This window comes from Syzygium oleosum, unplaced genomic scaffold (assembly GCF_021117445.2).
Source record: "Syzygium oleosum isolate NSW1041296 unplaced genomic scaffold, Sole_v2.1 Sole_v2.14, whole genome shotgun sequence".
Taxonomy (NCBI): Eukaryota; Viridiplantae; Streptophyta; class Magnoliopsida; order Myrtales; family Myrtaceae; genus Syzygium; species Syzygium oleosum.
Window position 1 is genome coordinate 3,212,496 of NW_026607498.1, and position 71,739 is coordinate 3,284,234.

General features: G+C 40.5%; 4 protein-coding genes and 2 pseudogenes across 5 annotated transcripts; 4 read left to right on the forward strand and 2 right to left on the reverse strand.

Annotated features, from left to right (window-relative positions):
• The first annotated feature begins 12,133 nt into the window (after window positions 1-12,133).
• Window positions 12,134-15,334, forward strand: LOC130139987 (carotenoid cleavage dioxygenase 7, chloroplastic-like). The gene is made up of 7 exons (XM_056318079.1): window positions 12,134-12,935; window positions 13,067-13,195; window positions 13,374-13,505; window positions 13,641-13,916; window positions 14,505-14,590; window positions 14,773-15,090; window positions 15,188-15,334. The coding sequence occupies exons 1-7, from the start codon at window positions 12,164-12,166 to the stop codon at window positions 15,332-15,334; spliced, it is 1,860 nt and encodes a 619-aa protein (XP_056174054.1). The 5' UTR covers window positions 12,134-12,163.
• A 159-nt stretch (window positions 15,335-15,493) lies between these two features.
• LOC130139986 (3-hydroxyisobutyryl-CoA hydrolase-like protein 1, mitochondrial) lies at window positions 15,494-23,271 on the reverse strand. 2 transcript variants are annotated; one of them, XM_056318078.1, is made up of 14 exons: window positions 23,059-23,269; window positions 22,854-22,934; window positions 22,636-22,704; window positions 22,470-22,533; window positions 21,602-21,681; window positions 19,393-19,476; window positions 17,758-17,842; window positions 17,423-17,508; window positions 17,209-17,330; window positions 16,985-17,045; window positions 16,546-16,644; window positions 16,359-16,460; window positions 16,240-16,281; window positions 15,494-16,038 (listed from the first exon to the last, which is right to left on the reverse strand). In XM_056318078.1, exons 1-14 carry the CDS (start codon window positions 23,191-23,193, stop codon window positions 15,919-15,921), a joined length of 1,230 nt encoding a protein of 409 aa, XP_056174053.1. In that variant the 5' UTR covers window positions 23,194-23,269; the 3' UTR covers window positions 15,494-15,918. The 2 variants fall into 2 exon arrangements, 1 of the variants encoding a protein (XP_056174053.1); XR_008817995.1 differs by having other exon boundaries at window positions 15,941-16,038; window positions 16,359-16,473; window positions 23,059-23,271.
• A 716-nt stretch (window positions 23,272-23,987) lies between these two features.
• Window positions 23,988-25,819, forward strand: LOC115668673 (malate dehydrogenase-like; annotated as a pseudogene).
• A 956-nt stretch (window positions 25,820-26,775) lies between these two features.
• Window positions 26,776-29,178, forward strand: LOC115690484 (malate dehydrogenase, cytoplasmic-like). Its single transcript, XM_030616823.2, has 7 exons — window positions 26,776-26,937; window positions 27,189-27,347; window positions 27,446-27,621; window positions 27,750-28,027; window positions 28,333-28,468; window positions 28,571-28,682; window positions 28,936-29,178. Exons 1-7 carry the CDS (start codon window positions 26,799-26,801, stop codon window positions 29,028-29,030), a joined length of 1,095 nt encoding a protein of 364 aa, XP_030472683.1. The 5' UTR covers window positions 26,776-26,798; the 3' UTR covers window positions 29,031-29,178.
• An 18,925-nt stretch (window positions 29,179-48,103) lies between these two features.
• Window positions 48,104-54,739, reverse strand: LOC130139899 (3-hydroxyisobutyryl-CoA hydrolase-like protein 1, mitochondrial; annotated as a pseudogene).
• Window positions 54,740-58,404: 3,665 nt separating this feature from the next.
• On the forward strand, window positions 58,405-60,695 carry LOC130139900 (malate dehydrogenase, cytoplasmic-like). The gene is made up of 7 exons (XM_056317873.1): window positions 58,405-58,546; window positions 58,798-58,956; window positions 59,055-59,230; window positions 59,360-59,637; window positions 59,943-60,078; window positions 60,181-60,292; window positions 60,546-60,695. Exons 1-7 carry the CDS (start codon window positions 58,408-58,410, stop codon window positions 60,638-60,640), a joined length of 1,095 nt encoding a protein of 364 aa, XP_056173848.1. The 5' UTR covers window positions 58,405-58,407; the 3' UTR covers window positions 60,641-60,695.
• The last annotated feature ends 11,044 nt before the right edge of the window (window positions 60,696-71,739 follow it).

A 71,739-nucleotide genomic window follows, 5' to 3' on the forward strand; every position in this document is an offset into this window, starting at 1 on the left:
CACGGAAAGCCTTCCATGGTCACAAGTGCTTTCAACTTTACTGATATGGATTCAACATGGTAGTGTGTCAAATGGACAATACCTCGTAATGAGTAATACTTCATGTGTTATCCATTTTGTTAGTCCAAATTCTCTCTCCTTAAGTGTCACAAAACCTAGTGTGTCACTAGAGAATATCCTTCATGGTTCCAATGAACCTTCATATGTCTTACTTTGATAGTTAACTGTACTTTATGTGTAACAAGACATATCGTTAAGGCTAATACCAAGAATGCCCCATAGCCTGTACTCAAGGTTTACACAATGCCTCGAGATTTTCATCAAATATATATACTCAACTTGATAAATCTACATTCACAAATACCTCATTGAATGCAAAAGAGTTGATACATATTCAAATATTACAAATGTAACAAAATCAGATACAAACTTCATAAGAGTAACATAAAACTAAACAGCTCCCACTAATTAACAGTATCCCATGATACTCCTAAGCCCATGTTCATAACATGTCGATCAAATACACAAGGGTGAAGGCCTTTAGTTAGCGGATCTGCAATCATATCATCTGTTGAAATGTGCTCTACTGCAATGTCACCATTCTGAACTTTTTCCTTTATAGTCAGGTACTTGACCTCCATATGCTTAGACCCCTTGAGACTTCTGTTGTTGTTAACAAACAACACTGCAGAGTTATTGTCACAATACAACTATATGGGCCTATCCACAAAATCAAATACGGTCAACTCCTTAATGAGGTTCCGGAGCCAAATTGCCTGAGTAGCGGTCGAAAAGCATGCTACAAACTCCGCTTGCATGGTAGAGGATGTCATTGATTTCTGTTTCTCACTTTTCCATGATACTGCACATTCTGCTAACTTAAAGATGTAACCCGTTGTCGACTTCTTTTCATCCTGACAGCCAGCAAAGTCTGAATCCGAATACCCAACTAGCTGTAGGTCCTGAACATGTTTGTAAATCAGCATATAGTCTTTTGTTCTCTTTAAGTACCTCAAAACTTTCTTAGCAGCAACCTAATGATCGTGTCCTGGATTTGACTGATATCTGCCTAGAAGTCCTGTTGCAAAAGTAATATATGGTCTAGTACATACTTGAGCATACATAATACTCCCAAGTGCACTAACATAAGGTACATTCTTCATTTGAGCTTTCTCAAAATCGGAATGAGGACATTGTGACAGACTCAACTTATCACCCTTAATGACAGGAGCAATTCTTGGCTTGCATTGCTGCATGTTGAATCTTTATAAGATACGATCAACATATGCCCTCTGAGATAGACCCAACAGTCGGCGAGAACGATTCCTATGAATCTCAATGCCAAGGACAAAAGACGCCTCACCAAGATCCTTCATATCAAAGTTCTTTGACAACATCCGCTTTGTCTCATGCAGTAAACCAAGGTCACTGCTCGCAAGCAGAATATCATCCATATAGAGTATAAGGAAAATGAATTTCCTCCCACTGACCTTACAGTATATACACTGATCTACTTTGTTCTCAACAAAATCAAATGAAACGACAACACTATGAAACTTCAAGTACCATTGTCTAGAAGCTTGCTTGAGACCATAAATAGACTTTTTCAGTCTACATACAAGTGTACCTGAATCATCTGCCGCAAAGCCTTCGGCTTGCATCATATAGACTTCTTCATTAAGGTCTCCATTGAGAAAGGCAGTTTTAACATCCATCTGGTGTAACTCCATATCAAAATGAGCTATCAATGCCATGATCACTCTGAAAGAATCTTCAGAAGGGACCGGAGAAAAAGTTACTTCATAGTTTATTCCTTCTCTCTGAGTGAAACCCTTGGCTACCAGTCTTACTTTAAACTTCTCAATCTTTCCTTTGGAGTCCCTTTTAGTCTTATACACCCATTTGCAGCCAATGGGTCTATGACCTTCAGGTAATTCAACAAGTTCCCAAACACCATTATGCTTCATAGACTGTATTTCATCTCTCATTGCATCCAACCACAGTTCCGACTGAGGACAAGAAACAGCTTCCGCATAAGTCATTGGATCAGCCACAGAACCGATATCGTAGTCTTGCTCTCCTATATAGACTAAATAGTCTGGTGGTATAGCTGATCGTCTCTCCTTAATGGATCTCCTTACTGGAGCAGCAACAGTCTCATCCTGCACCTGAGAGCCTTGAGGAACTTCATTAGGAGCTGTCTCGACAACAAGATCCTGAACCTCAACAAGTTCATTCTGTGGTGCGGGAGTCTCCACAATTATCTATATGGGAGGAGATAAAGATACAACATTACTCACTGTACTATTATCATCAATAGTCTGTGAGCAGCTACTTTCTTCGGCCACATCAAACTCTAGAAACTTGGCTGCCTGTGATTCCATAATTCTTGTGCCTCCATTGAGATTATAAAACAGATATCCCTTCGAATGTTCTGGGTAAGATACAAAGTAACACCGAGTGATTCTGGAGTCCAACTTACTTAATGTTGGATTATATAACTTCACTTCTGCAGGACATCCCCAAACCTTAATATGGTTTAAGCTAGGCTTACGTCCAGTCCATAACTCAAAAGGAGTCAATGGAACAGCTTTAGTAGGTACACGATTCAGAAAGTACAAAACTATTTTCAAAGCTTCACCCCACAGAAAATCAGGTAAATTTGTCCTACTAATCATACTCCTCACCATTTCCATAAGGGTGCAATTGCGCCTTTCGGCTACACCATTTTGCTCAGGACTTCCAGGCATAGTAAACTGAGCCACTATCCCAAAATCCTCTAAGTATTTGGCAAATGGCCCCTTAAGCTGTCCGGCATCGCCATGCTTGCCATAATACTCTCTATCTCGGTCAGATCTAACAACCTTTATGACATTTCCCAACTGTTTCTCGACTTCAGTCCGAAAAATCTTGAACTTGTCAAGAGATTCAAACTTTTCTTTAATCAAGTACAGATAGCCATATCGAGAATAATCATCAATAAATGTGATGAAATAAAAATTTCTACACAAGGTTGCCATATAGGGTCCACTTATGTCAGTGTGAATGACCTTCAACAAATCAGAACTTCGGACTGCAGTTTTCTTCCTTATCTTGGTCATTTTACCTCTACAACGGTCTACACATGTCTCTAAGTCATCTTTAAAAGCATGCAGGATATTAGTCTTTATCAGCCTTTCTACTCTATCCTTAGAGATGACCAAGCCGTTTATGCCACAATGCATAAAACTGTTCCTTAGATAGTGGTCTCTTAGAAATAACCTTTTCAGCCGTATAAGCGACGTATATGTCATTGGGAGACAAACACAATCTGTACAATCCGTTGGACATATAACAGCACCCAACCTTATTTGAATTAAGAAACAAAGAAATAACATTGTTCTTGATTTCAAAAGAATAGCCATACATGTCCAAACACGATACGGAAACTAAGTTCCGTCTAAAAGAAGGTACATAAAAAATGTCTTTCAACATTAATCTAAAACCAGAGTCTAGAATCAATATAATATCTCCCACAAACACAACATCGGCTTTCTCGTTGTTTCACACAGTGAGTCTTGACTCATCCTAATTTGGCTTCCTCCGGTTTATGAATCCATGTATGGTAAACGCAACATGATTAGTTGCACCACTATCGAGCCACCAAGAACTAGATGGTGCTTCTGATAGGTTGGATTCACAAACAAGTGCCAAAGAATCATTACCTGTAGGCTCACGTTTGGACAACCAAGCTTTAAACTTTCCACAGTCCTTCTTTATGTGACCTTTCTTCTTACAAAAGAAGCAGCGGTCACCATCCCTTTTGAAGGATGTTTTCTTTGGACCCATATTGTCAAATTGACCGGTAGTGTCATGAGTACCTTTATGAGTATAATTTCTGGACTTCTTATCCTTCCTTTTGTGGGAACTAGAAACATATAATGCTAGATGCCCTTTTTTTTTCTTAAGTTTCTCTTTTTCTGCCACCACCCTTGCTATCAAGTCATTAACTGACCAAGTCTCATCTTGGGAATTATAATTTGTATTTATAATTCCAAAATCAGGTGGAAGGGTGTTCAGGGCTTAATGCACAATGCAAGCATCAAGAATGGAAACATTAAGAGCTTGAAGCTTCGTCTTTAGGTCTACCATTATAAGGACATAATCTCTAACCCCAGCAGTACCATCATACTTCATATTGAAGAGCCTTTGAAAAAGTGTACCAGCCTCAGCATTAGATGAAATGCAGTTTCTAGCCTCTAAGGCTGCCATCATTTCCTTAGTAGTACAGTCAGCTAGCAAACCACTTTTTAAGTGTTCTTGAATGGATTTCTTCATTGTCAATAAGCAAATCCGATTGCTCTTTTCCCAGGCAGCATAGTCCGTTTTCTTAGCTTCAGTACTAGTGGCCGAGATATCTGTCGGCTTATCCTTTGTAAAAGCAATGTGAACATCTGCCAGCTCCATTCCAAATAGAAAATCATCTTTCCATTTCTTAAAGTTTAACCCAATAAGGACCTCAATGGAAACGGAATTGCCATTTACAGAAAAGGTAACTGGAAAACAAACAAGCAATACAATCAGCATCATGTCAGTACTTATCCAGAGAGTTACATACATCATCACATAATCACCTTTGGGCAAAAAATATGACATGCAGTTGTACACTCTCCACATGACAGCGGCCATGAGAACATATTCTAATCTTTCGTGAAATCACCACCTTTAGGTGTATGAACCACTAAAATCAGTCATTTCTCAAGCACATGCTATACATGTACCCCTCCATGAACCAATACAAGATCACCTCCTTTGGGAGTATGATCACGCAATAGAACAGGAGACATCCCACCACAATATGAGACCGATATTTCTCAAACTTAGTCAAGTGTGCCGCTTTGGCGGTCACTACCTAACTAAATCTTTGAAAATCTCTCATACTAGGGATATGAGCTTTATGTATCACATTTACTATATACATGTAATGCTAGACGTAAAGACAGGGGCGTATGTCTCTGAAATTACATGCCATGCTAATTATATTATTCCATTCATTGATGGACAATGAATTACACTCTACACAGTCCTTATCTGGTGATATACATGTGAGCTACCATATGTATTTCCGAAACCATAGAGAAATACAAGAAAATACGCAAAAATACCCTAAAAATACGCTTATATAGGGATCTATACATATTTTCACATCTGTAAAAGCTTCAAACATGTAAAATAAATACAACACAATGTAGAGAATCTCGACACAAGCGTGTCGGTACCAAGAACGTCCAAAATGGACGTCGGACGCGCCCTCACACGCCGCCAGAAGGCGCGGCGCGTGCGCGCGTGTTCAACCGGTCAAACCGGTCTGAACAACCGGTCCGACATGTTGACCGGTCGGGTCAACAATCGGGTCGGGTCAACGGTCGGGTCGAGTCAGGATCCGGGTCGGGTCAACGATTGGGTCAGGTTAGGATCCCGATCGGGTCAACGACCGGGTCGGGTCAGGATCCGGGTCAACCCAGATCTGCGCCCTCGCTGACGTCAGCCTGTGGTTACCGGCGAAAAACGCACCGGTTCAGCACGGCCGTGCGTGGCCGTCACGCGCCGCCGCGCCCACGGCGCGTGAAGGTGCGTGCGGCATCCTCCGGTGACGCGCCGCCCATCATTCTTCTCGTCTCGACAAGTAGATTCCGAATATGTAATAAAATTTTACATTCATCCGACAAAAAATTTCGAAAATGGGTAAAAACCTCTCGGACATAACGAAAACGGTCCTAATCCGCTTATTTCAGTTCTAATCTATGGCAGGCTCTGATACAACATGTTGGCCACGAAAATGGCACGCCCAGGATCACCATAATCAGAAATCGAAACACGATAATGGAGAAATTGTCGATTCGCGTACCTGGTTTGGAATCCATCGAACTTGACGCGGAATTTGCGACGGTTTCCAAACACGAACTCAAGTTCTTCTCCCCTATACCCTTCGTTAGAATACTGTCCTAATGAGATTGCCACTCACAAGAACAAAGTTCTCTCTAGATTCGTATGTGAGTCAAATTGTGCATCATCCGGTTAGGGGAGGGACTTGAGCGTTATTTATAGAATCTTCGACCACGGGCCGTCTCATTACGGGCCAGGCCGTACTCGGCCCACACCAGCCAGCCCCATATTAGACTTATTAAGAATCCATATATCTTACCTTTATAAGACCAAAATAATTAAGTTAATTTCAATTAATGAAGCCCACATTAGAAAATTCTTATAGTGAAGTGGGGAGGGAAGTTGCTGTGCCTTTGGGAAGGCGGTGACCCGTACGAGATCGAACCCAGGTCGCTGAACACCGTGGGGAAGCTCGAGATGATCGACGGCCATGGCGAGCCTCAGCACAGCGAGGGCCACGATGTTGGTGACGTATGGGATGTCGCCGCTAGCATTTTGAAGCCCATCTTATATGGTACGTAAAACATATTCGTGGATTATTACATGTCTCTGGGTGAGTTAATTTTTCATGTTCTTTCTTGAACATTAAAGTTTTTGAAATTTAAGGAAACTGAAGAGGAAGTTTAAGTATATATGAAATGCAGGAGTGTTCAAAATGCCGGCGAAGAGAAGTCTAGCAGTACATGGTCAACCGCTAACCACAGATTCATCGGCAAGCCGATTTTCGTCCCCAAAGGAACCGGAGAAGAAGATGACGGGTACATCCTTATGGTTGAGGTACATGACTAACACAACTACGGCATATTTAGTGTATTACAACTGTTGCCATTGCTGGCAAGAGTCGTGTAACCTGTGTCCCACTTGTGTCTTGCAGTATGCAGTCTCGATTCAGATATGTTATCTAGTCATTTTGAATCCAAAGAGGATTGGAGAAGCCAATGCTCTAGTAGCACGACTCGAAGTGCCTAAAGAATTGAACTTCCCTCTAGGATTTCACGGTTTCTGGGACGTCGATAGTTGACCTGTACATATACTGTAATCCACAACATCAATAGTGGGTGATCATATATATTATTTGCTATGAACATCGTATCAGTGTAAATGAACTTAAAGTTTGCTCAAACGGAGATGATAAAATATCTCACCACACTCTTACTTATTTCATTTTTTTTGCTTTTTTTTATTATTTTCCCTCTCTTTTTTATTCTTTTTTCTCCTTCCATAATTCTCTAATAAAAATTTATTAAATATTAAAATATACTAATATACCAAAAATATGTAATAAAAATATACATACTAAATGTATTTATTTATATATATGGAATTTATATCACAAGATAGAAAAAAATTGGAATATATAAATATAAATAAGAATAAATAAAAATAAAATTATTGTTATTTATTTGTTATTTTGAATTTTATATATTAAAATTGGAATTTTATTTATTTTCAATTTTTATTTTTATTTTATTAATTTAACAAGTTTGTTATTCGAGAAAAATAACTTTTTTATTATGGATATTAGAAATCCTATCCACCTTTATCCCACCTCCTCTATAAGATAATTTTATCCAGGCTATATCCCTCCTATATCCGACTTTATCATATCTTGTGTAGGCACCAAACACGGGATAGGATAAAATTTATCCTATCCTGAATTTTATCCCGACTACTAAACGTAGCCTAAGGACAGTAATTTTCATCACACATCATAGCATCAAGGATCTATTACTATTTCTCTACTTTCATTAGCAATCAAATTTCCCCAACAACCGCCACCGTGCCTAGTTGCTTCATATGTCGGAGCCCTGCCGCCTCGCGCTTCACTCTAGGAGCAATGTTGCATCACCTACCAGATTTCACTGCTGAAATCTGCTGCCTCCGTGATGCCACGGCCGTTCCCAACGACATTGACGAAGTCCGGCAAGCCATCCCTCTCGTCACGGCCTTCGACGCTGACCCTACGTCTGCTTGCGACGCCATTCAGCAAGTTTTGGCATCTTGGCAAACCTCCCACCAGCCTCAACCTGGGCCGACGCCACCTGCGAACTTCCTGTCAGCAACTAGTAGTTCCCTGGTGTTTCTCCAGCAAAGCACAGCAATTGCTCTCTCTTTGCATGTTCACTCGCTACACCTACAGCGTTCTAGAGCCGCACCGCCGCTTGTTGCTCAGATCCAAAGCTATTGTGTGACCGACGTCGCTGCTTTGTCCACTACCGCGCTCCAGAAGACCCTCCGTAGCTACTTTGGTATTGCCGTTACGGTCCTCCTACCACCTGGCCAAGCCTCTTGCTCCCTTGCCAATGACAATCGTAGCGTCGCCGTCGCAGAAATTTCTCTTGATGCCAAATCCGTTGAAATCAAAGTTTCCATCAAGGAAACTTCCTAAATTGTGCTTAACTTGAATACTTGATTGCCTAACTTGGATTATTTCAATTCTAACTTTGATTTGGCTTAAGATTTTAGGCGTATCTTAAATAGGAATTTTCTTTTTCCGAGTCGTGCATATAATTTGGATTTCGATCTTTAAAACCTAAGATAGGATCCGCGATTACCTATTTTGGATATGATAAATATTTCGTTATGTGGGCTTGTATATTACATGTCATTAATTAGATTAGGAAACATTCATCTTATGAAAATACAAAAGAAATCGTATTGCATTTAGAATTGGCTATCTTATGAATCATGTAATAATCAGGAAATTATCTAATTTAGACTAGGATTCAATATAAATTATTTCCTAGTGTAAATTAGGTCATTATATATTGGGTAGTTTCCTAACTTAGCTTTAAAAAGAAAATCACAAACTAAAACATATGTATCTCATATAAAAATTAGTTTAATAAATTCCATGTCACGCATTACATGTCATTTAGTAATAACATGTTTTAGGGCTTTGTCATCGTATATGTGTCATCATATTCATGTCATAATATCCAATATCCACATCATAATATCCATGTCCTCGTATCCATGTGATTTAGTGATTACATGCTGAGGCTCATAAATTAGATTGCATATCATATTAGATTAGTTCATGGTTCTCTTATCCATTATTAGAAATAGATCACATAAAATTGCATTGAAGTTTATGTCACATGTCTTTAGTTTAAATTAGAATTTATATAGACATAACTTGCATTTCTTAAAAAGAAAAACCCAAAAAGAATTGATCGTCATTGCATTTGGAAATCATGTTTAGGGCATACATATATATATAGAACTATGTGAATCCATTTTAGATCATTAGCACAAGTTCAATATAGAACTATGTGAAATCCAACTCCAAGGCCTGCGAAGCTCCGGGCGACTGGCTGGGGGCACGACTGGCCACCATTGCTCGTTCCCTCGAGAACCGCCATCGTCCCCCCCGTCGCTTATCGCTCGAGCACAGTCGCTGTCCTCCATTGCTCGTCACTGCCATTGCTCGTCCCTTGAACACTGCGGCCATCCTCTGTTCTCGATTTTAGATCATGCTCTCTCTCTCCCAAAGGACTCAAAACCTCTCATATATTATGCCGACAGAGGTCCTCCATGATATTTATTGTTATGTCTTCCGGAAGGTTGGAGCTATTAGTCCTGCGGAAGCTAAGAACAGAGGTGACTCGTGTTGGCCGTCGAAGCGGAGGAATAGTCAGGGACCATTTCGTGCGATTTCTCAAGTTTCCGAGCTCGAAGGTTCACTCAATCTGCGAACTTGGCGCTGAGGATTATGATTGAGCTTGAGAAGAAAAATCGCAGACACCGTCGACGACGTTCACCTTGAAGTCGAAGCTACAGTGTGTGCGTGTCTGATTTCTGCTTCGGCGCAGTGTGCGAAGGCAGGGGAGGGAAGACAAGAAGAAGATGGTTGGGCCACGAGAAAATGATTGTTCGGCTTTAGAGCTTGATTGTGGCCCATTGGAAATTTGGGAGATTGGTGTTGTGGATAGGAGGTGTGAATTTATTTTTTAAGAAGAAGTCACAAAAAAAAATAAACTATACCCATTATGATGCATTTACCCAAACCTTTTTTGTGACATCAAAAACCCCAATCTATGCCCACAATGACACATTTATCCTGAACATTTTCTTATGGCTTTTTTTTTGGTCAAGTTCTTGTGACTTAAATAACCATAAATTTGTAGTTATGTGACATATTTATCCTCCATCTAAGTTCTGTTAGATGATTTTTCAGATAAAATAATGTCATTTTTATTTCACTTACATTTCAACACTGTTTGCTTTTTGGCGTCCATGTAGTTAGATTTTTAACGGTTTTTAATGACATAAATACTTTGACAGCAGGTAGATGTGTCACACGGGTACAAGTTTGGAATTTTTTGTGTTACAAAAAATGTTTAGAGTAAATGTGTCACAATGAGCATAGTTTAAGATTTTTTGACTTTTTCCCTTTTTATGTTTTTTTTTAATGCTGGAAAATATTAAGAAAAACGGCTTTTCCCCAATCAGTCTTAATTTCTGTACCGATAATTCTTCTTTTTGCTCCTCTTATTATATAGTGCTAGCAAAAGAACACGCGCTTTTTATGTGGAAAGAATTTAAATTTGGTCGATTTAGGATAATTTTTGCAAATTTGAATATTGAAGAAAATTTTCAATGTAAATGTCTGAAAATTTGGTATTCTTGTCCATAACCCAACCCAAGCCCGCTTAAGTAGGTATTATTGTCCGTCTGCGTGGCACTAACCCAAGTCTCCACTTTGCTCACGTGCCGCGTAAAGTCCTAGCCACGACTTGACCCAAGTACCCGAGCTTCGTCACTGAATCAGTGAGCAGATTCATTGAGTGGCCCATTCTTCATAGGCAATAATTTATGTAGAAAAATTAGAGCCCGAGTATAGGTCACTAAAATTTCATCGCATAAAAATTGATCAAATTAGATCTAACAATTTTTCGACCTAACCTAAATCCGATCCAACCCACCCATTTGACGGGCCTAGTCTTGTTCGAGGGACTAGATGCCTAATCCTTGAGAACGATCAACTGAGAGAAGGTTGGCTTGGTGTTTCGGCACATCAAGCACCGCATGAACTTATCCTCGGCCAGCAAAGCTATCTGCCCGTGACAGTTGCATGACCTTCGACTATCGTGACAAAGGCGGACATCTATTGCCAAGCCATCTAATCATGAAGTCCTGCTTGGGGACATAACGGTTGGGCAAAGATGAGGCAAAAGCAAGCCTGGTGTGATCTTGCCAAATGAACACTTCTCCTCTTCTTTTTTATGTCATACATAGACATACACAAGTGGCCAAGTAGATCATTTGAAAACTGTGATTGCAGAATGAAGTCGTGAGATTCCGCATTAGACGGCCGAGGAATAAACTTTTGCTCCCCCCACAAAAAATCACTTTGTCATTACCCCGGCAGCATCATCCCAACAACCCCTCGTTGGCATCAAACTCATCATCCATCATCATTGTCCCCATTAGTGCTCCTCTTTGATCTTTAACCCATTTTTCTAATACACGGTTTCTCTACATTTTTGCCCTTGTAGCTCCACATGAAATTGTTTAGATGCCATATGAACGAAGCATTCGACATCTTATTAAATAGTTCGCAGCAACGACCGATAGGGATCTTGACAGATTTCGCGCATCGGGCTAAGTTAAGCTTCTCCAGTAGTGGAACATAAGCAATCCGTCTAAGTGATTGGATTGAACATGCCAAATTACGTTAAAAACTTTGAGCATGAATTTGATAGGGTGAGCCCGTGTCGTCTGTATAGGCTTATCAGTCCGGAATACAAATATCCACAGGATGGACAAGAAAGATCCACACACGATGGACAGGAACTATTCCTAGCCACTAATGAAGCTTTAAATAGTTAATCAATAGATTAATTAGAGAAAGTGAAGCAAAAATGTCCGCCACTGAACCTGATTGGTTGCTCCAATCTCCTCCACTACCTAATTAACCAAACGGGGACGCAGTGATTTGTGTAAGTGCCTACCTTCATTTTCAATTTTATTGTTTTGGATCAAGGTAAGTGCCTACCTTACGTACCATATATTTCGGGCACATATAGACCCCACCATGCACATCAAATGTTATGAAATGAAGACGACAGAAGAGACATGCAATGGCGAATCCGTAATTTCAACCAAAGCACTTAGCCAAATATTTGATTTCCCTGGTCTTATTATATATATATAAGCCCATCGTCTTCCTCGCCATTGTTTTGTATCCATCAAGCACCAAAGTAGTTTCGAAGCTTGTCACTTTGGAAGCAGTATGCAAGCCAATACAATATGCCACATAAGTCTAACCAAATTACTCCCGATATTAACATGGCATGATCGAATCCCGGCAGGCCGAGCCCTCGCCGCGGCCGGCCAGGCCCCCCGAGCGATCTCGATCTCGACATCGGAGAGCCGCTCTTCGGGCGTCTCCACGGCGGAGGTGGAAGAAGATCGGGTGGCTGCGTTCTGGGACTACCAGTTCCTCTTCGTGTCGCAGCGATCCGAGACCGCTGAGCCTGTTTTGCTCCGGCTGGTGGACGGGGCGGTGCCATCCGATTTCCCCTCGGGGACGTATTACCTGATTGGCCCGGGGCTCTTTGCCGACGACCACGGGTCCACGGTGCACCCGCTAGACGGGCATGGCTACCTGAGGGGCTTCGTGTTCGGCGGGGAGCCCGAAAACAAGGAGGTCAAGTTCATGGCCCGGTACGTGAAAACCGAGGCCCAAGTCGAGGAGCACAACCCGGCGAGCAACACGTGGCAGTTCACGCACCGGGGACCGTTCTCGGTGCTGAAGGGAGGGAGGAAGGTCGGCAACACCAAGGTGATGAAGAACGTCGCCAACACCAGCGTGGTGAAGTGGGGAGGGAAGTTGCTGTGCCTTTGGGAAGGCGGCGACCCGTACGAGATCGAACCCAGGTCGCTGAACACCGTGGGGAAGCTCGAGATGATCGACGGCCGTGGCGAGCCTCAGCACAGCGAGGGCCACGGTGTTGGTGACGTATGGGATGTCGCCGCTAGCATTTTGAAGCCCATCTTATATGGTACGTAAAACATATTCGTGGATTATTACATGTCTCTGGGTGAGTTAATTTTTCATGTTCTTTCTTGAACATTAAAGTCTTTGAAATTTTAAGGAAACTGAAGAGGAAGTTTACGTGGATATGAAATGCAGGAGTGTTCAAAATGCCGGCGAAGAGAATGTTGTCGCATTACAAGGTCGACGCAAGGAACGATAGGCTTCTCACTCTGTCGTGCAATGCAGAGGACATGCTGCTGCCCCGTAGTAACTTCACCTTTTATGGTAATTTATTTTTTCATTTCATTCTTTCTGCCTTCGTGGGTATTAGTCGAGTCGAATGTTTTGGATATCCTGCTGCATGAAAAAACACAGAAACAGGTTTATCTTCGCCGACCCGATGGCTAAACAGAAGCCTACTCTTTTTTGCTGCGCATAACATATGCTCTTTTCGCAACCGCAGAATTCGACTCCGATTTCAAGCTGTTGCAAAAAAAGGAATTCAACATCCCTGATCATCTAATGATTCACGACTGGGCTTTCACCGATACTCACTACATATTATTTGGGAATCGCATCAAGCTTGACATTTCGGGTAATGTTAAAGTACATTTGAATATCGTATCATGCATCCATCTAACAATTTAAAGTTTTAGAGCAATCGACGGTAAAGTCATAGAAATTTGCATAGTATCAAAGCAAGAGTCCTGAGTTCAAAAAGTTTGTGCAGGGTCAATAAGTGCAGTGTGTGGAATATCACCGATGATATCGGCATTATCAGTGGACCCCAGCAAATCGACGTCCCCGATCTATCTTCTTCCAAGATCACAAGACGAGAGCCAAAAGGGAAGAGATTGGAGATCCGCCATAGAAGTGCCTGCACAGCTTTGGCTTCTGCATTTCGGCAACGCCTTCGAGGCCGTGGACGATGAGGAAGGGACGAGGGAGATACGCTTGCAAGCCTGTGTTTGTTCCTACGAATGGTTCAATTTCCACAAGCTCTTTGGTGGGTATAGATCCAAATCAATTAAGTGGTCATGATATACGTTGGTGCAATTGCTTGACTAAACTAGCCGAACCCTAGTCAGTATGTTTTATTTCAATTCTAGCATAATCACTTATCGTTGATTTATCTTAGGGGTGAGCGCCGGGTCCGGCTTCACCCGGAAACCGGATCGAACCAGTTGTTCCAAGCCATTTCTAGGGAGAAACATTTTGGTTCCAGGTTTCGTGAACCTAGAACTGGCCTATTACTGGTTCTAGGGGGGAATTGCCAATTCTACCCGACAACAAGTTTTGAAGCCTCTTTTAGCCAAAAAAAGAAATTTAGAAAATTTGCTCCAGTCAAAAATTGAACCACAGAACTGGCCAATTCAGGAACCGGCAGTTCCAGAATTGATTGGTTCTGTTCCCAATTCTAATATTTTGGAATTGGAGGTCACAGGATCAGTGAACCGATCCACCCTGGAAGATTATCACTAATTAGTAATAGATCTTTTGCTATACTTGAAGGTGAATTTTGTTCCGGGTACACGTTACAATTCGTCGTAATATATTGGGGCAGGATTTGATTTTTATTTTTGGCCTTTAACAGGATATAATTGGCAGAGTAGTAGATTGGATCCTTCCATCATGAATGTCAAACAAGATGGGAAGGCCTTGTTGCCTCATCTGGTTCAGGTATATCTCAAATTAGCCCCTACATACATAGGTCGATGCGGTGCGATTGCGCGCACTTAAAGAAAAGATGCACTTGCGTGTACTTGCTGTGGCATCTATATCAATCTTCCTATAAAGGTAAAAGCTAGAATTTGCGACTCTCTCTGTACATACTCACTAATTTTAGGGATTTTATAATGCAGGTGTCCATTGATGTCAACGCTGAAGGGGATTGCCAAAAGTGTTCCGTGGAGTCTCTCAACAACTGGACGCGGCCTACGGATTTTCCCGTGATAAATCCGGATTTTTCAGGGAGAAAAAACAAGTACATATACGGTGGAACAACTTCCGGTACCCGCCCCGCACTGCCACATTTCCCGTTCGACTCTGTCGCAAAGCTCAACATGTCTGATAAGTCTAGCAGCACATGGTCAACCGGTAACCGCAGATTCATCGGCGAGCCGATTTTCATCCCCAAAGGAACCGGAGAAGAAGATGACGGGTACATCCTTGTGGTTGAGGTACATGACTAACACAACTACGGCATATTTAGTGTATTACAACTGTTGCCATTGCTGGCGAGAGTCGTGTAACCTGTGTCCCACTTGTGTCTTGCAGTATGCAGTCTCGATTCAGAGATGTTATCTAGTCATTTTGAATCCAAAGAGGATTGGAGAAGCCGACGCTCTAGTAGCACGACTCGAAGTGCCTAAAGAATTGAACTTCCCTCTGGGATTTCATGGTTTCTGGGACGTCGACAGTTGACCTGTACATACACTGTAATCCATATCATCAATACTGGGTGAACGTATTCTTGGCTTTGGGAATGCATGTGCTTGCCTTTCTACTCTAGACTACCAGTTGGTTGTTGCCATGCTAAATCCACACTAGTAAAATTGCAAGTTATGGAAACACAGATTGATGTTCCTAACCAGAAAAATCGAAAATGGTAAAAGGTAATTTCTCTCGTCGGTCCAAGTCTGTCATGCCACAGTTTCATTAGTCAATGCCGGCCACTACCACCAGGCAGACAATAGGCAAGCGCACGTCAATGGATCCAAAGATGATTCATATATGACTTGACCATCAGTAAAAACATAACAATTTCATCACACTAGCCAAACTAGATAAAACCTCAACTAGCACAAAAGCTGTAGTTGATCCTGTCCCATCTAAAACTGAAGTGAAAGAATGGACCTTGACAATTTGGGGAAGCCTCCATATTCCAATTGAGAATGACGGTTTCTGACCAATTTCAGCTGCCACTATAGGTAGTCTCGTTTAGAATCCCAGTTTGCCACTTCACAGATGTAACTCATCGGAGATGAATAAGATGGAAGTAAACAGATTTAGGTGAAGGCTTCTCGCACTTTTGTTGGGAGGTCGAGGTCAGGTTCAAGTTCACTGAGAGGTGAAAAGTATTGATCCACCATGTCTTCCGAAACTTTATCCAAACTCGGAGGATCCCACTGCAATTTCACAATCCAGAAGGTATTGCACATAAATGAGATAGCTTGGCAAAAGATGTTTAACCCACAAATACCAGATGACATCAAAGTTCCATACATGTCCTCGCATCAAGATGTTCAACTGTTGAGTTAAACTGAATCTAATCAACCCACTTAGCTCCACAGGTGAAACATTTAAAAATGCAGGATGGAAAAGAATACCTTCGGTGCTAAGTCCTTGTCCACCATCCGTGCCCGAACCCCCTGAAAAGAAACCATCACAAAAATAACTCCTTAAAGATCATGTATTCCGACATATAGAAAGACAATCTTCACCTCACCTCACAAAAGTCGCCAGAAATTTGCTTTGATATTCCTTGTAGGGACATGCGATATTCACGAGCCAAGCATTGGTCAAAGGTTTGGAACCTCCCTTCTCGTACCTAAAGCACTAGACTACTTTAGGGATCAAATGAAGAAATGCTTGCAAACAGCAAAAAGACAACTAAGATGCTTATGAGGACTCACAGATCTCAAAGAAACCTTCAAGCTCAATGGAGAAGCTTCTTTAAGTCTCTTAAGGGCGGAATTGCACCATGAATCCTTCAGTCCAGCTGTTTTGCTTTCCTGAATGACAACGTGGCACCATAGCAATTTAGAGTCTCCTACATTAAGCACACCAAGAAGAGCAAAGTAATCGTACAATTACTTGGCCAAACGAGTTAAACTTAAAAAAATTGAAGCTGGCTCAATGCATAATGTAAAAGATTTCGTCAGAACTTATCCAGCAAAAGGACTAAACCAGTGTCTTAGAACACTCATCCAGTAGAGTATGCATAAAAAATCCCAGGACTGCCTATGCACACGAAGGCAATGTTAACAAATGGATTATGCTAATGCAGCATGCAGATAACTATTTTGCAGTAAGCTCATAATCATAAATCACCCACCAGGCATAGTGTCTTACCAAGGCATCAATAATCTCTTCAACCGTGTCGTGACCGAAACATTTATCCACCAACTCCATCCTTCAACATTAAACAAGAGACAATTAAGCATAATATTAAAATCAGTATGAAAATTCAAAGGATCAAAAGATTAAAAAATGAATGAGAAAACAGAAGTATAACACAAGTCCCAAGTGTTTTTAAGTAGACATATCATATTATCTTCGGTGGAAAGAGCACCAACTTGTGAATTACACTCATCTTATCTGGACAGACAAGGTCTCCATATTTTTCCAGCATACTCTCAATCACTGATGGATCATCTGTAACTAATTTCCCCAGTTGTTCTTCTATTAAGGGAAGTCTCTGCAGCATGACAAGGAGAACAGAGCTTAATTCTGCAATAGGTGCTAAAGTGAGGAGCCACCGATGAGTAACGAAGAAAAAAGGTGATTAACTGCATCAAGGGTATAGTGCGTAGCAAGGCCACAAGCCATCATTTCAGCCCCTGTGAGCTTCTCTCCGGTTAGACCCAAATACTCTCCTGCAAAAAACAAGTGCATTTCATTTTAGAATAGAAGGCAAAAAGTTCATTTCATTTGAGAATAGAAGGTAAACAGCGGTAGGCATCATCAAATTATTAACTGACCAAAGAATAGATGCTTCCACAAAACACTTGGTAAATAAAAACACTAGCATTCCTTGAAGGACATAAATAGTGCTACACGATATCAAATATTGTCTGCATATAAGGGTTCAATTTGGAAGAAGAATGGAAGCTATTGCAATATACCTAAATGACCAGGTAAATGTGAGAGGTAAAAGGAGGCTCCAGCATCTGGGTGGAACCCAATAAGAGTCTCCGGTGTGGCAAAGACCTGCAATATAAGCTAATTCAACATCCAGGAACACATGAACCACAAATATTCCACGCAAGTAGATAGAGCACTCATGATAGTTTTGTATGCTAAATACAGAATATTCGTTCTACTCAGCAAGAATTAGAGGAATTAAGAGCAAAAAAAAATAGATTTTGGTCAAAAGTGCATGTATTCAGTTCATTTTAACACTTATGGCACATGATCTTCCTTGGCGATTGAATATGGACAAGAAAAACATCAATCCTAGAGAAAAGCAACTAATCAACTATTTTTTAAATGCATGGACAATGTAGACCTACAGTTTATCTTTGTTTGTTGCCACCTAACTCTTTAGAAAGCTTCCTCAAACATCACTGGCTAGAGCTTCAGTCAAATACTATGTAAGATGACAGTGTCGCCATCAATATCCTATAGCATCATACCTTTGGTAGCTAAATGAAAGTAGTTACTCAAAAATTGGGTTATTAAGCCATGCACGGAATATAAATAGATCTAACGGATCTCTAAAAGTCGTAAATGTGCAGAAGATCCAAAAGACAGACGTTCTGGTATGGAAGCTCGTGCAGACTTCAAGGACTTTGCAGTACAGCACCCATTTCCCGTTGCACTATGCCAATCACCCATTGCATACTAATTCCATGCAAAACCGACCAATTTTGTGTACCTTGCACAAGGCTTCATCCTGAAGAAGCAATTATAAGTAATTTCTCCCGACCAATGTTCTATAAACCAAACCAGGCAAGCTGGTTCAACCATTTGGACAGGAACTTGCTCCCAGTATACTCCAGGTCTACCTCTTCAGATGGTTAAAGGCTGTAAAACTCTAGCATTGACTAAATTCAATCCAGTAAAACCAGCTAACACCGACTCAATCTGAATTTCGAAAAGTGTAACTTGAAGCTTTAGGCATGTGTCAAGCCTCAAATTTCCACTAACACTCTGATACACGCTACACCTACAAACCACAAACATATTTTTGCTAATACTTGTACAGAGGCCATGTCGACCTGGTGATCATTGCAAAATCAGACGCTATGTGTATCTACCAGCCTCAGAAAGTGAAATGAAGTGTATTTGATAATTATAACATCTCATGTCAGCAACGCAAAAAGGTGAACCTGCCAACACTACACTAAGCAAACTTCCCCTCCTGGTGAAGTTGAGAAAATTAAAATGAAGTGACCAAAGCATCAAGATTTCCTAAAACGGTCATGCTCATGTACGTATTCCAGCTCAATCAGACACAAGACATCAAGAAAGCTAGTTTCTTGATTTATTATATTTTAATATAGAATTGCAAGGACGACATAAAACTCCAATTTATCCTTTTCACAAGTACACCACCCATACAACTCGTCAGGATAATATTTGGAACGTCAATTACTTAATGAGCAATTCAAAAAAGAAATGTCAAGGACATGGACATTCAAGAGAGAAAGCAAGCATACATTGTGAACATGACTACGATATCTGGCATAAGTCAGAACAATGTTAAAACTACATGATATGAAGTGGAAATAAACAGCTCGGAGCTCCCAAAGACATACGGTTTTATCAGTCGCAACTCGAAATGTCCCTGGAATTGAAACTCCAGCACCACCTCCCATTGTGATGCCATTTAATAGAGCCACCTAAATGGAGATTAAGGCATTAATTTGAGCACAAAAACTTCTCACAATTGAACTACAACTAAACTTAAACTATGCAAGCAAATTCTGGATCTAGCATATCCATTCTACTTTTGGAACACCAAAGGCAAATTAATAATAGCAATGGAAAGAGGAACTACAAACCCAAGAATTCATTGAGAAGTTAGCCAATGGTGCGATAATAACAACTAACTAAATAGATCATCAAACTCATGTATAGAATGTAACAAGGTCATCCTCATGGAGAAAAATTAGGCACACGATCCAACTCCTATTTTTTATACAATTTAAACAAGAGTAGCTCCAACTTCAAGATGAGCTGATGCATTAATCCACTTCAGTCTGGTTGCGCAATAATAATCACCAAAACTATGAGCATAGCAAAAGTCGGATATGACAAGAAACTATGCATGACCCAATAACATATGCGTGAAGCTTTTCATCTACATCTATCCAGTGGAACTGACACAGATCACAAAACTCTCAAGAAGAAAGTCAATAAATAGTCTTCGGTTAACATAAAAAACTTCTTTCAGACTGGCAATGCTTCAAATAATCTAATACAGTATTTAAGCACATTTTTAAAAAGAGAAAACAAAATGAATGAAATGTTAATCCTAGAATTAATAGGCCTTGACATAAGCATGACCTGTACTTCACCATACACTATATGGTTCGGTTAGCTATAGGCGCACCCCTAACTATGATCTTTTTTCTTTTTAAATTTATATAACTCTTAATACAATCTTGGCCATCATATCTTAGATTAGTGAAGCACCAATATGATTTGGAAGATCGCATAAGAAGACTTATGTATGATTCATAAGCTATGATCACATGAATATCAGATGGAATGCTGTCCAATGGCATTTGCTGAGCAAAAACTTTCTCAACTTCAAATTATTATATCTAATGAGTGGGTAATCCTCTTGGTGCTGCTCGCAGGAGTAGCTTAATAGATAATCCTAATACAGAATGCATTCTCTCAGAAGTCTCTGTGATAAATATCAGTCAAGCGGTGGACCTGAAACACTTGTAGAAGGGGGAACATGAATTGGAGGACAAACAGAAGAGCAAGCAAAGATATTTGAATCCAACCACACCATAGTCATATCACATGATTGGTAACTTTGCATATTACATCGCTGAAATCCTTTCTTCCCTTGTTCAATAAATGATGCCTAGAGTATAACAAAAGTACTGTAGCTTTTTCCCTTGCATTGATACTACCGCAAGACCTCCACTATTGCATACTTAAAGTTTAACACATATTCACAACCATCTTATTTCAAACCTTTCCCTCCCCTTCTGCACATAAGCCTACTAAGTTTTAGTGTCCAAATTATCTCATACTTAATATTTTCCCCCCAAGCATTCTACAAAGGTTATTTTCCCTTGAATGCTCTCATAAAGCATCCTCTCAAGTTCAGTCATATTATATAAACATTGGTATCTTACTGACCAATGCTTTGTCCTGTAAGAAATAAGCAGGCTCGTAACAGAATCTTCCTTTGCAAAATTCTCCATCACATTCGTCTAGTTGATATCCCGTGAGAGACTCCTTCAATTCCATCAACCACAATTGCAAAAATCATCTAACTTTTTAGTTCTTTTTTGACAGGTATCTAACTTTTTAGTTTTGATTTCCAATTCTTGCTTCACTTCTCTCGCTTCTTCTGCTAAATTCGCATCTCATATGTTATGCTTTATGATTCTATTCCTTATTCAATTGGATAATACACCCCTGAAGCGGGCAGTACTCTTTAGAATTTCATGTCTAATGTTCCGACTTTCTCAAAGCATCACGAAATTAGCTAGCAAAGGATGACTAAATTAAGCTGATCCCCCTCAAACATGTAACACCTGCAACTTTGTTATACTGCATGACATGTCCAAGCCCAAGGAATCAAAATTTCCTATAAGCCATATCGAAAGAGTCAATGGTTAGTTGAAACCCTTGCTTATGAAGTACCCAAGCAAGAAACTGTATTCAAGCATCTCACATGGAAGATCTATTTAAATAACCTGAGGATAAGTAGTAGATCAAGACACAACCCAAAAATTATAATGATAATCATGACAGATTTCAAAGACGTCCAGTACTTACATGTGGCTTCAAAAATGTACCTAAAAAATATATAAAACTATATAACGTCCTAAAGAAGTCCTTGCAGTCCTCTATTTTTCCTGCATCAAGTTAAAAGTAGTCGAAGAAATTACCAGGAAGTAGCATCATTATGAAAGACTACTTTTTTAATAGGTAGAATGGTTATAGAAGATAAACAAGAGAAAAACCATATATAATAGGAAAATTGGTTACAGCAATCACCTCAAAGTACCAAAAATATACTGATTACAAGAGAATAAACCGCAGAATGTAGACATCACAAAAACTTCCCATTGTACATATACTGTTCCCCTCATGTGAGATTCTAAAATTTGTTTAAGGGTGAATCACAAAAACTTGCAGCCAATGTTGTCAAAGGCAATTGCCAGGTGCACCCAGCACTTAAGCTAATCAATGCCACATCTACCTACTCTTCATAAAATTCCAGCAAGACAATTTTATTCAAGCACACGTGTTCGTGGCCTAAGAACCAAGCGATCGGGTGGCACCATTTTTAAGTTTGTCAAATACATTAGCAGATGCAGATGACATCCAAAACTTTCACTTTTCTTGCAAAACCCTAAATAGTCTTTTTGTTGTTTAGATAGTTTTGCATTGAAGCTCTCAAGAAAGTTTGAGATTCAACATTTTAGTCCGTAAAGCATTCACTTTTTTGCTCAAGAATCCCTCAAATACTGATTTTGATATAAACCTTTCCATCAGCTTCATTTTAGGCAAATGTAAGCATATTTCGTCTTGTCCTTTGATCAACAACAGACAGATGTTTTCTTTAGGAAGAAATAATCATACCAAAAGAACTTTGAAGCAGATTTAACATAAAGCGAGCATAGTAGTAAACTGGCATTACCTCTATTTATCAATTGGTAGAGGCTAACAATATCGCCCCCGGCACAAAAAGCCCTGCCACTGCCCTTCATAAGTTCGACATCCAAACAATATCATTTCTTTTGATGAACAACACCACAGCATCAATAAGCATTCGTTATCCATCGGCATAGAAAGAGACCACTAACCTTCATCATCACGAAACCTATGTCCGGATCATCTTCCCAGTTTTTGTACAGTTTCTGCAACCTAGCGCCCTGAAAACCCCAAAAAAAAAAGCGCACACACACGTTGCTACACACATCAAGCGCCTCCCCTAAAAACGGGAGAAATCGGGAAAAAGGCAAAGGGGATCAATCCAAGAACGCCGGAAACCGCAAGAGGAGATTTTGAACAACGAACGCACCATTGCCGTGCTGAGAGCATTGAGGGCCGAAGGCCGATGGAGAATCGCCGTCCTCGAGCAGCCTCTTCCCTCGACCAACACCTGTCCCAAGGAGAAGGAACCTCGTTTTCAACCCAGAGCCCCAACCTCGACTTCGCAGAATCGTCATCGGAACATCGAAAGAGAAGCGAGAAAAGGATCAAAACCCAGGAGAATCGACACCGACTTGGCTGCTTTCGAGATCATCGGCCGGCGCGGCGTCCGGCGGAGAACGGCAGAAGCTCCGGCCGCAACGGCCGCCGGGGAAGCGCGCGCCGCGGAGGTCGCGAGCGAGCGACGCGGCTTCTCTGAGGCGACGCATCTTCGGCTCTTTGCCTCTCGCTCGCCGAGAGCTCCCTTCCCCTTCCTTCTCTGCTCGGTGTCGCTGAAGAAGAACAAATTCGTTCAGTCAGGTATGTGCAGTGGATGGATGATGGCGCTGACTAGGACTAGTGGGGCCCACGATTTGTGCCATGTCATCATTTTCCCTGTTATTGGCTCGTTTGTAATGATTAAAAAATATTTTTTTATTATTAATAATAATTTATATTTGAACTATTTTTAAGACGATATGAAATATTTTGGGTTGATTCGTTTTTATAAATAATACAAGTGATCATTTTTAAGAAAAAAATTTCCAAGCCATTCATTTTCTACGAAATAAATGGAGCCTCGATGCTTTCATGAAATGTTGAATGTGAACGTGTGTGCAAGATTTGTGAATTTCATGTTTACATCACCAGAAAATGTCACTGTCGCCACCTGCTTGTTCTTATGATTGCGGATGCATCATGCTAGGGCACGGACCAGGCCGAGCCATCTGCCGAGGCCTTGAACTGGGGGTCGAGATGGAATCGATCGATGCCGGCATTTCCTCTGCCCGAAGGCGAGCATGCCAAGCTGCGAGCATCGACGAGGTCACTTCGCCTGCTTACTAATTTGGGTGGCTCGTCGGTGTTGTTTCTAATGCAAATGTTGTCGAAGCTTGCGAAGGCGTCAACATAGCCGTAATGGTTGCCGCCTTGCCGGGGCATCCGAGCAAGGAAGGCATGGCGAGGAAGGATGTGATGAGAACGTACCGATCTGCAAGGCTCATGCTTCAGACCTAGGAGTGACATGCCGCTGCTGACTGCAAGGTGAGCAGCAAGTCCAGGAAATAAGAGCTTCTGTTTTGCTTCCTTTTCCCATCTCTTAACCAATTTCCACGTCAAACGCTCATTTTCTTGATCTGAAAGGCTGTTCCTGTTCAAGAAATCTCAAAACTTCGCATCTGTTAAGATCTCTAATTCGGGCAAATTGAAAGAGCAATCTGCGATATTCTTGCCTCTATGCAGAGATGCCGTAACTTTTCTTATACTTTTCTTATACTTTACTTGCACAGGTACTAGTGGCTGCCAACCTGGCGGGCCACAAACGCCCCTTGTCCTGAAAGATTTCCCTAATTTCGATCCCGTAGAAGAACGTCACATGCCTTAAGAGACCTTGAGCATAACCGAGCTCCGGTCCAAGTAGCCGAAAGGCTGCCTGTAAGCGAGGTGAAAAACGTCGTCGCTTGGGGCGACCCACTAGTCTACTCAGCATTCAGATGCTAATCATGCCACCGTGACCATCAGCAGCAGAGAGAAATCTGTCCGAGAACATGTTGCCGATGACAAGTGGTTCATCAATGGAGAACATTACTTAAATTGTTTGTCCGAAATCAAAGTAGCTCGAGACTTTCTCTTCTATTTCTTCCCCTGCTTGAACTGAAATACGAAACATGCGGCCCAACACTTGGTACTGACATTTCAAGGCACATTCATCGCAATCTCGCTCCATTATGAGCATGATTTGAATTATCCTCCTAGGTTGAACACGGATTTCAACGCTACTGTACAAGTAGCAGTGGAGGACCAAAAAAAAACCCACCCCCAATAAAAATAAAAAAAACAAAAGGATTATTTTAGAAAAAAAAAAAAAAAAAATACTTAATAATTAAAAGAAAAAAAAAAAAAAAAAAAAAAAAAATAAAAAAAAAAAAAAAATAAAAAAAAAAAAAAAAAAAAAAAAAAAATTTTTTAAAAAAATAAAAAAAAAAAAAAAACAAAAAAAAGAAGGGAAAAAAAAAAAAGAAAAAAGCCATGATGCCATCAAGGCTCGGAAGCTATCAAATGGGCTGTCTGCTGCAAGTGCCGCATGTGAATCATATACGTGTCAGGGTGCCTGGCACTCCTGAGGTCGATAACCGACATCTCGAATTTGATATCTTGTGGTATTCTTTTACTTTCCAACTGAGGAAAGATTTACGAGATTTCAGTTCATGGAACAGGGGACATGGGTTTCCATGGGAGTTTGTTCAGACGGTTCTATGGAATTCAATCTGGTCTCATTTACTCTTTCCCGGTTACATGTAAGAAAGGAGAATCATCAATTGTCCAAACTGTGTTGCAAACAAGAACCCGAACTCACTGAAGCTACGTGATCATCTACTGCAACATTGTTGCTGTCGCCCCTTATAAATCCGATTTAGAACGCATCATACCAACTATGTGGATTTGGTGATTTGTTAGCGCTGTGAGAAGTTTCTGGTGCTTAGTTCACGGACTACATTCATACCATATGAATCAGTATTAAGATGGGTCAGATTAAAAGGACCATATTAATGATATACACATGAGGTTTCATGGCCTATCATTATGTAAATATTCCTGTGAAAAGTTTAATCTTATAAAAGCAGTGAAGCTGTTTTGATATCTTTGCTGTTCAATATTATGATAGTTCCCTTCAGAAACAATCGCTCGTAATATGAAGGGCTCGAGATTGACGAGCTTTCGAGGGCAAAGATGGATGCTACAATGAATGATCTTATTGAAGAGAAGTCATTGGCCTATGCATGCCTCGCCTTATGTCCTGCATATTGATAGCAATATCATTGTTGCATAGGGAAAAATGCGGCCTTTTTTGTCCTAAACTCCGAATTGAGGCAGCTGCATAATGAAGTACTAATGTGGTGGGTTATGGTCGATGCTGGGTTCATTTATGCAGTCTTTCAAACTTATAATTCACTGGATTATTCCAAGGATTGAACTTGAACCATGAGTAACCATCTTTCAGTCCTTGCTTGAACTAACTTTGTATCCGACGTTCGAGTAAATTTCATTTGCGTAATGGTTGTTCGGGAAAGCTTTTGTGTAGCTTGGTTCTGCTTCTGAAAATGATTTACTGCTCTAATAGCGTGACGCGCAGAAACCGACACATCTCTTCCTTGACAAGACATAAGTATCAGGAGCACTTCTTTCTTTTTGCTCTGGAAGAAGAAAAATAGTGCAGTTAGGTTGTTTTCAAAGCTAGCCTGTGCGTTAATTTCTGAAGAGAAATTCATGGACATTAATTAAAATGATATGCCGAAATGGAACAAAGCAAAGACCCATTATGTTCATAAGCATGAGTTGATGTAGCATCTAGAAGCTCATCTTTTATCGCCATCCTCGATAATCGTTTGTCACCATTCCTGATCATTGTTGGTGCGAACTGACGGAAAACAGAAGAATCATTGTGAATAGTGTTTCTTAAATAGATTGTGCACTCCTAGAATAGTTGTTTTGTCTGTCATCTAGAGCTCTGGCATCAATGGCTAAACAAGCAACTTCAGTTCTAGCCCCTGGTGCTGCTGGTAATCCTCCTCTATTTTCATTTTTTTTAGATCGTACTTTAGAGAAAAAATAATTCAATACGTTTGTAGTTTACAACAAGAAAGGGTCATTTAAGTTCTTTGCTTCCCAGCTAAGACACTACTCAATTGTATTCCTTCAGGTTTCTTGTGGACCTCGTTTCTGTTTCTTGTTTCAGGCTTCTAGGAGTTGATTCCGAACAGGCACAACTAAATGATAGGACCGTTATATATATGGCATGATCCTTCAAATAAAGTGTTCTTTATCCTGACGAGAAATGGATTACGGCAAGCTCTTTGAGAAAGCTGTGGTCGTTTCGTTCTCGGTTTCTTTGTTCTGGAAGATCATCAGACATATGTGGAGTTCGATGAACGTGGAGAAGGAACCAGTGAAAGTACTGGTTACCGGTGCTGCAGGCACGTTTTTACTTCAATCGATCACCTCCATTTTCTCTTATCAGATTGGTCACTATCGGATTTAGTGCTCAGATGGTTCATCAATGTCGAATCTTGCATAATGTTCAATTACATGGATTCGTTGTTAGGGTTGAAGTTACAGTTCCATCAATTTATGAGGTCAAGATTAACAGTAATGGCATGGGTTCTCCTTTGAATTCACGCCGGTTGCCATAATTTTTAAGCGAGAGTTCCCCATTTTGCTTCCACAGGACAAATCGGCTATGCCCTCCTGCCTATGATTGCGAGGGGAGTCATGTTAGGACCCGATCAGCCTGTGATTATTCACATGCTCGATATCGAAGAAGCTGCCGAGGCTTTGAATGGCGTGAAGATGGAGCTGATCGACGGCGCCTTTCCTCTTCTCAGAGGCAAACCTCTAGAAGCCAATTGCTCATCTTATGTGGACCTGAAATTTTGTTGTAATCAGTGTCTAAATAGTCGCATTACCATTCGTGTGGTTTATCAGGTGTCATGGCCACTACGGATGTCGTCGAAGCTTGCAGAGACGTAAATATAGCTGTTATGCTGGGCGGAATGCCGCGCAAAGAAGGCATGGAGAGGAAGGATGTCATGTCTAGGAACGTCTCGATTTACAAGGCTCAAGCTTCGGCCTTGGAGCAGCATGCCGCTGATGATTGCAAGGTGAGACAGATTGGACAAATTTCACTTCTCAGGTTGAAGGAACAATGCCTCTTTTTTCCTATAGAGGAGCATAGAAAAGTTCTTGCTTTTCTCTAGTGAGATGTTTCTTTTTTACTTGTATTCGGCAGGTTCTAGTGATTGCCAACCCCGCGAACACGAATGCCCTGGTCCTGAAAGAGTTTGCTCCTTCGATCCCTGAGAAGAACATCACGTGCCTCACGAGACTCGATCACAACAGAGCGCTGGGCCAAATAGCCGAAAAGCTGAAGGTGCACGTGAGCGATGTGAAGAACGTCATCATCTGGGGAAACCACTCATCGACTCAATATCCAGATGTTAATCACGCCACCGTCGCCACCAGCAGTGGCGAGAGATCTGTCAGAGATGTCATTGCCAACGATAAATGGTAGCTCATAGTCTCGATTGATAGCGCAATTTTTTATACTATTGACCTTACAGCCTGTCATTGGGTCACATTTCTCTGCAATAAGCCTCATTCTGGTTTCCTCGGTTTATTTCTCCATGTTTTACCGATGCTTGATCAATTAGTTGAAATGCAAACAGGCCCGATATGCGAGACCGCGTCCCGCTCCTAGAACCTAATTTTGCTCCACTTTGTTAGATTTGTTGCTCACTCCAAGTGCATAGTATTCACCAAAATTGAAGAAATCTTGACGTGACTCTTTGATCTTCTGTCATCTTTTTACTTAGGCTGAATACGGAGTTCATAACTACCGTTCAACAGCGCGGCGCTGCAATCATAAAGGCTCGGAAGCTTTCGAGTGCTCTATCGGCTGCGAGCGCCGCCTGTGACCATATACGTGATTGGGTGCTCGGCACACCGAAGGTATCGATAAATTTTCGAGTGGTCAACGTGATTCGATGTCTTCAATTTATTTTGCGTATCGTTTTACGAGTTCCCTCAATCACTTGAAACTGTACGAAACAGGGAGCATGGGTCTCCATGGGAGTCTGCTCGGATGGTTCATATGGAATCCAACCAGGCCTTATCTACTCTTTCCCCGTCACATGTGAGAATGGAGAATGGTCGATCGTTCGAGGTACAGTTATCCTCACGCGAGTGCACGATTGCTCACATGACCACATTATCATACAATTCGTGATTTCGATACAGGCATTATGAGATCATGCAAAGTAAGAATCACTATATAAATATGCAGAAATCTCATCAGAGTCAGCCGCATCTTGTACTCTATCAAAGTCATGGTGATAAGTAGTCGATTGTGAGACACTGTTTTGGCAACCCGAATATGTTTAGCACTTATACAGAAACCCCTAACTTATAACGTGCAGAACTTAAGATTGATGAGTTCTCGAGGGCGAAGATGGATGCCACGGCAAATGAGCTTATCGAGGAGAAGTCGCTGGTCTATTCGTGTCTCGGCTGATTCCGCATTCTTTATGGCGCGCAATGAAGAGCGACCATCTTATGTTCTACGGTTCAGCTGCTTTGTACCATGATTAAACACGCCAAACTCCCGTTTATTGCCCGCTTCACTGAAATTAGTACGTGAAATAATTTCAAATTACAGTTGCCGCTTGCTGTCGCACTCGTCACTATTCTATGATCTTTGTTACTTAACCAGATGGACAACTGATCTTTGCTTCGTGTTCTACATCTACCGATTGTTTGATCAAACAAACCGAAGAATGAGACCGTCGTTCACGTGCAAAATTAGTTGCATCCTCCGAGATCGCAAAACCGGGCTGCGAACCCCAAATGTTTAGAGAGAGAGAGAACATGTTTATTTGTACTTACTACATAAGATCACAAACGAAAGCCACACAAACACCCTACTGATCATCAAAATGCAGATCTTGCAAAACACACAACATTTGCCATCTGCATTTCTCTGCCTACGACGTTCAAACATGAGCTAAGACACTCCCAAACCACACCCTTTTCGACTAAGACAGGACCAAGAAAGATATATAGAGAAACAACACCAGAAACCATCTGAAAGTGACTGAATCCCACCTGAACCAGCGGTTCGTACGACCGTTAAAACCCTCAAGTAAGATCTCACATGCCCAAAGTTGGGTAACATCAACATTCCTCTCTCTCTCTCTCTCTCTCTCTCTCTCTCTCTCTCTCTCTCTCTCTCTCTCTCTCTCTCTCTCTCTCTCTCTCTCTCTCTCCCTGGCTCATGGGGATTTGCCGAGGGTTGAACCCGGGAAAATGGGAGCGGCCGGAATGCACCCTCCGGGGAGCGTGCAAAACCAGGACGGCCCAAACCCCATCCCGCCGGAGAATGCAGGGCCCGGCAAGGCCCCGTCCGGGCTCGGGAAGTAGTACCCGCCGAGGCCTCCATCGATGTTCTGAGGGCGGACGACCTTGTCCTTGCTCTTCAGCGCCCGAGCTCCCTCGACACTGACGTTGCGTGCAAGAGAGAGGCTCAAGAGCAACACTAAGCAAACAAGCGACGACGACGGCAACGACGATGATCTCTTCATCTCCATAGTCGTGTCGATGTTGCAGTTTCTGAGACTAGTGAGAGAGGATTTGTGGCTTCGTGTGTGTGTGTGTGTGTTGACACGGCCCTTGTTTATATAGCAGTGAGAGATGACGTCATCAAAAATGTTATGGTTGTGGTCCTTTTTTAAGAGCAAACGAATGGACGTGGAGATCTAGGGTTTTGCGGATATTAATGAATTTAGTCTCTCAGCGAGGGCCGGCGACCATCTCCCGATTCTGGTGAAGGCCACCGGGCCCTCGCCTCTAGCTGTTGAGGGTCGCCGGCCCCCTAACGGCCAAGGCGCCGCCCCACCAACGATGGGGCGGCAGCCACAAGCGGGGAGGGCTGGCAACCAAGCCTCCCCCTTGTTTTTTTTTTCTTTTTTTTAAATAAATTTTTTTAAAATTTTTAACTAATTTAATTAAAATTTATGTTAAAATTGTTTTTAGACGAAAATACCTTTGATCAACCACAAAATTTGGCCGCCCGGCGGGATGAGACCTTTATTTGAAACTATTATAGCAACTTCAAATCCTTATTTGAGAAAATGAGGACACTTCGTGTCTTTATTTGAGACAAGATCCACTTCAAGCCCTTATTTGAGAAAATAAAGGCACTTATTTGGAATTTTCCCAAAAATGAACGAATGAAAAAAAAATTCATCGTCCACGAAAATATTTAGACATAATATGTTGTCGATAATTGAACATTTTTATCGACTAATTTCAAGCAATACAAATGATTATTTCTAGGAAAATATTTTTTCGAATCATTCATTTTTCCGTGAAACTCGAGGCCTTGATTAATCACTTCCTTGCACATCTCAAGAAACAATGAGAAGTCGCATTTGCTATTATCATTAAGCAGCCTTGTTTGGCTAATAGATGCATAAATTAACCATAGTTTTTAGGATAAGATTTAGTGTTTACTCTGCTTTTAACAATGTACTTGCATTTATCTGAAGTGGAAGGTAAAAAAAGTTCCCAAGAACCAAAAAAAGGGGACGATTGAGTCATAATCGCTTTGACAGAGTTAATAGAGTTTGAGCAATACCAAAATTGATTTACGAAATCGATTAATTAGTGATATGTCAGACTGTAAGTCATCTTTTAAACAAGAGAAAGATCATATTAAACCAAAATTTGTTATATTTTTCTCCATCTTCGACCGGAGAAATTTTCTCCAACCAAGCTTTAGTTGGTTAATGATAACGTACAAACATGGTCATGACCAACGTACAAACTTAAACTAAAAATAAATAATGGACGATAGCCATATCTTTAATTCATCGATCAAAGATCTTATTGCATTTCCTCCTGTGAAAACATGGCTCTTAATTTTCTTTTCTGCCAAATCTAACTATCATTGATTTGATAGCACCTTATTCCATAATTTTTTTTTGTTAAGATTAAAGCCATAACATCTTTATGCCACCGGTGATCCGAAAACTCAAGGTTGGCGAGCCCGTCAGTGCAGCCCTCACTAAAACGCTAGCTGCCTGAAACTCTTCGCACACGAAATATACTGAAATCAGGTGAAACTAAGGGTGAGCGGTTCCAGGTTCTATATAGGTTCTACCTAAAATCTGAAATCTACCTGTTGGAACAGGTTCCTTATTTTTTGGAACCTGAAACCTACTCTGCATACCCTATAACCTAGAACCTACCCTGTCACAAGTTCCAAGATCGGTTCCAAAGTCTACTCAGGTTCCACCTGTATTATGATTGAGTGATTGCAGCGAATCGTCACTTTAAATAACTACCACTTGCTGCTACAATCCACATAAATAATATAAAACATTAACAAAATAAAACTCTCAGTCATAAAATGGAAGCCCAAACTAGTGATTCCATATTATACACCCATCATCGAACGCCATAGAATACCGCAGGATCACACGAAGATATAGACCAAGAAAAACACAAAAACTTGTTTCAGGTTCCATCTGAAACCTGCCCGTCGAAACATGTTCCTTAATTTTTGAAACCTAGAACGAAGAACCTACCCTACATACCTTGGAACATGGAACCTACAGGTTCCCACCGGTCCGGTTCTGAAGTTGCAGGTTCTATCCTGAAACCATGCTCATCTCTAGACGACGCGGCACGAGCTGTTCAGAAATTCGCTCGTGATGTGAATAGTACTCGCGATCTCGAAAACACCCCGGCCCTCTTTACTATCTGGCCAACCACCTTGGCGGTGCGCGTGACCTCACTTGGTGGCAGAGGTTCTCATGGAAGAATCAATGTGCTGTGCGTTCGGATTTAATGGGAGCCCGACCTAACGAAAAATTTACGCAGTCCCGCGTTTTCCATATTACCGCTTGTAGTAACAATAAATGTAAAGCTACTGTCTTCTTCTTTACTACGTCTCTCCCTGATTCCGTACCTACCCCTCCCTGCTAACGTTTCCATGAAAAACTTTGACCTCCATGGAAATAGAGGGGCAGGCTAGGCTAGCCCAGCACATTGACCAACCCATCTGGTATGATAAACGAGGTAGAAATGCAGATAGCTACCGTCTCGTGATTTTTGAATTACGGGTGTGTTCGGAAATTGACCGGTCGGTTTATCTTTTGATAATCCAGAAGTATGAGCGTGAGAAATCTGACTACCTAGAGGTTCACGGTGTTAGATGTACACCCTAAAGTTACCATGTAATAGTTACATGTTAGGGATTTAAGTTGTACTTTCAATTACATTATTTATTTAATGGCAAGGACGCATTCATTCACTTGTCCAATTATTTAAATATATGAATGATTCCATAAGATCAGTTGTGACTGGATCTATTCTTGAGACGTTAAGAATATGTGTGACAGGTTCACAGTTAGACTGAATCTTTAAATTGTTCTCGGTCGATGGATCATTGAGTGGATATTAATGATCCTGTTGAGACCGGTGTGTTCATAATTTCACTAATAAGTATTGGATACTTAAGGGAATGACAAGTCACGGGTCATTGGATATTGCGATACTCGAGTTAGAACACAGGTGCTTGTATCAGACAAGTTCACTGAACGTGACATGCATAGAACGATTAGCAACATGGAAACTTTTAGCGTGGTCAATGTCTAATCGTTCGTGCTCTGGTCTTGTATGGATAATCCTTAGACCTGAGGTACAGTGTTGACTTGTATGTTGGATGGCTATGGTTCACAGGTGCGCATATTGCCGCTTCGTTGATTCATCTCTGTACTTGATGGCCATAGTTCGTTCACATACGAAGTTACACGTGTGCGCAAAATGGAATCTGTCTCCTTGTTATATGCAAGGTACAATAATGATGTCCTATGCAATCTAATCTTGACATTGCATTGAAATCCTCGGCCGGGGTTGTAACCGAGAATGAACTGTTCATGTCTCATATAAAGTGCATGTCAATTAGATTTGTGCATATGATCGAATTGGTGACTTGACAAATATTCCATGGTCTTTGTTCGATCGAGACATAGTAAGGCAGAGGGATTGAATTACACTGTAACCAAAGCTGATAGGTTCATTATGTTCTTAAAACATTCACACTGTCTGGGTAGCCATGACATATTGCTAGATGTCAATCATGGCTTGTAGAACTAGAGGTTGATCGGGACAATCAATTCTCTTGGGAGTACTAATGTGTTAGTGCAAGTCTTACTACCAGCTCAGTGATGAACCTAGGGATGTCACACACCATAACCAATTTTGGATGACGTAGTACGGAAGAGATGATATAGCAAATATGTTTGCAATCGAATTGAATCGGACTGAAATTAAATTAAATGGGATTTAATTTAATTCAATTTTTGTCATGGGCGTGTGTGCATATGATGCTCACAAAATACACATATGCTGATCATGCACTTCTATATTTGTATATACATATTTATATTTATTTATAATAAAAAAAATAGAATTGTCGCATGCACGTGGCCAGCAAGCGCTGACCATGTGCATGGCACACGGTCAACAAACGGTTGCTGACTGTGTGCATGACACACACGATCAGCAACCGTTGCTGATCGCGTGCAACGTGCACACATGCGATCAGCAACTGTTGCTGATCGCACATTTATTAATGATGCGATCAGCAACTGTTGCTGATCGCACATTATTAATGGCTCGATCAGCAACAATTGCAAAATGATGAAGAAAGCATATGCAATTAATTATGTGTTTGTAAGAGTTAAGAAAACACGTTTTCTCTCTTCTGATGCCGTGACTGAAATATCGAGAGTGCGGAGAATTATCGCCACAAGATTGCTAGCACAATTATATTGGTGATTAACCGCAAGTTCTTCCTTCCGTTCGTCATGCGATTGGTGGTGTGTCTGAACTAGAGGTCCGACGCTTGTGGGGCTTGAACTGAAGAACATCCGAACCAAAATCATTTTGGGCACTCTACGAAAGGTAATTCGTTTAACCCCTATGGTCTTTCCGATTTTTTATTGAAACGCACGAACAACGCCTTTGGAGATACATGTATAGTTATATTTTTCCGCTGCGTTTATATTTAATTTTAACTATGCATGTTCCGTAGAAAACCAACACACGGAACCTCCTGCAAGTTCAATGAACCATTTACGACCGTGTCTTTGGACTGTACAAGTGTTTCGATCAAGAGCAGGTTGCATGCATTTTGTGATATCTGAATAAGTGACCTCCAATTCTCGAGCTACAAATTGCCTGACACCCCAACCGAATGCACCGACCTTTAGAGATTAACATCCACTTATTAGTATGATTAGCATGTGCCCGGGATGCCAAGTTAACTTGATTTCGAAATAACAGAAAGAATTACTACGAAAACGAGGTGAATATGGCTGTCCACAGATGGAAACCCAGACAATTATGGAGAGGCCCGAGGACATATGGCGATGGGTAATGAGAGAGCGTTATGGCTTCATGCTTCGCTCCATATCCATTGGAACCATAACCTTGTACCATCAATGTTACCATGTGCAGTCCGGAAACACAGCAGATCATACAACTATGCACCAAAATATGGTAAAGTGAATCCACAAATAATCTACTAGGTCCCGCAGTCGACTCGAATTATTGCCGTGCACGAGAATGATCGATCTGGTGGCTCGAAGGAGCCGGGGGCTTGGAAGAGACCTGGGGTCAAATCCCCAGAACGGCAAAAAATTAGAAAAGACGCTCCGGAATTGTTGGAGAAACGTACCGTCTACATGTCTAGGATTTGTCCTTCAAGGTTAGCAAGGAAGACAAGCACAACGGCTAGATGCAATATCAAATCCCATTTTCTAGCGACTGTGATTTTCATAATTTGATTGCACTGTAGAATACTACAATGACTTTTGTAAGCAAGCATTCTTGTTGTTACAAAGGTAGAATCTTTTTTCTTTCTTTCTTTTTGGATAGGGATTAAGTGATATCCTGAATCAGTTTTCGCATACCAAATGAACTCGACCTCCATAATCCTATCAAAAGGTAGCCATCTATGCTGAGACTTAGGGATTTGCCCCGGTAGTTATGCTTGGGCTCGATGAAACCTAAGATCATTTCGAGCTATTTGAGAGGCAAAATTTCATGCGATTTTATCACGCGACCACCCCTTGGGTCTACGTATAGAGGTTCAATATCTAGTAGTAAGCAAGGTGCGCAAGTATTAGAAAAAGTACAAGCTTGTGAGTGAAACTGTCTTACTATAAGCAAAAAGATCCGAAAACTTCTTCGCCCAACAAAAGATCAACAAATTTGACTAGCAGAGAAAATCTTAAAAAAACAATAAAGTGCTGGTGTACCAAGACAAAACGCCATGTGTCGAGCATCGATTGGCTGTTAGCCCATTAACTCACACTAAATGTGTATATATATATATATATATATAAACGCTGCTTATAATGACAAGTGAGGCATTGATACTCCAGTAGTTGTGGTGCAAACTTCCAGGCCCCAAAGTTGGGAGAGGATTGAGAGTTGTTCATTTTTAAAGCATAAAAGTGTAATTTAAATTTTATTCCAAATCGATCCATTAATGTACCATTTATGAGTTTATCGTATGAAAATAAAAATTAAGCCGAGTAATTGGAATATTATGATGTTATTGTACGATGGTACGGTCGATCCTAATCTCGATGATATATGATTAAATTTTAACGAAAACATTCTTTTCAAATAGAAAGATAAAAATGTTAAAATATGAGTTAATTGATAAATGTGTTACACAAAAAATGTAGGTTTTTCACGCGTCGTGCCACATTCTAGTCTTGTGAAAAGTAGAACTGGTTGCGGAATTTGCCAAAAAAAAAATAGTAGTGTTGTAGTAGCAGTTGTAGAAGTCTACTAAGTGAAATGGATGTTTCTAAAATTGAAGACAAATAGAGCAAAACTCCACCAAACATCCCATGTTTGGTTGGTTAACTAGCATCATAGTATAGACTCAAAAGATATGCAGGCTCCGTTTCATTTGCAAAAAATAAAATTAGAAAATATTTTCCTAAAAGCGATCACTCGTATCGCTTAAAATAATCAATCAATGAAAATTTTTGACATTATCAACAACAATTAATGTCAAAATATTTTTGTAGACAATAAAAATATTTTTTATGGTTGTATTTTTGTAAGATATAAATGCGATCATCTTTAGGAAAAAAAAATTCAAATCAATCATATCCTGCGAAACAAACGGGCCCTTAATAATTCCTTCATTTCACATCTTCGTCTTTAATCAATAAACCGGAGAGAGCTTACCTTGGACTAATCCTTGTAATCATCAGTATAACAACCCTTTAGGGTGAGGACTTGGAGGCATGTAATGCAATTTAAATTTAATATCATGGCTGCTCATTATATAATCTAAATCTACATCTATAATCTATCTCTCCAATTTATTGAAACAAATACGAAAATAGATTCAACCTCAATTTTTTTTCCCGAAAGTTCCATAAAAAACCGATGGCAAAATTTAATCCTATAATGTGGGATAAAATTGTAATTGAAAAGTGAATTGAATAATAAAATTCCAAATCGTGATTCCTCGACTATTTAGCATTTTCCCCTCTAGAATTCGAATCTTTCTTGTGTGTAACTAATCTTTCATTTATTTCGTAAAGTTTTAAATTCATCTTTCAGAATATACTAGATATTTAGAAAATTATTTTCTTATTATGTACATTTGCATTTCTTTGCCATTTTGATTAGTTGGCAACATTACATGTCTTCTCTCTCGCCAAGCCACTTATTATACTCGCCCCTCTCCCATCGCCTCTATTCTCATTATTTCATTATTTCAGAGTAACTCCTTATATTTAAGAAATGCCTTTTATTTTATCATAATAACACGATATAGATGAGAGACAAAAATTCTGTTGAAATCATGCTATCCGCAATCGAAACATGATCAAGAATGTATATGAAATATGGGTCATTTCATGTCCACGATAATCGCTCCGAATCTTAATCGTTGACTTATGATTCTTTATCTTCCAATGGTACATTAAGATAAGAGTCGTCTTATTCTTCAGATTTTTCTCATACTCCATTCTAATATGGCTAAATGGACTTTGCATATGTTAGAATGGAATTGACTTGGCAAAACAGGAAAAAATGGAAGAAATTAGAAATTCCGATTTGAAAACCCAAGAAGATCGGGTCCACCAGATAACAAAATGAACTCAATCAAGGCCCGAAAGTATTGGGCCCGATTGATGGTGTTGGGTTCTTGAGATCAGTCTTCATAGTATACTTTGTGATCTTCAGCACGAGTACAGCTAACTAGGGCAAAGTCGAGACCCAATATGATATGTTCGTTTCGGGGAAAAATAGATGATTTGAAAATTATTTTATGAAAAATAATTATCTTGAAATAATTAGTTAATGAAAAATATTCCATCATCAATAACAATTTATGTCTAAACATTTTCGTAGACGACGGAAACATTTTTCTTTGTTAATTTTTTTATACAAAGCTCTATTTGTTTCTAGGAAAACGAATGATTAGGAAAACATTTTTCTAAAAATAATCGCTTATAAAGCTTGCAAAAATGAACGAATGAAAAATACTTTTATCGTATACAAAAATGTTTAGACATAACTAGTTATCGATAATAAAAAATTTTACATTGGGCTTAAGCGATACAAGAGACCATTTTTAGGAAAATATTTTTCAAATCATTCATTTTTTTTTTCTGAAACAAACAGAGTCTTTAGTTTGTTAATTAGTTCAAAAAGAATTTTGGCTCGAAATGGACGTGCGCCGATCCAAGCTCTTCAGACGAAATCAGTCAAGAGGGTGTGTCTGGAGTTCGGCGCATATACTTCTTGATCGTGTCTAGTTCTAATTGTTTAGAGCATGAAAAAAAAAAGGCGAAAAATTGGTTACATTTGGATAGCTTAATATGGTAGTAAACTACATAAGGTCATTAGTAATGAATTAATGATGTTATGGACAATTGCAACATATACATACGCTTAAGAAGTAAAATGAACCTTGATAAGACAAATTCAATCAATTGGTCAAAAGGGGGGCGTTTGGTTGGTTCGATTTGGAGGAGTTTTGTTCAATGATCACGTAGAGATCCAGGCTCCATTTATTTCACATAAAATAAATGATTTGAAAAATATTTTCCTGAAAATAATCGGTTGTATTATTTAGAATAATTAGTCAATGAAAAATGTCGTCATTATTGACAATAATTTAGACCTAAACATTTTTTAAGACGATGAAAAATTTTCTCGTTAATTTCATTTTTGTTAGCGATACAAGCGATCATTTTTATGAAAATATTTTTTAAATCATTTATTTTTCGCGAAATAAACGCACCTCTAAAGGTAATTAGAGGTAAAAAAAAATAGTATAGATATACGAGCTAACAATACAAACAAACTTTTACAAAAATATTTTGCAAATTATTCATTTTTCGCATAATAAACGCACTCTAAATAAAGTAATCAAATATCCACCCCTTTTTTGTTGGGGGAAAACGACATAAACAATCCCCGAACTTTAGTTAAATGACTGATGTATTCAATGAATTTTTAATTTGTTCAATATGGCCATTGAACTTTAATTCAATGTGCAATATAGTTCGGACTTTTAATTTGTTGAATCGTCGTCTCGAAGCTTTTGGTAGATCTTGATATGGTTCCGAACTTGACAAAAATGTTTAATGTAGTAGTACTTTCGTTAACTCGAGTTCAAGTACTACACTGAAGATGTACCGAAAGTCCAGGGATCACATTGAACAAACTGAAATTTTAGGGATCGTATTGAATATTAAGCTAAAGTTTAATGATTATATTAAATCAATTAAAAATTTATGAATTAATTTTTTGTTTTTTTATTTTCTCCCACCCTCGATCCCTACCCCCCCAAGTGACCCCAGAGGGAGACATTCCGTGCGATTGAGTCAACGTCCCTGTCAGCCTTTTCACCGCAACGTCCTTCTGAGTTCTGACCCCACCCCTTGCCTTCCCTTCCTCTTTCGTACGAAGACCTGCCTCTCTCTCACCCGCACCCCGTCCCCCGCCACTCCACTCGCCCCGCGCGTACCCGGCCACTCCACTCGCCCTCCTGTCCCGCCACGTGTCGCCCCGGGTTCGCGGCTCGAGCACAAAACCGGGCCGAGGCCCGCGCGTGGGGGCGCGTCTCGGCGGCAGAGAGAAGGACCGGGGTTCGTTGCGGTGTCTCCGGAGCGGGGAGATGGACCAACCTAATCGACACGTCGCACGTTGGAGATACGACCCCCCCCCCCCAATCTCTTTCCTCTGTCTTTCACTTTTGCCACCCTTTTTTTTTTTACCAAAGCCATGTGCTTCTCTTTTGTTCGGTGAAGAACAAGGGAAATTTGAAAGTAAACAAAACAAAAAAGAGAGATTAGCTTATCGAAAATTCTAAAACTCATCACGAATATATAATTGAGTCCGAAAGATTGCAAAAAGTGCAATCAAGTCTTGAAATTGATACAATCGAGTCCTTCCAGTTGAGTCCGTCCAGCTTGGCCGGCGGAAAATGCCGACGTGACGTTTTTTTAATGTTTTCTCCCTCCTGCGTGGCGATGACGTGGCTTATTGGAAACGTAAGGGTAAAACGACGTCGTTTTGGTACGAATCTGATTTTTAATGTAAATTTTATTCAATTAAATTTTTTAAAAATAAAAATGAAATGGAGAAAGATATAAATCTTGGGCCGAGCTTTCGAGCTCCCTAAGCATAGCTACTGGGGTCTCTCGAGCCCAACCACTAGGACCCTAGCACAAACCCCCGCCTTTGTGGACTCGGGCACGAACGTCGGTAAGTTGGGCCTGGGAACTTAAGGCACAACCTTTATGGACTTGGGCGCGACCTTGATGGACCTAAGCGTGAGCGGCAATGACTTGGTGCGGTAACCGGAGACCTAGACACGGTCGTGAATGACCCGGTGAAAAAAATCGATCTTAGGCCCGACCTCAAGGGACTTGGGTCCAGCCATTATGAACCTTGACCTGGCCGTTGAGGAATCGGGCCCGACATCCAGTGACCCAGGCCCAACATTTAGGTAACGTAGCCACGGTTGCCAGCTTCCCAAGCATGAGCACAGAGTTCTCATGCACAAGCAACGGGGTCTTGGGCCCAACCTCAAGGGACTTGGAGCCCTGCCTTTTCTGAATCAAACTCAACAGTGATGGGCTCGATCCGAGGCGCCACTGGCTTGAGCAGGGCAACTAGGTTCCTAAACATGGCTGCCAGTTTACTGGCATAAGCATTGGTGTCTCGAGCCTGGCCTCAAGAGACTCGAGCTCGGCCTCTAGGACATGACACCGAGGATCCTAGCACAAGCATCGGAGCTCCCGTGCTCAAGCACCGATGTTTATTGGTACTTTAGAAAAGGATTTCTAATTTTAAAAGAGGAAGTTTCCAATTACTTGAACTTTCATTTCTACGGGCTTCCAGTGCAATCCGTCCATTGGTGAAAAGGGGCTAGGGAAAGCCCGAATTCAATTTTGCTTAGATTTTTAGAGAGATTATTTTAGTCCTAAGGAAAAGAAAAATGATTATCGCAAATTTTAGAAATTTTAATATGTATGAGCCTATGGTGAATTTATGTTTTTTTAATTCCTAAAGCAAGCTACAAGCCACGAAAAAATAGAAATAATTATTCGAAATTCATAGCGAAAAGTGGTGAGGATGTGTCTATCTTTCGAAAATTTGCCAGGACAAAGATGAAAGAATTATGATTTGATCGTCCATTTGAATTTTAATTCACCTGCACTAATCCATGAGTCAACAGAATATTTTATGAATTTGGGGTTTACCGATCTAACTCGATTTTTCTTCGTTATACAATAATAGAAAGTAAAAGAACAGATCATTTACTTCTTATATTGCCACATCCTTTGACATTTTTGTGTAGCCATCAAAGCTGTAGAAAAATTCAAATGATAAATTTTTTTTTATACAATTACTTTTTGTGGTTAGAATAATAATTTCCATTCATTAACCACAAGTTTGAACAAACATAGGTTCAGCTTCTTAACATTAAAGAGCCCGAAAGGGCTTGAAGAGTATATAAAATCCAATTAGAGGGGAAACTACAATGAGCTTTGGCAACCTAGTCTGCCACCCTATTTGCTTCTCGGTTACAATGGACCACTTTAAGGTCAGTAAAAAATCTTAACTAGGCTTGGACTTCTTTGATAAGCAAGTGCACCTCCCACTGATCTGCGGTGAGGAGGCTTCTTATCATATCGAAGTGATCTGTGTGCAACTCTAGCTTAGCTTCGTGTCGAGATCTAAAGTGTAAACCTTTTATTAGGATGCTTTGCCAACCTCAGGATGGTCTAGCTCCTTTCCCTGCATGTAGATTCACTATGGGGGACGTATAAACCTTTTAGTAGTTGACTCTAGGGAGCTTAGGGTTGTTGAGCTATTTTTCGGGCTTGTTTCCCCGACATAGCTTTGTTGAATGTTATCAAGCCCCTAAATCCCAATTCGCTATTGTCTTTCCTGGTTTTCAAAATGTCCCAATTTGTCCGATGTACTCCCACCTGTTTATCATTGTTTTTCCACCATAAGTTGGCTATTTTCTGTTCAATAGCACGACATAGGAATCCTGAAGATCGACATAGCATATTGAGGAATAGCTTGTACAACTACTTTAATAAGAACTTTCTATACTTTCGACCTCAACTTCCTTTTCCTGCTCTCAAGCTTCAAATTTACTCTCGCAAATAGCCAAGCAGCCATCTACTTTTCAAATCGTCCTAATCGGAAGGTATTTTTGATTTGGTGCTTTTTCAAGGAGTTCTACTTTCTCTTCCTTCGAGATAGACCTTAGGAGTTTAAGGTTTTCGTACTTGGGACACGGTTTTAACATTTTCATTCCTACCCGATATCATTAGAGCAATTGATTGAGACGTCGTCAATTTTCCAATTTAAGAATTGAAAGTCATTTGTTCAAATCATACCAATTATAGTGCAAATCACGTAAGATCTGAGCCCGGGATAACCAATTCAGGGAACTTTCAAGGTATTCAGTAGACCTTCAAGTAGCCGAGCCTCCACGCTCGGTTTAAGTGTTCTGTTCACAATATCTCTAGTGAGTATGAATTTCCAGTTTCTTTTACTGTTTCCATTTGATGGTCTGCGAACCTTGTACATTTCCAGCATTTCCGATGTCAGTTTACCTTTGCCGCATCTACATCTCCAGCAAGTTCGATTTCCAACGCTTAAGTTTCCTCGTAATTGACAGTACTTTACATTTCGTGGTATTCTAACCATTTATGATTTCAAGCAGTTTCACTTTGCTCTCCGGAAGAGGCATACCTTTAAACCCAAAAAACACTCAAACGAAATTCAAGTTTAGAACATTTTTGGAACCGGAACATTTGTGTTCGACTTCAGGTTAGACTGCGAAAGTAAATTTTCTATCACCCGAAATACGAATTTGAGTGAATTTTCCTAGATCACTAAACTAGTAGAGAAATGGGAAAATTACCAAAAAAGTCATAAACATACTGCAACTGTGTCAATTTAGTCCTAAACAAATTTTTTGTCAATTGAGTCCTAAACCTTTTTGTATTTGTGTAGATTCAGTACACCCGATCAATTTTAGCAGGAAATCGCTGACGTAGACACCAGCCGCCCTACGTGACGCGGCTGGAGCTGACAAGGACCTCGCCGGCCAGAGGAAGAATGGAAAAAAACGAGAGAGAAAGAAAAATAAAATAAAATAAAAAATTCGAAAGTGAAAAATCTGTAGATTTCGATTTTTTATGAAAGGGATTTCTGTATTGATATTTGACGGAAATAGAATGGCTTTGCAAATAAATGCAGATTCTGGAATTTAAATCGCAAGAATGGTAAACTTGCATAACATAAATTGAAGGAAAATGTGTTCCGTTGATATTTGTGCTCTGAAGGTCCTTTGCAATGATTCGATGCGAGTATTTACAAAAGTTACAAGCATCTAGTTACACTTTAACTACGGTAACTGCTACACGTTTTTCGAGATGCGAGGCATGTGTTTCATACTCTGATAATCCATTCTCCGTAAACAGAAGTTACCACTTCCGAGACTATTTAGCTAACCGTCATTTGGTCCCGAAACCATTCTCGGGTATCGAAATGAACGTATCTACTTCGACCGGAGTCTAATGTATCTTTTCGTCTTTCAACTCCAGAACTCAACAAAAGTTCGCAGCTGGGCTGTCGACGACTTTTGTCGAACGATCTCCGTATTAGTTATCGATTCTGTCGAGACAATCTTCAAGTTGAACACCTCAATTACCGACGACTCCTCTTGTGACCAATCCTTGTCGTGGACGATCAAAGTTCGTTACTCGTCCACAATAAACGCCGGTCATTTTTTGGTGTAAACATTATATGTTGTGCTAGGCTCGTCCTAATGCCTAGTCTCAAACGGGCTGTGCCTTTGTCACGTCGAGCGCCCTATGGGTCGCACCCGTCCCAAGCCCGCCGGATGGACCTGCACACGCCCAGCCTAGCGTTACACTTATTCTGTTCACTTCCTATATATTCTCCATTTTGCAAGTTGAAGGCATGAAAGATTAAGCAGCATAATTATCATGAAATCATAGGATTATAGGATTGTTTTACAAGGCCCGTGCAGCTTTGGCATCATCCCACTGCATGGAATCATAGGATTGTTTCATGCCCTAAATTGTTCAACCTGTATTTTGAGGGCATCAAATTATTTTCCCGATAGCATACCAATCTATTTGTGATAGTCAAATTATAAAAACGGGATAAGTATACCGGAAGTCCTAAAACTTATCACGGAAGTGCAACTGAATCTTAAAACTTTCAAAAAGTCAATCGAGTCCTAAAACTTGTCAAGTTGGTACAATCGAGTCTTTCCATTAATTCCGTCCAACTTAACAAGTAGAAAATGCAAACAAGTTTTAGGACTTGATTGCACTTTTTGAAAGTTTTATGACTCAATTACACTTCCGTGATAAGTTTTAGGACTTTTAGTCGCACTTATCCCTATAAAAATAGACCGCACCGCCCAACATAATGAAACCTCATCGTCGGCCCTTGTCACACGGCAATGCTACTGTTGCATTTCACACGTGTGTCCTCGCAGAAGCTTGGGTAACGAGTTAAGCTCAGCCCGACGCACCCGGTTCATCCGATCCATATGGATTGCTAGGTAGCTCCTCATCCTTCCTATTAGACTCAACGGAAATGAACCCGCCGCGCTCGAGAAATTGCCGCGTTCAAACCGATAACGGAAAAACGAAGATATGGGCGAACTTCTTCTCCATGGCGAAAGCTCGATTATCAACCAAGTCCCTCGCGGGAAAGATGCATCCGAAGGCTCAAATGGAGAAAGCCTGAGATTTTCGAGGACGGAAACTGGTTGGGGTGCTGTTCGTACTCCCCATCGACACGAATCGCTACCGAGTATATATATATATATAACAACTTTCTCTTGAGCTGTAACCAGGGAGGTGGGATGTGCTAATTATATCGGAATCACGTGCTGGATGCAGCCCTTATTTAAGGGCGAACCGGGATACAATCTCGCGTTTCGATTTCTCCAACTTGTCTTTACTTTCTGTTTCGTTGTTGTCGTGCGACGAGCCCTGCTGGAAACGAGGACAATGTGGAGAGCTTGAGAGAGAGAGAGAGACAGAGAGAGAGAGTGAGTGATGGTGATATCTCAATCACGTTGCTTCCTTCACATTACATTACATCCGGAGAGGGGACAGAGAGCAACGCTCCTCCTCAATGTCCTCCAGCCAAATTTCGTACCGCAGCCGAAACTCCTCTTCTTTTGTGTTTTCCGTTAAAAACGAAACGCGCATCGTCTCGAGCGACAACTTTCGGCAGCATGTGCCCCCCCGGAAATATCCCGGAAACGGACAACAATGTAACTTGTTTTGTCCTCTCCGGATCTTCCTCCGCTTCACTTCGGACAAGGCTTGATTCTAAAAATAAAAATAAAATAAACCCTCGGAATTCTAGATCATATCTCGATTCCGTTCCAAACCCCCTTTTTTTTTTATCTAAAAAAATATCACCGACTTTCGCTATATGACTAACCCTGCCCTGTGTCCAATGATCGCCGCCGGTTTCTTCAAAATTGTCAACATCAGGGCTAATCATAGGGTTCGTTATCAGAATCCGCGATTTCACTAACACTCTTACAATCATATAAAACGATAGCAGCCTCCCGATGTTTATGATTTAGAAGAAACCGACGGCTATTTTTGGACGCAGGGTGGCTTTGGGACTAGTGTGGAAGTTGGTGACTATTTTTTAGACAAAAAAGTTTCGAGGCAGATGGAATTAGACCTAAAATTGACGGTTTTTTAAAGAATCGGGCCCTTCGAAAAAAACAATTTATAATATATAAATGTTCCAATTAACCTATCTCTTCAACATTTGGTTACTACACTATGATGCTCAAGCTCAAGCTCGATTAGATCCGCGTGCTCGGTATTCGAGATTCGATTCCACGTCGATCGAATATCGAACTCAAGCTCGACTCAACCAGAAAATCGCAATACCCATACATAACTCGGATCGAGCTCGGCTCGATCACGGCCGAGTCATAAGCGAGCTCGAGTTCGAGCTCATTACTGAACAGGAATTTGCTCGTTTCCACCAGTCGAATCGATCTCTTCTCCACAAAAAAAAAAAAAAAAGAAGAAGAAGAAGAGAAAACACCGCCAATCATAGTTTGCACGTGCGACTATAGTGCCGTATACCATAAGAAACAATAATTTAGATGCTTCACTTGATGTCTACAACGATGCCCATCTCGGGCTGCACATGAAACTTTCCACCATGAACGTGGAAGAGACAAGAGATGCTTGAAATCTCTTGGCGATGATAAAATCTAAAACAATCAACAATCGATCCCTAAGAATATTGCTTACTACTCTCTCAAGTGCCCCGCGATAGCCCCCACCACAATCACTTCCTCTTCGTCTTTTCATCCGCTGGAGAAGAAGAGAGAACACGAGGGCGACGATGCCGATGAAGACGACGAGGGCTGGTGGTACCCCCGATGGCTCTGCTGGAAACAGTCCAGCGACATCCTCGGCGGGGACATCGCCACGGTGACCGACGAAGCCGACTGCGTTCCCGAGTCCGGGGGCGATCCTGTTAATGCCGACAAGACGGAACCAATCAAAAAAGGGAGGAGATTGATCGTGTCCTCGAACCGAAAATTGCAGCATTTCTTTACAGAGCGGTGCAAAACAAACGGGGCGAGGTTTACAAATTGACTGATCCTTTGTGCAAAAGATGTTTTTGAGCCAGTATTCAATTTGAGGCATAGAAATCTTGATTGTATAATGTAATCCATATCATCAAACTGGGTGCGATTCTTGGCTTTGGGAATGCATGCTTGCCTTTCTACTCTAGACTACCAGTTGGTTGTTGCCATGCTAAATCCACACTAGTAAAATTGCAAGTTATGGAAACACAGATTGATGTTCCTAACCAGAAAAATCGAAAATGGTAAAAGGTAATTTTCTCAATCGTCGGTCCAAGTCTGTCATGCCACAGTTTCATTAGTCAATGCCGGCCACTACCACCAGGCAGACAATAGGCAAGCGCACGTCAATGGATCCAAAGATGATTCATATATGACTTGACCATCAGTAAAAACATAACAATTTCATCACACTAGCCAAACTAGATAAAACCCCTCAACTAGCACAAAAGCTGTAGTTGATCCTGTCCCATCTAAAACTGAAGTGAAAGAATGGACCTTGACAATTTGGGGAAGCCTCCATATTCCAATTGAGAATGACGGTTTCTGACCAATTTCAGCTGCCACTATAGGTAGTCTCGATTTAGAATCCCAGTTTGCCACTTCACAGATGTAACTCATCGGAGATGAATAAGATGGAAGTAAACAGATTTAGGTGAAGGCTTCTCGCACTTTTGTTGGGAGGCCGAGGTCAGGTTCAAGTTCACTGAGAGGTGAAAAGTATTGATCCACCATGTCTTCCGAAACTTTATCCAAACTCGGAGGATCCCACTGCAATTTCACAATCCAGAAGGTATTGCACATAAATGAGATAGCTTGGCAAAAGATGTTTAACCCACAAATACCAGATGACATCAAAGCTCCATACATGTCCTCGCATCAAGATGTTCAACTGTTGAGTTAAACTGAATCTAATCAACCCACTTAGCTCCACAGGTGAAACATTTAAAAATGCAGGATGGAAAAGAATACCTTCGGTGCTAAGTCCTTGTCCCACCATCCGTGCCCGAACCCCTGAAAAGAAACCATCACAAAATAACTCCATAAAGATCATGTATTCCGACATATAGAAAGACAATCTTCACCTCACCTCACAAAAGTCGCCAGAAATTTGCTTTGATATTCCTTGTAGGGACATGCGATATTCACGAGCCAAGCATTGGTCAAGGTTTGGAACCTCCTTCTAAGTACCTAAAGCACTAGACTACTTTAGGGATCAAATGAAGAAATGCTTGCAAACAGCAAAAAGACAACTAAGATGCTTATGAGGACTCACAGATCTCAAAGAAACCTTCAAGCTCAATGAGAAGCTTCTTTAAGTCTCTTAAGGGGATGAATTGCACCATGAATCCTTCAGTCCAGCTGTTTTGCTTTCCTGAATGACAACGTGGCACCATAGCAATTTAGAGTCTCCTACATTAAGCACACCAAGAAGAGCAAAGTAATCGTACAATTACTTGGCCAAACGAGTTAAACTTAAAAAATTGAAGCTGGCTCAATGCATAATGTAAAAGATTTCAGCCAGAACTTATCCAGCAAAAGGACTAAACCAGTGTCTTAGAACACTCATCCAGTAGAGTATGCATAAAAAATCCCAGGACTGCCTATGCACACGAAGGCAATGTTAACAAATGGATTATGCTAATGCAGCATGCAGATAACTATTTTGCAGTAAGCTCATAATCATAAATCACCCACCAGGCATAGTGTCTTACCAAGGCATCAATAATCTCTTCAACCGTGTCGTGACCGAAACATTTATCCACCAACTCCATCCTTCAACATTAAACAAGAGACAATTAAGCATAATATTAAAATCAGTATGAAAATTCAAAGGATCAAAAGATTAAAAATGAATGAGAAAACAGAAGTATAACACAAGTCCCAAGTGTTTTTAAGTAGACATATCATATTATCTTCGGTGGAAAGAGCACCAACTTGTGAATTACACTCATCTTATCTGGACAGACAAGGTCTCCATATTTTCCAGCATACTCTCAATCACTGATGGATCATCTGTAACTAATTTCCCCAGTTGTTCTTCTATTAAGGGAAGTCTCTGCAGCATGACAAGGAGAACAGAGCTTAATTCTGCAATAGGTGCTAAAGTGAGGAGCCACCGATGAGTAACGAAGAAAAAAGGTGATTAACTGCATCAAGGGTATAGTGCGTAGCAAGGCCACAAGCCATCATTTCAGCCCCTGTGAGCTTCTCTCCGGTTAGACCCAAATACTCTCCTGCAAAAAACAAGTGCATTTCATTTTAGAATAGAAGGCAAAAGTTCATTTCATTTGAGAATAGAAGGTAAACAGCGGTAGGCATCATCAAATTATTAACTGACCAAAGAATAGATGCTTCCACAAAACACTTGGTAAATAAAAACACTAGCATTCCTTGAAGGACATAAATAGTGCTACACGATATCAAATATTGTCTGCATATAAGGGTTCAATTTGGAAGAAGAATGGAAGCTATTGCAATATACCTAAATGACCAGGTAAATGTGAGAGGTAAAAGGAGGCTCCAGCATCTGGGTGGAACCCAATAAGAGTCTCCGGTGTGGCAAAGACCTGCAATATAAGCTAATTCAACATCCAGGAACACATGAACCACAAATATTCCACGCAAGTAGATAGAGCACTCATGATAGTTTTGTATGCTAAATACAGAATATTCGTTCTACACGGCAAGAATTAGAGGAATTAAGAGCAAAAAAAAATAGATTTTGGTCAAAAGTGCATGTATTCAGTTCATTTTAACACTTATGGCACATGATCTTCCTTGGCGATTGAATATGGACAAGAAAAACATCAATCCTAGAGAAAAGCAACTAATCAACTATTTTTTAAATGCATGGACAATGTAGACCTACAGTTTATCTTTGTTTGTTGCCACCTAACTCTTTAGAAAGCTTCCTCAAACATCACTGGCTAGAGCTTCAGTCAAATACTATGTAAGATGACAGTGTCGCCATCAATATCCTATAGCATCATACCTTTGGTAGCTAAATGAAAGTAGTTACTCAAAAATTGGGTTATTAAGCCATGCACGGAATATAAATAGATCTAACGGATCTCTAAAAGTCGTAAATGTGCAGAAGATCCAAAAGACAGACGTTCTGGTATGGAAGCTCGTGCAGACTTCAAGGACTTTGCAGTACAGCACCCATTTCCCGTTGCACTATGCCAATCACCCATTGCATACTAATTCCATGCAAAACCGACCAATTTTGTGTACCTTGCACAAGGCTTCATCCTGAAGAAGCAATTATAAGTAATTTCTCCCGACCAATGTTCTATAAACCAAACCAGGCAAGCTGGTTCAACCATTTGGACAGGAACTTGCTCCCAGTATACTCCAGGTCTACCTCTTCAGATGGTTAAAGGCTGTAAAACTCTAGCATTGACTAAATTCAATCCAGTAAAACCAGCTAACACCGACTCAATCTGAATTTCGAAAAGTGTAACTTGAAGCTTTAGGCATGTGTCAAGCCTCAAATTTCCACTAACACTCTGATACACGCTACACCTACAAACCACAAACATATTTTTGCTAATACTTGTACAGAGGCCATGTCGACCTGGTGATCATTGCAAAATCAGACGCTATGTGTATCTACCAGCCTCAGAAAGTGAAATGAAGTGTATTTGATAATTATAACATCTCATGTCAGCAACGCAAAAAGGTGAACCTGCCAACACTACACTAAGCAAACTTCCCCTCCTGGTGAAGTTGAGAAAATTAAAATGAAGTGACCAAAGCATCAAGATTTCCTAAAACGGTCATGCTCATGTACGTATTCCAGCTCAATCAGACACAAGACATCAAGAAAGCTAGTTTCTTGATTTATTATATTTTAATATAGAATTGCAAGGACGACATAAAACTCCAATTTATCCTTTTCACAAGTACACCACCCATACAACTCGGTCAGGATAATATTTGGAACGTCAATTACTTAATGAGCAATTCAAAAAAGAAATGTCAAGGACATGGACATTCAAGAGAGAAAGCAAGCATACATTGTGAACATGACTACGATATCTGGCATAAGTCAGAACAATGTTAAAGCTACATGATATGAAGTGGAAATAAACAGCTCGGAGCTCCCAAAGACATACGGTTTTATCAGTCGCAACTCGAAATGTCCCTGGAATTGAAACTCCAGCACCACCTCCCATTGTGATGCCATTTAATAGAGCCACCTAAATGGAGATTAAGGCATTAATTTGAGCACAAAAACTTCTCACAATTGAACTACAACTAAACTTAAACTATGCAAGCAAATTCTGGATCTAGCATATCCATTCTACTTTTGGAACACCAAAGGCAAATTAATAATAGCAATGGAAAGAGGAACTACAAACCCAAGAATTCATTGAGAAGTTAGCCAATGGTGCGATAATAACAACTAACTAAATAGATCATCAAACTCATGTATAGAATGTAACAAGGTCATCCTCATGGAGAAAAATTAGGCACACGATCCAACTCCTATTTTTTATACAATTTAAACAAGAGTAGCTCCAACTTCAAGATGAGCTGATGCATTAATCCACTTCAGTCTGGTTGCGCAATAATAATCACCAAAACTATGAGCATAGCAAAAGTCGGATATGACAAGAAACTATGCATGACCCAATAACATATGCCTGAAGCTTTTCATCTACATCTATCCAGTGGAACTGATACAGATCACAAAACTCTCAAGAAGAAAGTCAATAAATAGTCTTCGGTTAACATAAAAAACTTCTTTCAGACTGGCAATGCTTCAAATAATCTAATACAGTATTTAAGCACATTTTTAAAAAGAGAAAACAAAATGAATGAAATGTTAATCCTAGAATTAATAGGCCTTGACATAAGCATGACCTGTACTTCACCATACACTATATGGTTCGGTTAGCTATAGGCGCACCCCTAACTATGATCTTTTTCTTTTTAAATTTATATAACTCTTAATACAATCTTGGCCATCATATCTTAGATTAGTGAAGCACCAATATGATTTGGAAGATCGCATAAGAAGACTTATGTATGATTCATAAGCTATGATCACATGAATATCAGATGGAATGCTGTCCAATGGCATTTGCTGAGCAAAAACTTTCTCAACTTCAAATTATTATATCTAATGAGTGGGTAATCCTCTTGGTGCTGCTCGCAGGAGTAGCTTAATAGATAATCCTAATACAGAATGCATTCTCTCAGAAGTCTCTGTGATAAATATCAGTCAAGCGGTGGACCTGAAACACTTGTAGAAGGGGGAACATGAATTGGAGGACAAACAGAAGAGCAAGCAAAGATATTTGAATCCAACCACACCATAGTCATATCACATGATTGGTAACTTTGCATATTACATCGCTGAAATCCTTTCTTCCCTTGTTCAATAAATGATGCCTAGAGTATAACAAAAGTACTGTAGCTTTTTCCCTTGCATTGATACTACCGCAAGACGTCCACTATTGCATACTTAAAGTTTAACACATATTCACAACCATCTTATTTCAAACCTTTCCCTCCCCTTCTGCACATAAGCCTACTAAGTTTTAGTGTCCAAATTATCTCATACTTAATATTTTCCCCCCAAGCATTCTACAAAGGTTATTTTCCCTTGAATGCTCTCATAAAGCATCCTCTCAAGTTCAGTCATATTATATAAACGTTGGTATCTTACTGACCAATGCTTTGTCCTGTAAGAAATAAGCAGGCTTGTAACAGAATCTTCCTTTGCAAAATTCTCCATCACATTCGTCTAGTTGATATCCCGTGAGAGACTCCTTCAATTCCATCAACCACAATTGCAAAAATCATCTAACTTTTTAGTTCTTTTTTGACAGGTATCTAACTTTTTAGTTTTGATTTCCAATTCTTGCTTCACTTCTCTCGCTTCTTCTGCTAAATTCGCATCTCATATGTTATGCTTTATGATTCTATTCCTTATTCAATTGGATAATACACCCCTGAAGCGGGCAGTACTCTTTAGAATTTCATGTCTAATGTTCCGACTTTCTCAAAGCATCACGAAATTAGCTAGCAAAGGATGACTAAATTAAGCTGATCCCCCTCAAACATGTAACACCTGCAACTTTGTTATACTGCATGACATGTCCAAGCCCAAGGAATCAAAATTTCCTATAAGCCATATCGAAAGAGTCAATGGTTAGTTGAAACCCTTGCTTATGAAGTACCCAAGCAAGAAACTGTATTCAAGCATCTCACATGGAAGATCTATTTAAATAACCTGAGGATAAGTAGTAGATCAAGACACAACCCAAAAATTATAATGATAATCATGACAGATTTCAAAGGCGTCCAGTACTTACATGTGGCTTCAAAATGTACCTAAAATATATAAAACTATATAACGTCCTAAAGAAGTCCTTGCAGTCCTCTATTTTTCCTGCATCAAGTTAAAAGTAGTCGAAGAAATTACCAGGAAGTAGCATCATTATGAAAGACTACTTTTTTAATAGGTAGAATGGTTATAGAAGATAAACAAGAGAAAAACCATATATAATAGGAAAATTGGTTACAGCAATCACCTCAAAGTACCAAAAATATACTGATTACAAGAGAATAAACCGCAGAATGTAGACATCACAAAAACTTCCCATTGTACATATACTGTTCCCCTCATGTGAGATTCTAAAATTTGTTTAAGGGTGAATCACAAAAACTTGCAGCCAATGTTGTCAAAGGCAATTGCCAGGTGCACCCAGCACTTAAGCTAATCAATGCCACATCTACCTACTCTTCATAAAATTCCAGCAAGACAATTTTATTCAAGCACACGTGTTCGTGGCCTAAGAACCAAGCAATCGGGTGGCACCATTTTTAAGTTTGTCAAATACATTAGCAGATGCAGATGACATCCAAAACTTTCACTTTTCTTGCAAAACCCTAAATAGTCTTTTTGTTGTTTAGATAGTTTTGCATTGAAGCTCTCAAGAAAGTTTGAGATTCAACATTTTAGTCCGTAAAGCATTCACTTTTTTGCTCAAGAATCCCTCAAATACTGATTTTGATATAAAACTTTACATCAGCTTCATTTTAGGCAAATGTAAGCATATTTCGTCTTATCCTTTGATCAACAACAGACAGATGTTTTCTTTAGGGAAGAAATAATCATACCAAAAGAACTTTGAAGCAGATTTAACATAAAGCGAGCATAGTAGTAAACTGGCATTACCTCTATTTATCAATTGGTAGAGGCTAACAATATCGCCCCCGGCACAAAAAGCCCTGCCACTGCCCTTCATAAGTTCGACATCCAAACAATATCATTTCTTTTGATGAACAACACCACAGCATCAATAAGCATTCGTTATCCATCGGCATAGAAAGAGACCACTAACCTTCATCATCACGAAACCTATGTCCGGATCATCTTCCCAGTTTTTGTACAGTTTCTGCAACCTAGCGCCCTGAAAACCCCAAAAAAAAAAGCGCACACACACGTTGCTACACACATCAAGCGCCTCCCCTAAAAACGGGAGAAATCGGGAAAAAGGCAAAGGGGATCAATCCAAGAACGCCGGAAACCGCAAGAGGAGATTTTGAACAACGAACGCACCATTGCCGTGCTGAGAGCATTGAGGGCCGAAGGCCGATGGAGAATCGCCGTCCTCGAGCAGCCTCTTCCCTCGACCAACACCTGTCCCAAGGAGAAGGAACCTCGTTTTCAACCCAGAGCCCCAACCTCGACTTCGCAGAATTGTCATCGGAACATCGAAAGAGAAGCGAGAAAAGGATCAAAACCCAGGAGAATCGACACCGACTTGGCTGCTTTCGAGATCATCGGCCGGCGCGGCGTCCGGCGGAGAACGGCAGAAGCTCCGGCCGCAACGGCCGCCGGGGAAGCGCGAGCCGCGGAGGTCGCGAGCGAGCGACGCGGCTTCTCTGAGGCGACGCATCTTCGGCTTTTTGCCTCTCGCTCGCTGAGAGCTCCCTTCCCTTCCCTTCTCTGCTCGGTGTCGCTGAAGAAGAACAAATTCGTTCAGTCAGGTGTGTGCAGTGGATGGATGATGGCGCTGACTAGGACTAGTGGGGCCCACGATTTGTGCCATGTCATCATTGTCCCTGTTATTGGCTCGATTCGTAATGATTCAAAAAACATTTTTTTTTGTTATCGACGATAATTTATATTTGAACAATTTTTAAGACGGTATGAAATATTTTGGGCTGATTCGTTTTTATAAATAATACAAGTGATTATTTTTAAGAAAATATTTTCTAAATAATTTATTTTTCGCAAAATAAATGGAGTCTTGATTCTTTCATGAAATGTTGAATGTGGGTGTGAGCGCAAGATTTGTGAATTTCATGTATACATCACTAGAAAATGTTGTCGTCGCCACTTGCTCGTTCCTATGATTGCGGATGCATCATGCTAGGGCCCGGACCAGGCCGAGCCATCTGCCGAGGCCTTGAACGGGGGGTCGAGATGGAATCGATCGATGCCGGCATTTCCTCTGCCCGAAGGCGAGCATGCCAAGCTGCGAGCATCGACGAGGTCACTTCGCCTGCTTACTAATTTGGGTGGCTCGTCGGTCGAAGCTTGCGAAGGCGTCAACATAGCCGTAATGGTTGCCGCCTTGGCAGGGCATCCGTGCAAGGAAGGCATGGCAAGCAAGGATGTGATGGGTAAGAACGTACCGATCTGCAAGGCTCATGCTTCAGACCTAGGAGCGACATGCCGCTGCTGACGGCAAGGCGAGCAGCAAGTCCAGGAAATATTGCAGATTTCAATTGACAAGAGCTTCTGTTTTGCTTCCTTTTCCCATCTCTTGACCAATTACCACGTCAAAAGCTCATTTTCTTGATCTGAAAGGCTGTTCTGTTCAAGAAATCTCAAAACTTCGCATCTGTTAAGATCTCTACTTCGGGCAAATTGAAAGAGCAATCTGCAATATTCTTGCCTCTATGCAGAGATGCTGTAACTTTTCTTATACTTTTCTTATACTTTACTTGCACAGGTACTAGTGGCTGCCAACCTGGCGGGCCACAAACGCCCCTTGTCCTGAAAGATTTCCCTATTTCGATCCCGGAGAAGAACGTCACATGCCTTAAGAGACCTTGAGCATAACCGAGCTCCGGTCCAAGTAGCCGAAAGGCTGCCTGTAAGCGAAGTGAAAAACGTCGTCGCTTGGGGCGACCCACTAGTCTACTCAGCATCCAGACGCTAATCATGCCACCGTGACCATCAGCAGCAGAGAGGAATCTGTCCGAGAACATGTTGCTGATGACAAGTGGTTCATCAATGGTGAACATTACTTAAATTGTTTGTCCAAAATCGAAGTAGCTCGAGACTTTCTGTTCTATTTCTTCCCCTGCTTGAACTGAAATACGAAACATGCGGCCCAGCACTTGGTACTGACATTTCAAGGCACATTCATTGCAATTTCGCTCCATTATGAGCATGATTTGAATTATCCTCCTAGGTTGAACACGAATTTCATCGCTACTGTACAATTTATTTTATATATTTAGCTATATCGAATTACCATCGAATCCACAAGTACCAGTGGAGGACCAAGAAATTACTCGACTCCGTACATATGTAACAGTCACAATGGTATTGTTGACGATACCAAGGTAAACCCATGTAAATACCCCTTTATCAATTCCATCGAAGAGAAGCAAATGAAAGACTTTCATAAAAATTCTCGTAGAATCTTCAATCGATTAGGTATTAATCAAGATCAGAAATTCCCCGAAATGGTTTGCCATTTTCTGTAAAAACTTCTCGAGGTATAATGACAGACCGAGACGGTTGACTAGAAGGAGTCACAGGCACGTAGGTTTAGAGCCAGACCGACTACTCCAAGAGCCATGATGCCATCAAGGCTCGGAAGCTATCAAATGGGCTGTCTGCTGCAAGTGCCGCATGTGAATCATATACGTGTTAGGGTGCCTGGCACTCCTGAGGTCGATAACCGACATCTCGAATTTGATATCTTGTGCTATTCTTTTACTTTCCAACTGAGGAAAGATTTACGAGATTTCAGTTCATGGAACAGGGAACATGGGTTTCCATGGGAGTTTGTTCAGACGGTTCTATGGAATTCAATCTGGTCTCATTTACTCTTTCCCGGTTACATGTAAGAAAGGAGAATCATCAATTGTCCAAGCTGTGTTGCAAACAAAAACCCGAACTCACTGAAGCTATGTGATCATCTATTGCAACATTGTTGCTGTCGCCCCTTATAAATCTGATTTAGAACGCATCATACCATGTGGATTTGGAGATTTGTTAGCGCTGTGAGAAGTTTCTGGTGCTTAGTTCAGGGACTACATTCATACCATATGAATCAGTATTAAGATGGGTCAGATTAAAAGGACCATATTAATGATATACACGAGGTTTCATGGCCTATCATTATGTAAATATTCCTGTGAAAAGTTTAATCTTATAAAAGCAGTGAAGCTGTTTTGATATCTTTGCTGTTCAATATTATGATAGTTCCCTTCAGAAACAATCGCTCGTAATATGAAGGGCTCGAGAGTGACGAGTTTTCGAGGGCAAAGATGGATGCTACAATGAATGATCTTATTGAAGAGAAGTCATTGGCCTATGCATGCCTCACCTTATGTCCTGCATATTGATAGCAATATCGTTGTTGCATAGGGAAAAATGCGGCCTTTTTTGTCCTAAACTCCGAATTGAGGCAGCTGCATAATGAAGTACTAATGTGGTGGGTTATGGTTGATGCTGGGTTCATTTATGCAGTCTTTCAAACTTATAATTCACTGGATTATTCCAAGGATTGAACTTGAACCATGAGTAACCATCTTTCAGTCCTTGCTTGAACTAACTTTGTATCCGACGTTCAAGTAAATTTCATTTGCGTAATGGTTGTTCGGGAAAGCTTTTGTGTAGCTTGGTTCTGCTTCTGAAAATGATTTACTGCTCTAATAGCGTGACGCGCAGAAACCGACACATCTCTTCCTTGACAAGACATAAGTATCAGGAGCACTTCTTTCTTTTTGTTCTGGAAGACGAAAAATAGTTCAGTTAGGTTGTTTTCAAAGCCAGCCTGTGCGTTAATTTCTGAAGAGAAATTCATGGACATTAATTAAAATAATATGCCGAAATGGAACAAAGCAAAGACCCATTACGTTCATAAGCATGAGTTGATGTAGCATCTAGAAGCTCATCTTTTATCGCCATCCTCGATACTCGTTTGTCACCATTCCTGATCATTGTTGGTGCGAACTGACGGAAAACAGAAGAATCATTGTGAATAGTGTTTCTTAAATAGATTGTGCACACCTAGAATAGTTGTTTTGTCTGTCATCTAGAGCTCTGGCATCAATGGCTAAACAAGCAACTTCAGTTCTAGCACCTGGTGCTGCTGGTAATCCACCTCTATTTTCATTTTTTTTAGATCGTACTTTAGAGAAAAAATAATTCAATACGTTTGTAGTTTACAACAAGAAAGGGTCATTTAGGTTCTTTGCTTCCCAGCTAAGACACTACTCAATTGTATTCCTTCAGGTTTCTTGTGGACCTCGTTTCTGTTTCTTGTTTCGGGCTTCTAGGTGTTGATTCCGAACAGGCACAACTAAATGATAGGACCGTTATATATATGGCATGATCCTTCAAATAAAGTGTTCTTTATCCTGACGAGAAATGGATTATGGCAAGCTCTTTGAGAAAGCTGTGGTCGTTTCATTCTCGGTTTCTTTGTTCTGGAAGATCATCAGACATATGTGGAGTTCGATGAACGTGGAGAAGGAACCAGTGAAAGTACTGGTTACCGGCGCTGCAGGCACGTTTTTACTTCAATCGATCACCTCCATTTTCTCTTATCAGATTGGTCACTATCGGATTTAGTGCTCAGATGGTTCATCAATGTCGAATCTTGCATAATGTTCAATTACATGGATTCGTTGTTAGGGTTGAAGTTACAGTTCCATCAATTTATGAGGTCAAGATTAACAGTAATGGCATGGGTTCTCCTTTGAATTCACGCCGGTTGCCATAATTTTTAAGCGAGAGTTCCCCATTTTGCTTCCACAGGACAAATCGGCTATGCCCTCCTGCCTATGATTGCGAGGGGAGTCATGTTAGGACCCGATCAGCCTGTGATTATTCACATGCTCGATATCGAAGAAGCTGCCGAGGCTTTGAATGGCGTGAAGATGGAGCTGATCGACGGCGCCTTTCCTATTCTCAGAGGCAAACCTCTAGAAGCCAATTGCTCATCTTATGTGGACCTGAAATTTTGTTGTAATCAGTGTCTAAATAGTCGCATTACCATTCGTGTGGTTTATCAGGTGTCATGGCCACTACGGATGTCGTCGAAGCTTGCAGAGACGTAAATATAGCTGTTATGCTGGGCGGAATGCCGCGCAAAGAAGGCATGGAGAGGAAGGATGTCATGTCTAGGAACGTCTCGATTTACAAGGCTCAAGCTTCGGCCTTGGAGCAGCATGCCGCTGATGATTGCAAGGTGAGACAGATTGGACAAATTTCACTTCTCAGGTTGAAGGAACAATGCCTCGTTTTTTCCTATAGAGGAGCATAGAAAAGCTCTTGCTTTTCTCTAGTGAGATGTTTCTTTTTTACTTGTATTCGGCAGGTTCTAGTGGTTGCCAACCCCGCGAACACGAATGCCCTGGTCCTGAAAGAGTTTGCTCCTTCGATCCCTGAGAAGAACATCACGTGCCTCACGAGACTCGATCACAACAGAGCGCTGGGCCAAATAGCCGAAAAGCTGAAGGTGCACGTGAGCGATGTGAAGAACGTCATCATCTGGGGAAACCACTCATCGACTCAATATCCAGATGTTAATCACGCCACCGTCGCCACCAGCAGTGGCGAGAGATCTGTCAGAGATGTCATTGCCAACGATAAATGGTAGCTCATAGTCTCGATTGATAGAGCAATTTTTTATACTATTGACCTTACAGCCTGTCATTGGGTCACATTTCTCTGCAATAAGCCTCATTCTGGTTTCCTCGGTTTATTTCTCCATGTTTTACCGATGCTTGATCAATTAGTTGAAATGCAAACAGGCCCGATATGCGAGACCGCGCCCCGCTCCTAGAACCTAATTTTGCTCCACTTTGTTAGATTTGTTGCTCACTCCAAGTGCATAGTATTCACCAAAATTGAAGAAATCTTGACGTGACTCTTTGATCTTCTGTCATCTTTTTACTTAGGCTGAATACGGAGTTCATAACTACCGTTCAACAGCGCGGCGCTGCAATCATCAAGGCTCGGAAGCTTTCGAGTGCTCTATCGGCTGCGAGCGCCGCCTGTGACCATATACGTGATTGGGTGCTCGGCACACCGAAGGTATCGATAAATTTTCGAGTGGTCAACGTGATTCGATGTCTTCAATTTATTTTGCGTATCGTTTTACGAGTTCCCTCAATCACTTGAAACTGTACGAAACAGGGAGCATGGGTCTCCATGGGAGTCTGCTCGGATGGTTCATATGGAATCCAACCAGGCCTTATCTACTCTTTCCCCGTCACATGTGAGAATGGAGAATGGTCGATCGTTCGAGGTACAGTTATCCTCACGCGAGTGCACGATTGCTCACATGACCAAATTATCATACAATTCGTGATTTCGATACAGGCATTATGAGATCATGCAAAGTAAGAATCACTATATAAATATGCAGAAATCTCATCAGAGTCAGCCGCATCTTGTACTCTATCAAAGTCATGGTGATAAGTAGTCGATTGTGAGACACTGTTTTGGCAACCCGAATATGTTTAGCACTTATACAGAAACCCCTAACTTATAACGTGCAGAACTTAAGATTGATGAGTTCTCGAGGGCGAAGATGGATGCCACGGCAAATGAGCTTATCGAGGAGAAGTCGCTGGTCTATTCGTGTCTCGGCTGATTCCGCATTCTTTGTGGCGCGCAATGAAGAGCGACCATCTTATGTTCTACGGTTCAGCTGCTTTGTACCATGATTAAACACGCCAACCTCCCGTTTATTGCCCGCTTCACTGAAATTAGTACGTGAAATAATTTCAAATTACAGTTGCCGCTTGCTGTCGCACTCGTCACTATTCTATGATCTTTGTTACTTAACCAGTTGGACAACTGATCTTTGCTTCGTGTTCTACATCTACCGAAGAATGAGACCGTCGTTCACGTGCAAAATTAGTTGCATCCTCCGAGATCGCAAAACCGGGCTGCGAACCCCAAATGTTTAGAGAGAGAGAGAACATGTTTATTTGTACTTACTACATAAGATCACAAACGAAAGCCACACAAACACCCTACTGATCATCAAAATGCAGATCTTGCAAAACACACAACATTTGCCATCTGCATTTCTCTGCCTACGACGTTCAAACATGAGCTAAGACACTCCCAAACCACACCCTTTTCGACTAAGACAGGACCAAGAAAGATATATAGAGAAACAACACCAGAAACCATCTGAAAGTGACTGAATCCCACCTGAACCAGCGGTTCGTACGACCGTTAAAACCCTCAAGTAAGATCTCACACGCCCAAAGTTGGGTAACATCAACATTCCTCTCTCTCTCTCTCTCTCTCTCTCTCTCTCTCTCTCTCTCTCTCTCTCTCTCTCTCTCTCTCTCTCTCTCTCTCTCTCTCTCTCTCTCTCCCTGGCTCATGGGGATTTGCCGAGGGTTGAACCCGGGAAAATGGGAGCGGCCGGAATGCACCCTCCGGGGAGCGTGCAAAACCAGGACGGCCCAAACCCCATCCCGCCGGAGAATGCAGGGCCCGGCAAGGCCCCGTCCGGGCTTGGGAAGTAGAACCCGCCGAGGCCTCCATCGATGTTCTGAGGGCGGACGACCTTGTCCTTGCTCTTCAGCGCCCGAGCTCCCTCGACACTGACGTTGCGTGCAAGAGAGAGGCTCAAGAGCAACACTAAGCAAACAAGCGACGACGACGGCAACGACGATGATCTCTTCATCTCCATAGTCGTGTCGATGTTGCAGTTTCTGAGACTAGTGAGAGAGGATTTGTGGCTTCGTGTGTGTGTGTGTGTGTTGACACGGCCCTTGTTTATATAGCAGTGAGAGATGACGTCATCAAAAATGTTATGGTTGTGGTCCTTTTTTAAGAGCAAACGAATGGACGTGGAGATCTAGGGTTTTGCGGATATTAATGAATTTAGTCTCTCAGCGAGGGCCGGCGACCATCTCCCGATTCTGGTGAAGGCCACCGGGCCCTCGCCTCTAGCTGTTGAGGGTCGCCGGCCCCCTAACGGCCAAGGCGCCGCCCCACCAACGATGGGGCGGCAGCCACAAGCGGGGAGGGCTGGCAACCAAGCCTCCCCCTTGTTTTTTTTTTCTTTTTTTTAAATAAATTTTTTTAAAATTTTTAACTAATTTAATTAAAATTTATGTTAAAATTGTTTTTAGACGAAAATACCTTTGATCAACCACAAAATTTGGCCGGCCGGCGGGATGAGACATTTATTTGAAACTATTATAGCAACTTCAAATCCTTATTTGAGAAAATGAGGACACTTCGTGTCTTTATTTGAGACAAGATCCACTTCAAGCCCTTATTTGAGAAAATAAAAGGCACTTATTTGGAATTTTCCCAAAAATGAACGAATGAAAAAAAAATTCATCGTCCACGAAAATATTTAGACATAATATGTTGTCGATAATTGAACATTTTTATCGACTAATTTCAAGCAATACAAGTGATTATTTCTAGGAAAATATTTTTTCGAATCATTCATTTTTCCGTGAAACTCGAGGCCTTGATTAATCACTTCCTTGCACATCTCAAGAAACAATGAGAAGTCGCATTTGCTATTATCATTAAGCAGCCTTGTTTGGCTAATAGATGCATAAATTAACCATAGTTTTTAGGATAAGATTTAGTGTTTACTCTGCTTTTAACAATGTACTTGCATTTATCTAAAGTGGAAGGTAAAAAAAGTTCCCAAGAACCAAAAAAAGGGGACGATTGAGTCATAATCGCATCGAGAAAGTTAATAGAGTTTGAGCAATACCAAAATTGATTTACGAAATCGATTAATTAGTGATATGTCAGATTGTAAGTCATCTTTTAAACGAGAGAAAGATCATATTAAACCAAAATTTGTTATATTTTTCTCCATCTTCGACCGGAGAAATTTTCTCCAACCAAGCTTTAGTTGGTTAATGATAACGTACAAACATGGTCATGACCAACGTACAAACTTAAACTAAAAATAAATAATGGACGATAGCCATATCTTTAATTCATCGATCAAAGATCTTATTGCATTTCCTCCTATGAAAACATGGCTCTTAATTTTCTTTTCGGCCAAATCTAACTATCATTGATTTGATAGCACCTTATTCCATAATTTTTTTTTGTTAAGATTAAAGCCATAACATCTTTATGCCACCGGTGATCCGAAAACTCAAGGTTGGCGAGCCCGTCAGTGCAGCCCTCACTAAAATGCTAGCTGTCTGAAACTCTTCGCACACGAAATATACTGAAATCAGGTGAAACTAAGGGTGAGCGGTTCCAGGTTCTATATAGGTTCTACCTAAAACCTGAAATCTACCTGTTGGAACAGGTTCCTTATTTTTTGGAACCTGAAACCTACTCTGCATACCCTATAACCTAGAACCTACCCTGTCACAAGTTCCAAGATCGGTTCCAAAGTCTACTCAGGTTCCACCTGTATTATTATTGAGTGATTGCAGCGAATCGTCACTTTAAATAACTACCACTTGCTGCTACAATCCACATAAATAATATAAAACATTAACAAAATAAAACTCTCAGTCATAAAATAGAAGCCCAAACTAGTGATTCCACATTATACACCCATCATCGGACGCCATAGAATACCGCAGGATCACACGAAGATATAGACCAAGAAAAACACAAAAACTTGTTTCAGGTTCCATCTGAAACCTGCCCGTCGAAACATGTTCCTTAATTTTTGAAACCTAGAACGAAGAACCTACTCTACATACCTGTGGAACATGAACCTACAAGGTTCCCACCGGTCCCGGTTCGGAGTTGCGGGTTCTATCCTCCGAAACCATGCTCATCTCTAGACGACGCGGCACGAGCTGTTCAGAAATTCGCTCGTGATGTGAATAGTACTCGCGATCTCGAAAACACCCCGGCCCTCTTTACTATCTGGCCAACCACCTTGGCGGTGCGCGTGACCTCACTTGGTGGCAGAGGTTCTCATGGAAGAATCAATGTGCTGTGCGTTCGGATTTAATGGGAGCCCGACCTAACGAAAAATTTACGCAGTCCCGCGTTTTCCATATTACCGCTTGTAGTAACAATAAATGTAAAGCTACTGTCTTCTTCTTTACTACGTCTCTCCCTGATTCCGTACCTACCCCTCCCTGCTAACGTTTCCATGAAAAACTTTGACCTCCATGGAAATAGAGGGGCAGGCTAGGCTAGCCCAGCACATTGACCAACCCATCTGGTATGATAAACGAGGTAGAAATGCAGATAGCTACCGTCTCGTGATTTTTGAATTACGGGTGTGTTCGGAAATTGACCGGTCGGTTTATCTTTTGATAATCCAGAAGTATGAGCGTGAGAAATCTGACTACCTAGAGGTTCACGGTGTTAGATGTACGCCCTAAAGTTACCATGTAATAGTTACATGTTAGGGATTTAAGTTGTACTTTCAATTACATTATTTATTTAATGGCAAGGACGCATTCATTCACTTGTCCAATTATTTAAATATATGAATGATTCCATAAGATCGGTTGTATTGGATCTATTCTTGAGAACGTTAAGAATATGTGTGACGGGTTCACGGTTAGGATGAATCTTTAAATTGTTCTCGGTCGATGGATCATTGAGTGGATATTAATGATCCTGTTGAGACCGGTGTGTTCATAATTTCACTAATAAGTATTGGATACTTAAGGGAATGACAAGTCACGGGTCATTGGATATTGCGATACTCGAGTTAGAACACAGGTGCTTGTATCAGACAAGTTCACTGAACGTGACATGCATAGAACGATTAGCAACATGGAAACTTTTAGCGTGGTCAATGTCCTAATCGTTCGTGCTCTGGTCTTGTATGGATAATCCTTAGACCTGAGGTACAGTGTTGACTTGTATGTTGGATGGCTATGGTTCACAGGTGCGCATATTGCCGGTTCGTTGATCCATCTCTGTACTTGATGGCCATAGTTCGTTCACATACGAAGTTACACGTGTGCGCAAAATGGAATCTGTCTCCTTGTTATATGCAAGGTACAATAATGATGTCCTATGCAATCTAATCTTGACATTGCATTGAAATCCTCGGCCGGGGTTGTAGCAGAATGAACTGTTCATGTCTCATATAAAGTGCATGTCAATTAGATTTGTGCATATGATCGAATTGGTGACTTGACAAATATTCCATGGTCTTTGTTCGATCGAGACATAGTAAGGCAGAGGGATTGAATTACACTGTAACCAAAGCTGATAGGTTCATTATGTTCTTAAAACATTCACACTGTCTGGGTAGCCATGACATATTGCTAGATGTCAATCATGGCTTGTAGAACTAGAGGTTGATCGGGACAATCAATTCTCTTGGGAGTACTAATGTGTTAGTGCAAGTCTTACTACCAGCTCAGTGATGAACCTAGGGATGTCACACACCATAACCAATTTTGGATGACGTGAGTACGGAAGAGATGATATAGCAAATATGTTTGCAATCGAATTGAATCGGACTGAAATTAAATTAAATGGGATTTAATTTAATTCAATTTTTGTCATGGGCGTGTGTGCATATGATGCTCACAAAATACACATATGCTGATCATGCACTTCTATATTTGTATATACATATTTATATTTATTTATAATAAAAAAAATAGAATTGTCGCATGCACGTGGCCAGCAAGCGCTGACCATGTGCATGGCACACGGTCAACAAACGGTTGCTGACTGTGTGCATGACACACACGATCAGCAACCGTTGCTGATCGCGTGCAACGTGCACACATGCGATCAGCAACTGTTGCTGATCGCACATTTATTAATGATGCGATCAGCAACTGTTGCTGATCGCACATTATTAATGGCTCGATCAGCAACAATTGCAAAATGATGAAGAAAGCATATGCAATTAATTATGTGTTTGTAAGAGTTAAGAAAACACGTTTTCTCTCTTCTGATGCCGTGACTGAAATATCGAGAGTGCGGAGAATTATCGCCACAAGATTGCTAGCACAATTATATTGGTGATTAACCGCAAGTTCTTCCTTCCGTTCGTCATGCGATTGGTGGTGTGTCTGAACTAGAGGTCCGACGCTTGTGGGGCTTGAACTGAAGAACATCCGAACCAAAATCATTTTGGGCACTCTACGAAAGGTAATTCGTTTAACCCCTATGGTCTTTCCGATTTTTTATTGAAACGCACGAACAACGCCTTTGGAGATACATGTATAGTTATATTTTTCCGCTGCGTTTATATTTAATTTTAACTATGCATGTTCCGTAGAAAACCAACACACGGAACCTCCTGCAAGTTCAATGAACCATTTACGACCGTGTCTTTGGACTGTACAAGTGTTTCGATCAAGAGCAGGTTGCATGCATTTTGTGATATCTGAATAAGTGACCTCCAATTCTCGAGCTACAAATTGCCTGACACCCCAACCGAATGCACCGACCTTTAGAGATTAACATCCACTTATTAGTATGATTAGCATGTGCCCGGGATGCCAAGTTAACTTGATTTCGAAATAACAGAAAGAATTACTACGAAAACGAGGTGAATATGGCTGTCCACAGATGGAAACCCAGACAATTATGGAGAGGCCCGAGGACATATGGCGATGGGTAATGAGAGAGCGTTATGGCTTCATGCTTCGCTCCATATCCATTGGAACCATAACCTTGTACCATCAATGTTACCATGTGCAGTCCGGAAACACAGCAGATCATACAACTATGCACCAAAATATGGTAAAGTGAATCCACAAATAATCTACTAGGTCCCGCAGTCGACTCGAATTATTGCCGTGCACGAGAATGATCGATCTGGTGGCTCGAAGGAGCCGGGGGCTTGGAAGAGACCTGGGGTCAAATCCCCAGAACGGCAAAAAATTAGAAAAGACGCTCCGGAATTGTTGGAGAAACGTACCGTCTACATGTCTAGGATTTGTCCTTCAAGGTTAGCAAGGAAGACAAGCACAACGGCTAGATGCAATATCAAATCCCATTTTCTAGCGACTGTGATTTTCATAATTTGATTGCACTGTAGAATACTACAATGACTTTTGTAAGCAAGCATTCTTGTTGTTACAAAGGTAGAATCTTTTTCTTTCTTTCTTTTTGGATAGGGATTAAGTGATATCCTGAATCGGTTTTCGCATACCAAATGAACTCGACCTCCATAATCCTATCAAAAGGTAGCCATCTATGCTGAGACTTAGGGATTTGCCCCGGTAGTTATGCTTGGGCTCGATGAAACCTAAGATCATTTCGAGCTATTTGAGAGGCAAAATTTCATGCGATTTTATCACGCGACCACCCCTTGGGTCTACGTATAGAGGTTCAATATCTAGTAGTAAGCAAGGTGCGCAAGTATTAGAAAAAGTACAAGCTTGTGAGTGAAACTGTCTTACTATAAGCAAAAAGATCCGAAAACTTCTTCGCCCAACAAAAGATCAACAAATTTGACTAGCAGAGAAAATCTTAAAAAAACAATAAAGTGCTGGTGTACCAAGACAAAACGCCATGTGTCGAGCATCGATTGGCTGTTAGCCCATTAACTCACACTAAATGTGTATATATATATATATATATAAACGCTGCTTATAATGACAAGTGAGGCATTGATACTCCAGTAGTTGTGGTGCAAACTTCCAGGCCCCAAAGTTGGGAGAGGATTGAGAGTTGTTCATTTTTAAAGCATAAAAGTGTAATTTAAATTTTATTCCAAATCGATCCATTAATGTACCATTTATGAGTTTATCGTATGAAAATAAAAATTAAGCCGAGTAATTGGAATATTATGATGTTATTGTACGATGGTACGGTCGATCCTAATCTCGATGATATATGATTAAATTTTAACGAAAACATTCTTTTCAAATAGAAAGATAAAAATGTTAAAATATGAGTTAATTGATAAATGTGTTACACAAAAATGTAGGTTTTTCACGCGTCGTGCCACATTCTAGTCTTGTGAAAAGTAGAACTGGTTGCGGAATTTGCCAAAAAAAAAATAGTAGTGTTGTAGTAGCAGTTGTAGAAGTCTACTAAGTGAAATGGATGTTTCTAAAATTGAAGACAAATAGAGCAAAACTCCACCAAACATCCCATGTTTGGTTGGTTAACTAGCATCATAGTATAGACTCAAAAGATATGCAGGCTCCGTTTCATTTGCAAAAAATAAAATTAGAAAATATTTTCCTAAAAGCGATCACTCGTATCGCTTAAAATAATCAATCAATGAAAATTTTTGACATTATCAACAACAATTAATGTCAAAATATTTTTGTAGACAATAAAAATATTTTTTATGGTTGTATTTTTGTAAGATATAAATGCGATCATCTTTAGGAAAAAAAAAATTCAAATCAATCATATCCTGCGAAACAAACGGGCCCTTAATAATTCCTTCATTTCACATCTTCGTCTTTAATCAATAAACCGGAGAGAGCTTACCTTGGACTAATCCTTGTAATCATCAGTATAACAACCCTTTAGGGTGAGGACTTGGAGGCATGTAATGCAATTTAAATTTAATATCATGGCTGCTCATTATATAATCTAAATCTACATCTATAATCTATCTCTCCAATTTATTGAAACAAATACGAAAATAGATTCAACCTCAATTTTTTTCCCGAAAGTTCCATAAAAAACCGATGGCAAAATTTAATCCTATAATGTGGGATAAAATTGTAATTGAAAAGTGAATTGAATAATAAAATTCCAAATCGTGATTCCTCGACTATTTAGCATTTTCCCCTCTAGAATTCGAATCTTTCTTGTGTGTAACTAATCTTTCATTTATTTCGTAAAGTTTTAAATTCATCTTTCAGAATATACTAGATATTTAGAAAATTATTTTCTTATTATGTACATTTGCATTTCTTTGCCATTTTGATTAGTTGGCAACATTACATGTCTTCTCTCTCGCCAAGCCACTTATTATACTCGCCCCTCTCCCATCGCCTCTATTCTCATTATTTCATTATTTCAGAGTAACTCCTTATATTTAAGAAATGCCTTTTATTTTATCATAATAACACGATATAGATGAGAGACAAAAATTCTGTTGAAATCATGCTATCCGCAATCGAAACATGATCAAGAATGTATATGAAATATGGGTCATTTCATGTCCACGATAATCGCTCCGAATCTTAATCGTTGACTTATGATTCTTTATCTTCCAATGGTACATTAAGATAAGAGTCGTCTTATTCTTCAGATTTTTCTCATACTCCATTCTAATATGGCTAAATGGACTTTGCATATGTTAGAATGGAATTGACTTGGCAAAACAGGAAAAAATGGAAGAAATTAGAAATTCCGATTTGAAAACCCAAGAAGATCGGGTCCACCAGATAACAAAATGAACTCAATCAAGGCCCGAAAGTATTGGGCCCGATTGATGGTGTTGGGTTCTTGAGATCAGTCTTCATAGTATACTTTGTGATCTTCAGCACGAGTACAGCTAACTAGGGCAAAGTCGAGACCCAATATGATATGTTCGTTTCGGGGAAAAATAGATGATTTGAAAATTATTTTATGAAAAATAATTATCTTGAAATAATTAGTTAATGAAAAATATTCCATCATCAATAACAATTTATGTCTAAACATTTTCGTAGACGACGGAAACATTTTTCTTTGTTAATTTTTTTATACAAAGCTCTATTTGTTTCTAGGAAAACGAATGATTAGGAAAACATTTTTCTAAAAATAATCGCTTATAAAGCTTGCAAAAATGAACGAATGAAAAATACTTTTATCGTATACAAAAATGTTTAGACATAACTAGTTATCGATAATAAAAAATTTTACATTGGGCTTAAGCGATACAAGAGACCATTTTTAGGAAAATATTTTTCAAATCATTCATTTTTTTTTTCTGAAACAAACAGAGTCTTTAGTTTGTTAATTAGTTCAAAAAGAATTTTGGCTCGAAATGGACGTGCGCCGATCCAAGCTCTTCAGACGAAATCAGTCAAGAGGGTGTGTCTGGAGTTCGGCGCATATACTTCTTGATCGTGTCTAGTTCTAATTGTTTAGAGCATGAAAAAAAAAAGGCGAAAAATTGGTTACATTTGGATAGCTTAATATGGTAGTAAACTACATAAGGTCATTAGTAATGAATTAATGATGTTATGGACAATTGCAACATATACATACGCTTAAGAAGTAAAATGAACCTTGATAAGACAAATTCAATCAATTGGTCAAAAGGGGGGCGTTTGGTTGGTTCGATTTGGAGGAGTTTTGTTCAATGATCACGTAGAGATCCAGGCTCCATTTATTTCACATAAAATAAATGATTTGAAAAATATTTTCCTGAAAATAATCGGTTGTATTATTTAGAATAATTAGTCAATGAAAAATATCATCATTATTGACAATAATTTAGACCTAAACATTTTTTAAGACGATGAAAAATTTTCTCGTTAATTTCATTTTTGTTAGCGATACAAGCGATCATTTTTATGAAAATATTTTTCAAATCATTCATTTTTCGCGAAATAAACGCACCTCTAAAGGTAATTAGAGGTAAAAAAAAATAGTATAAATATACGAGCTAACAATACAAACAAACTTTTAGAAAAATATTTTGCAAATTATTCATTTTTCGCATAATAAACGCACTCTAAATAAAGTAATCAAATATCCACCCCTTTTTTGTTGGGGGAAAACGACATAAACAATCCCCGAACTTTAGTTAAATGGGCAATGTGGTCCATGAATTTTTAATTTGTTCAATGTGGCCATTGAACTTTAATCCAATGTGCAATATAGTCCTCGGACTTTTAATTTGTTCAATGTCGTCCTTGAACTTTTGGTAGATCTTCAATATGGTTCCCGAACTTGACAAAAATGTTCAATGTAGTAGTACTTTCGTTAATTCGAGTTCAAGTACTACACTGAAGATGTACCGAAAGTCCAGGGATCATATTGAACAAATTGAAATTTTATGGATCGTATTGAATATTAAGCTAAAGTTCAATAATTATATCAAATGAATTAAAAATTTATGGATTAATTTTTTTGTTTTTTTATTTTCTCCACCCTCGATCCCTACCCCCCAAGTGACCCCAGAGGGAGACATTCCGTGCGATTGAGTCAACGTCCCTGTCAGCCTTTTCACCGCAACGTCCTTCTGAGTTCTGACCCCACCCCTTCCCTTCCCTTCCTCTTTCGTACGAAGACCTGCCTCTCTCTCACCCGCACCCCGTCCCCCGCCACTCCACTCGCCCCGCGCGTACCCGGCCACTCCACTCGCCCTCCTGTCCCGCCACGTGTCGCCCCGGGTTCGCGGCTCGAGCACAAAACCGGGCCGAGGCCCGCGCGTGGGGGCGCGTCTCGGCGGCAGAGAGAAGGACCGGGGTTCGTTGCGGTGTCTCCGGAGCGGGGAGATGGACCAACCTAATCGACACGTCGCACGTTGGAGATACGACCCCCCCCCCCCCATCTCTTTCCTCTGTCTTTCACTTTTGCCACCTTTTTTTTTTTTTTACCACAGCCATGTGCTTCTCTTTTGTTTGGTGGGGAACAAGGGAAATTTGAAAGTAAACAAAACAAAACAAAAAAAGAAGAGAGATTAGCGCATCGAAAATTCTAAAACTCATCACGAATATATAATTGAGTACGAAAGGTTGCAAAAAGTGCAATCAAGTCCTGAAATTGATACAATCGAGTCCTTCCGATTGAGTCCGTCCAGCTTGGCCGGCGAAAAATGCCGACGTGACGTTTTTTTTAATGTTTTCTCCCTCCTGCGTGGCGATGACGTGGCTTATTGGAAACGTAAGGGTA

Bases quoted from the DNA above. Each gene is read 5' to 3' on its own strand.
- LOC130139987 (XM_056318079.1), top strand. From the start codon at position 12,164: ATGCAAGCCAATACAATATGCCACATAAGTCTAACCAAATTACTCCCG. The intron at 13,917-14,504 runs GTGGGTATAGAT...GGCCTTTAACAG, and splicing joins CAATTTCCACAAGCTCTTTG to GATATAATTGGCAGAGTAGT. The intron at 15,091-15,187 runs GTACATGACTAA...TGTGTCTTGCAG, and splicing joins GGTACATCCTTGTGGTTGAG to TATGCAGTCTCGATTCAGAG.
- LOC130139986 (XM_056318078.1), bottom strand. From the start codon at position 23,193: ATGCGTCGCCTCAGAGAAGCCGCGTCGCTCGCTCGCGACCTCCGCGGC. The intron at 22,705-22,853 runs GTGCGTTCGTTG...TGGGGTTTTCAG, and splicing joins ATGCTCTCAGCACGGCAATG to GGCGCTAGGTTGCAGAAACT. The intron at 16,645-16,984 runs GTAAGACACTAT...GTTGTCATTCAG, and splicing joins AAGAGATTATTGATGCCTTG to GAAAGCAAAACAGCTGGACT.
- LOC115690484 (XM_030616823.2), top strand. From the start codon at position 26,799: ATGGATTACGGCAAGCTCTTTGAGAAAGCTGTGGTCGTTTCGTTCTCG. The intron at 28,028-28,332 runs GTAGCTCATAGT...CTTTTTACTTAG, and splicing joins GTCATTGCCAACGATAAATG to GCTGAATACGGAGTTCATAA. The intron at 28,683-28,935 runs GTACAGTTATCC...TATAACGTGCAG, and splicing joins AGAATGGTCGATCGTTCGAG to AACTTAAGATTGATGAGTTC.
- LOC130139900 (XM_056317873.1), top strand. From the start codon at position 58,408: ATGGATTATGGCAAGCTCTTTGAGAAAGCTGTGGTCGTTTCATTCTCG. The intron at 59,638-59,942 runs GTAGCTCATAGT...CTTTTTACTTAG, and splicing joins GTCATTGCCAACGATAAATG to GCTGAATACGGAGTTCATAA. The intron at 60,079-60,180 runs GTATCGATAAAT...TGTACGAAACAG, and splicing joins GGGTGCTCGGCACACCGAAG to GGAGCATGGGTCTCCATGGG.